At 41.8% G+C, this 58,924-nt stretch overlaps 1 protein-coding gene across 1 annotated transcript; it reads left to right on the top strand.

The window, feature by feature from the left end:
* Window positions 1-14,283: 14,283 nt before the first annotated feature.
* Window positions 14,284-40,373, top strand: LOC133142212 (uncharacterized). The gene is made up of 12 exons (XM_061263288.1): window positions 14,284-14,455; window positions 14,629-14,724; window positions 15,291-15,377; window positions 16,125-16,199; window positions 19,226-19,330; window positions 19,730-19,807; window positions 20,428-20,529; window positions 32,760-32,837; window positions 33,075-33,167; window positions 33,786-33,887; window positions 34,229-34,318; window positions 39,638-40,373. The coding sequence occupies exons 1-12, from the start codon at window positions 14,284-14,286 to the stop codon at window positions 40,030-40,032; spliced, it is 1,473 nt and encodes a 490-aa protein (XP_061119272.1). The 3' UTR covers window positions 40,033-40,373.
* The last annotated feature ends 18,551 nt before the right edge of the window (window positions 40,374-58,924 follow it).

Below are 58,924 nucleotides of genomic sequence, written 5' to 3'. Positions count from 1 at the left end.
GCCTCAGATTCACTGAAATCTCTGTCCCAGGTTTCTCCTCCTTACACATGTGCGTCCTGGTTTTATCCACGGCTGCCGCAGTGCTTGCAGTGTTAAGCTGTGTTCCTGCTGTTTGGGGTATAATGCAGTGTTAAGCTGTGTTCCTGCTGTTTGGGGTATAATGCAGTGTTAAGCTGTGTTCCTGCTGTTTGGGGTACAATGCAGTGTTAAGCTGTGTTCCTGCTGTTTGGGGTATAATGCAGTGTTAAGCTGTGTTCCTGCTGTTTGGGGTATAATGCAGTGTTAAGCTGTGTTCCTGCTGTTTGGGGTATAATGCAGTGTTAAGCTGTGTTCCTGCTGTTTGGGGTATAATGCAGTGTTAAGCTGTGTTCCTGCTGTTTGGGGTACAATGCAGTGTTAAGCTGTGTTCCTGCTGTTTGGGGTACAATGCAGTGTTAAGCTATGTTCCTGCTGTTTGGGGTATAATGCAGTGTTAAGCTGTGTTCCTGCTGTTTGGGGTATAATGCAGTGTTAAGCTGTGTTCCTGCTGTTTGGGGTATAATGCAGTGTTAAGCTGTGTTCCTGCTGTTTGGGGTACAATGCAGTGTTAAGCTGTGTTCCTGCTGTTTGGGGTATAATGCAGTGTTAAGCTGTGTTCCTGCTGTTTGGGGTATAATGCAGTGTTAAGCTGTGTTCCTGCTGTTTGGGGTATAATGCAGTGTTAAGCTGTGTTCCTGCTGTTTGGGGTACAATGCAGTGTTAAGCTGTGTTCCTGCTGTTTGGGGTACAATGCAGTGTTAAGCTATGTTCCTGCTGTTTGGGGTATAATGCAGTGTTAAGCTGTGTTCCTGCTGTTTGGGGTATAATGCAGTGTTAAGCTGTGTTCCTGCTGTTTGGGGTACAATGCAGTGTTAAGCTGTGTTCCTGCTGTTTGGGGTACAATGCAGTGTTAAGCTGTGTTCCTGCTGTTTGGGGTATAATGCAGTGTTAAGCTGTGTTCCTGCTGTTTGGGGTATAATGCAGTGTTAAGCTGTGTTCCTGCTGTTTGGGGTATAATGCAGTGTTAAGCTGTGTTCCTGCTGTTTGGGGTATAATGCAGTGTTAAGCTGTGTTCCTGCTGTTTGGGGTACAATGCAGTGTTAAGCTGTGTTCCTGCTGTTTGGGGTACAATGCAGTGTTAAGCTGTGTTCCTGCTGTTTGGGGTACAATGCAGTTTTAAGCTGTGTTCCTGCTGTTTGGGGTATAATGCAGTGTTAAGCTGTGTTCCTGCTGTTTGGGGTATAATGCAGTGTTAAGCTGTGTTCCTGCTGTTTGGGGTATAATGCAGTGTTAAGCTGTGTTCCTGCTGTTTGGGGTATAATGCAGTGTTAAGCTGTGTTCCTGCTGTTTGGGGTATAATGCAGTGTTAAGCTGTGTTTCTGCTGTTTGGGGTATGATGCAGTGTTAAGCTGTGTTCCTGCTGTTTGGGGTATGATGCAGTGTTGAGCTGTGTTCCTGCAGTTTGGGGTACAATGCAGTGTTAAGCTGTGTTCCTGCTGTTTGGGGTACAATGCAGTGTTAAGCTGTGTTCCTGCTGTTTGGGGTATAATGCAGTGTTAAGCTGTGTTCCTGCTGTTTGGGGTATGATGCAGTGTTAAGCTGTGTTCCTGCTGTTTGGGGTATAATGCAGTGTTAAGCTGTGTTCCTGCTGTTTGGGGTATGATGCAGTGTTAAGCTGAGTTCCTGCTGTTTGGGGTATAATGCAGTGTTAAGCTGTGTTCCTGCTGTTTGGGGTATGATGCAGTGTTAAGCTGTGTTCCTGCTGTTTGGGGTATGATGCAGTGTTAAGCTGTGTTCCTGCTGTTTGGGGTATAATGCAGTGTTAAGCTGTGTTCCTGCTGTTTGGGGTACAATGCAGTGTTAAGCTGTGTTCCTGCTGTTTGGGGTATGATGCAGTGTTAAGCTGTGTTCCTGTTGTTTGGGGTATGATGCAGTGTTAAGCTGTGTTCCTGCTGTTTGGGGTATAATGCAGTGTTAAGCTGTGTTCCTGCTGTTTGGGGTATGATGAAGAAAGGTAGGAGGGCTCACAATTCCTCCCTCCCTCAGTTTCTTTACATTTTCTTTCACTCCAGCATTCATTTGTGTGTGTGTGTGTGTGTGTGTGTATGTGTGTGTGTTATCATTGCTGTTTCTTATACAGCAATGATAACTGACACAATTTCACATTGAATGATAAAATACAGCTCTTACCGTATTTTTTCTATATTTGTGAAAGAACAGCGTTTTATTTCTTATTAATTCACAAATTAACCGGGAAAGGGACTTGAAGAAAAAATACACAGCCAACATGGGCTATGAAAGATATTTTACATTTCAGGGAATTCCTCAGACACATACTAGGACTGTTATGTTCTGTGTGTTAATACTTCATTTTTCTTATTTATTAGATGAAAGCAACAGGGCTTTGTTGCTATATTACATCCACGTCTCAGTTCCATGCATCCTGATATCCATCACATTCGCCTTATGGGGTAAAATTGAAGGTAAGTCTGCCTGTTTTTACTTTGTTTTTGTTTTTTAAACTAAAATCTGGTGCGCAATGTATCTCCTCTCATTAATTGAGATGAATGTTTTTTTTCTTTTTCTACCTGGTCCCTGACAAATAAATTGTAAATAACAAACAACATTGCCCAATTCCCTCCCTAATTTAGGATGTACAATTGGCTATTTCCAGCCGGTTCTGTTTATACACCACAAGCCCCCTGCAAGGTTTGCGCAGACGTGTCTTTGACCGCGTGCGCCCAATCCACCACTAGAGGGCGACGGCTGGCTGGGCTCGCCCATCTCAGACTGATGCAGATGCCCCAATGTTGATGCTCTGTGGAGGGCAACATGAGGTCAGGAGGTAAGAGTGGTTGTCAGGCAGTCGGAGGGTTCCTGGGTTTAACCCCCCACCGTGGGTGTGTAGAAGTGGGTATTTCCCCAATTGGTGCCAGTTGGTGTGAGTGTGTGAGTGTGTGTGAATGGGTGAATGGGTGAATGCATCAATTGAAAAGTGCTTTGGATGCAATTTATTAGGAACCGTTTATTATTTTGTTTACTTTATTACACCTACTTATTCATGCGATTATCTCATCAGCCAATTGTGTGGCAGCAGTGCAATGCACACAATCATGTAGATACGGGTCAGGAGCTTCAGTTAATGTTCACATCAACCATCAGAATGGGGAAAAAATGTGATCTAAGTGACTTTTACTGTGGAATGATTATTGGTGCCAGACAGGGTGGTTTAAGTATCTCAGAAACGGCTGATCTCCTGGGATTTTCACACACACTAGTCCCTAGAGTTTGCTAAGAATGGTGAGCAGCAGTTCTGCAGACAGTAATGTCTTGTTAATGATAGAGGTCAGAGGAGAATGGCCAGACTGGGCAGAGCTGACAGCAAGGTGACAGTAACACAAATAAACACACATTCCAACAGTGGTATGCAGAAGAGCATCTCTGAACACACAATGCATCATAACTCTAGGTGGATAGGCTACAGCAGTAGAAGTCTGAATAATAAGTCTAATGAATATCTAATAGAGTGCTTGGTGAGTGTATATGCACTTATATGTATATGCACCAGGTAATGGGATGCTCCATGACCATGGAGCTCTGGCTGCCTTAACCCGATGAGCCACCCAGCAGCCCTTTATTTTTAATTTTTTTATGTTACATTTTCACACAGAGTGACACAGATGGTGCAGTGGGTAGCACTGCTGCCTCACAGCTAGGAGGTCCTGGGTTCGAATCCACATCGGCCGGGGCCTCTCTGTGTGGAGTACACCCTGGACAAGTCACCAGTCCATCGCAGGGCACACACACCATTCATTCACTCACACACTCACACACTCACACACTCATACCCACAGACAATTTAGACTCTCCAATCAGCCTAACCTGCATGTCTTTGGACTGTAGGAGGAAACCGGAGTACCCGGAGGAAACCCACGCAAACACGGGGAGAACATGCAAACTCCGCACAGAGAGGCCCCGGTCGACGGGGATTCAAACCCAGGACCTCCTTGCTGTGAGGCGGCAGTGCTGCCCACTGCACCATGCAATTTGCATTCATTTTATTATAATTTGAAGCCAGTTTTGTCTTGCAGGCGCTGTTGGAGAGGCCTATGTTTGCGGTACTATAAATCTCATGAGGATCCTTGTGATATTTAAGATGTCTCCATACATGAAGTCACTTTCTGGTACGTTTTTTATTTTATAATGCAGTATTTTGTGAATAGATGTACAAAATTATTTATTACTGGTCGAAGTCTATTTCTTTATTTCTGGCTCCTATATAACACAGGATTTTATGTCCATATATGGTACCAGAAGACAGAATGTATTCTTAGCTTAAAAATGAAAGCTTGTCAATTTTTGAAAAAACATTCAATGAGACATTCTATTTAGTCAGCCATTGTCTGGTAAATTTCTTGAAATTACAAAATTCTTATCTGGATAAGAGTAACAGGAGTAAAACTGTTCCAACATACCCCAGCTATGGGGAAAGTTTAAACAGCTCTGGGGTAAGTTCAAAAAGCGTCCAAAATGTCAGAAAACAGGCTAGAAAATGCTTTGTTTTGATACAAGTCAAAGGTTGGTGAATCAAGCATTTCTTACCGTTGACATTTTTAAACTGATAATCGTCCTGCAGCTAGAAATGGTCTATATTTTGTGTACTCTAACCGCATTTGGCAACATTAATATGTAATGAATGAAATTGATAAGAGCGAGTGCTAAGCAGGACCGAATAAGTGCGTGGTACACATGGAATATGTAAGGAATAATGCACATCGAGGTGGTCATTACAGTTTTAACGCATGATGCGGGGCGAAGAACCACCCAATGCCAAGCCCAGGTGTGTGCCTACTTAATCAGTAGGCGTGGTCCTCCGATTGGCATGCCTCTCTCTCACAAACCCAGCCCCACCTGCCACGCTCCCCTTCTCAGACCCCACCTGTTTAAACTATTTAAACAGCCTATTGCACTCAGCTTTCTTCTCTTCTCTTTTATCTCAAACGCTTTTGTTTTTTCATGTACCATATAGTATACAGTACTGTGCAAAAGTCTTAGGCACCTGTATAACATTCTGTACAGATAGGATTCTTTCAAATATAAAAATAAACTGAATCAAATCAATATTTTTTGTGACCACCCTTCGGCGTTAAATCTGCATCACTTCTCTGAGATGGCCAACGCTGTCCTGCAGTTCTATAAGACAATCAGCAGGGAGGTTGTCCCAAGCATGTTGGAGGACTTGCCACAGTTCTTCTGCAGACTTTGGTTGGCTCCTTGCTTCTGATCTCAGACAGATTTGATCAAGTTTTTATGTAAAAAGCAGTCAATTGCTTACAGTAATATGTTACTTTTTGTAATTAAATGCAAAAATATCTCTGTAACAATGAAATCTTTTGGAAAATTAATATTTAGAAATCTCAAATGTGTTCTTTTGTATGAACACACACACAAAAAAAAGTATAATGAAGTCTAGGGTGCCTAAGACTTCTGCATAGTACTGTATATATACTACACTTTTTAAGTCACAATGGCTAAAAGTGTCTGTTGAATTAATAAATTCTATTTATGCTGTGGTTCCTGGCAGAGAATCAAGGCTTCCGCATGTGTTTTTGAAACTTTCAAGAACATAATAGTCAAAAAGTAGCGTCATGTGTCATCCAGATTGACAGTCTTGATTGTTTGTCCCAATTCCCAGCGATGTGTTTTGTAAATAAATACCGGTCATGTCAGGACTGAAATTAATTTTGCATTTTTAATAGAGTAACATCGTGTTTTGCTGATTATAATTTGGCAGAAAAATAGTAAAGCTGAGTTGTCAAAGAAGTACTATCCTTAAAAAGCGAGTCAGGGTTGGGTGTGGACTGTGGACAGGCACGGCTAGGTGCGGCTAAGGCTCGGAGCAGGTTACGATGACAACTCTCCCCGATGACGTAACCCTCGAATTCAAAATAACTTCCTTCGTCTGGCAATTCTTTGGATGAGAGAGAGGCCGGTTCAAATCCCACCTCGGTCTTAAGCAAATCTCCAACTCGTTACACTAGCAACTAGCAAGAGAGCATGAAACTTTAGGAAGCTTTCTAGTTGTGTTAGGAGAGCTCTGTTTCGGGCTCTGGCTGTCTCCAACCAGGGAAATACAGCAACATCACGAGCACTGGATACTACTGTTAACACGTTTGAACATGTTCACAAACTTGGCACTGCCGTTGGAGAATTTTGGCATTTTAACTGGGTTAAATTCTGTACTGTACATACTGCACAAAATACTGTTGGTTCTCGATCACAGGATCTAAAAAGTGAAAAGCCAACTTACTCACATGATTTTAGCATTTTAAACATTTATGATTTATCTTTCCGTTTGGCTTTGCTGTAGACCAGATGTGTAACAGACCAGTTTTGGTTCAGAGATGTAATGTGGGGTAGCAGTAGAACCCTGACCTGCCTGTGTACCAAAAAAAACATTGACTAAAATCATCAAAATGACTGTATTTTCTGTTTCTCAGTATTTAGCTGGTAAGAGTGATTTTATGTTCAGGGTTCGAAAGGGAACTGGCTGCACTATGCACAAGGTAGGAACTGTACTGTTAATTGTACTGCAAAATAAAAAAATAAATAAAAGTTTTTTTTTAAAGCATTTCAATTTAGCTAATTTTGTGGGCTCGCATTTATGTTCAAATCAGTGGTTCTCCTGAGGTATGTGACATACCACACCCAAGATAGAATAAGAAACATCACTGTTGGAATCTGCTTTGGAATCATCGTATTGTATGGTTTATCTACAATTGTTTGTACAGGTAAGGCTATACTTTACAAAGCTTCAAAAGGAATTCATTGCTGTTCCTTGTCATGCGTAACGTATACATTGTGTGTACAATCAGTGTTTTCTTGCAGGTGTCAAGTGAGACGTGTGGTGATACACTGTTCCTGAGTGTTTCTCTGGCTGAAGTGGACCGTTTTTGTGGAAATACTCTTTCTGATATACACACATGATGGAGCTTTTTTCTCAACGCGTAAGTTACCTTTTAGAATAAACATAAACCAAGCATGAACAGTACCAAGCATGTGCCGATGCACTCAGGCTGTCACAACGGCATGGCTCATCCAACGAACTGAATAAAATCCCCAGCATCCATAGGGTCAGAGGGTCAGAATGCAGCCATGGAGGACCACAGTGTCTGCTGGATTTAAGAGTGTTTCAAAGCCAGGGATTTGTTTTTGTGCTATAGCTCCACCTCTCTCAACCTATGAGTGTGTGTGGAGAGCCTTGTAGTGTATCAGTAATGTAGGAATATGAGAAAGGGGTCTTTATCACTGTGGTACATGTCTTAGATTGTATTTAGGATTGGAGTTTCTGAAGTGTGCGGTTGCCCAACATGCTGCACATCGGAGCGCTCAGTGAAGGGTGTTGGGGGCTCCATAATGGTGTGCATATGTGGGGCATTTATCCATCATTGATTAAGTGCTCCCACACCCTTAGAAGGCACGGGTAATGGCAATCTAATGGTACATCTTCCATTTGATTTCTGGTTTTTGATTACTAGCTGTACATGAAACAAGACTGTTCTTCTGTTTGTTGCATTTTTCTGTCACAAATATATGAATTCAGTGTAAATACTTTACAATTGAGTTAGTGTGTTGATAACTAGCCATATGTTTGACCTCGTTTCAGAAAAGGATGAAAGTATTTGGTATTTCTTGCTGACATATTAATGTTCAGCGAATCCTTCTTGATCAAAGAAGCTTGGTCTTGGTCGGTCTTTCCCATTGTATTTATAATTTAGCATACTTTAAGAAATATAACTTAAGAAAAATAAGTGTATGACCAGAAAAATAATTTAAAACAATGGGAAGATGCTACATGCTAAATGACAAATGTTACGTCCCTCTGGTGTCTAGGGGTCCACAAGGTAGCATTACTGCAGTCCTCAAGATGACATCTTGCACAGTTTCTAGTTAAGACGTTAAGAGGTTGAATTTGCAAAGCATCCTGGGAAATGTGGTACAGAGCATACGTTATTGGTCCACACATATCAGAGATCAAAGAACAAGAATCTCAATCTGGGCCACAACAGGATAAAAATTTAAAAAATTCAATAATCCTCGGCAAACTTATTTATCAACCAAGAAATAGTTCACTGGATGAAAAATGAATGTTGCAAATGTCATCTTAGTCTGCAGACTTGAACTCTAACTTTTCAATTTGAACTGCAGAGAGCAATAAAGTTCCGCAGAATGAAGGTTTTGAAGGATCTTGACAGATTCTGTGGTGAAAGATCCTCCCTGTGTCCACACATCTCATGAAACACTGTGCACTCAGTAGTGTTATTACTGAATGTCAGGTATCAAAGGAACAATAGGTAAGATTTTTGTGCTAAAACATTGTTACAAGACCATTGTAAATCCCTTCCTGTCATTGCAAAAGGCTCACTTACGTGTTGACTCACCCTCTGTCTGTGCTTATAGTCCTTAAATTCAGGCTTCAAAATATGCAGTTGATGGGCCGGCACTCTGTACCAAAACATTGTATAGCTGTACAACAATTCAAGCTCATTGGTTGAAAATTGGTTCTAATTGCCACAGCCAATGGCGGTTCAACGTCAGCGGGGGGCGGATGTCCACTTCAGGGCCTGTCCATCCAGACACAGCCAGAGGGACCTGAAGGACTGCAACTCCCAGCATGCACTAAGGCCTGTCAGACTCATGCCTGAAGCATGACAGCTATATGCATGCCCCATGGGATTGCACACCAATTAAACAATTCTGGCGGGACATCACAGACAACCCCTTCCTTCTTTTAATAAATAATAATAATAATAATACATTTTATTTGAAGTGGCGCCTTTCTAGACACTCAAGGTCACCTTACATTGGGCAAAATACAAAATAAACATGGTAAAAACATGATACAAAATATCCAATTTAAAATGATCAACAAAAATAGAAACCATGATACAATATATCCAATTAAAAATAATTTACAATGAACATGCAATTCATATCAAACCAACAGACAGCAGACAGAGATAGACACAAGAACATGTAAAGGGAAGGAAACAGTCAGGGGTATGCAAGAGTAAACAGATGAGTTTTGAGAAGTTTTTTGAAAGATGACAGTGACTCTGCATTGCGGATGTGTATGGGTAGAGAGTTCCAGAGCCTGGGTGCTGTAGAGCTGAATGCTCGAGCACCCATAGCAGAGAGTCGGGTGGTGGGGATAGACAGGAGGCCAGCTGAGGAGGAGCGGAGAGTGTGAGTTGGGGTGTAGTTGTGAAGAAGGTCAGAGAGATAAGGGGGTGCAAGGGTGTTTGGGCTGCCACATCCCACTCTCCCCTCCACTCTTACTTGGAGACTGATCCAACATAAACGTAAACAACAGATCCAGCAGGATACTCTCCTGCCCTAGTCATCACCAAGAAAACTATGCTCATGAATTGGACATCAAGGAACACAATCAATATTACACTTTGGAAAAATCTACTTATCGAATACATATCAATGGAAAAACTATCTGCCTCAATTAAAAAAACAAACCGCTGACTTTGACATAATCTGGGATCCATTCATTGATTCCATAAATTCGTAACCTCTGCACCAATTTCACACATTACAGTTTTACTTTTTAATTTTTTTAATGTTTATATATATATGTTTGCCTGTCCACCATCCATAATAAACATGCACACCGTTGTTATCATTATCTTTATTATATTGAATTTCCTTATTATTATTATTATTTTCGTCCTCTCTGGTTGTTTGCTGGTTTGTTTTATTTTGTTTGTTTGGTTCTTTTATGTTTTGAATGTCTGATTATTTTGTGGCCCTGTATTGCACTTTATTGCACAATAAAAAATGTAAAAAAGAGCAAGGCCCCCAACCCCACATTGCTCCAGGGGGGATTGGCCCCCACTAAATCTAATTCACTCTCAATCGTTTTGGATAAAAGCACCAGATAAATAACACATTCAATTATTTAAATGATAGTCTAATCATGCCTCACTTCTAGTTCATGACATGCCGATGACAACTTTACTGACTTGGCCTTTGCTTATGCCGATGCTAAAGTTCCTGAGCTATGTTCCCTAGTTATTCCTGTTGTTCAGGTATACACCCAGCTTTACTTCCTGCTCATCGGTCTGCAGGTATACTAGTATTGTGTGTGTGTGTGTGTGTGTGTGTGTGTGTGTGTGTGTGTGTGTGTGTGTGTGTGTGTGTGTGTGTTACATGTACTAAAGGCGCGGGAGCCATACAAGAGAAAGTATACGTTAAAATAATATTTTTGTCTTGCGTTATTGGAATATCCCTAATTCGTTTGTAATAGCCTCGCTAAATTATAATACTCCACGCCTGTTGGCCAGGCTTATGTAGACCTAATGATGAAGATCAAGATGAGAGTTCTCTCGTGGTTTCTGTCGTTGATTTGCGCTATCAGGACTGAAGGTAATTGGCATGTCATAGCACAGCGATATCTGGTGTTTCATAAGAAAAATATGTCAGGTTTAAACGAATATTTTCTGCAATTAATCATCTCTGTATGTCGACAGAGTATTAACCTACGGATTCCGACATTATTATTTCCGAAATATTTCAGTTTCATTTTTCATTATTTTCCCGTTTGTTTATTCCTCAATTAACAGAACAAATGTAGCCTATTGCTATGTGACATATATTCTAAATTATTTTTCGTTTCATAATGTGCTAATGAAATAAAACGAATACCAAGGAATTTCTAGGTTTTTGCAGTGCACGCATTCTGACGGAATTTCAAAGTGATCTGTTCTGGTCTCAGGTTTTTCCGTGCGAGGTCCTGCGATGCCACTACTTGTCCAGTTGGGGGCGTCGGTGACGTTGCCCTGCTCTGTGGATACCCCAATACCTCTGCATGAGCTGGAGGTGCAGTGGATGAGGGAAGATTCTGGAAGCCTGGTGCATCTGTTCCTGGGAGGAAAGATCCGGACAGAATCACAGAGCCCAGCGTACAATGGCAGGGCCGAGTTTTTCACTGAAGAAATCTCCAAAGGAAACTTCTCTCTGCTGCTTAGGAATGTAACCACTGAAGACAGAGGGATGTACAAGTGTGTAGTTCACACTGAACAAGAGTCTAGTGAAGCAAATGTGACAATAGATACTGGTAAGTAGCCCCACCACCTTTTATAAATGCTGTCTAACATTTTGAGAAGTATAATAATAATAATTTTTTATTTAGCTGACATTTTTATCCAAAGCAACTTAGAGTTGACTAAGCAGAGGACAATTCCCCCTGTAGCAATGCGGGGTTAGGGCCTTGCTCAAGTGCCCAACAGCTGCATGCATCTTATTGTGGCTACACTGGGGCTTATTGTGGCTACATTAGGCTACAGGCTACTTATTTCAATGGTGCGTTCAATTTATTGGACAACAAACTGAATTTGCCATTTTGTTTAAAATAAAATGAACAGGAAGTATTATTTTCCATGCATAATGGAGCATGAAGGTGAAATTTGCCACACCCTGTTAAAAAAAAAAGCAAAAAAAAGTTACTTGTGTTTTTCAGAACGGCTGGTGGTGACTGGTGCAGACGTGCCTGTATTTGCATATGCTGGTGAAGATGTGATTCTGAACTGCTCAGTGGACACCCATGTTCCTCTCGGAGAGTTAGAAGTAGAGTGGATGAAGACAAATGAAGAAATCCAGGTGCTGCTGTTTATGGAGGGGCAGTACAGACCGGAGTCACAGCCTGAGAGATTCAGAGGGCGTGCTGAGTTCTTCAGTGAGGAGATTCCCAAAGGCAACTTCTCAATGAAACTGAGGGATGTAAAAACTGAAGACAGGGGGGAATTCATGTGCATAGTCCATACAGACAGAGAATCAGTCAATGCAACGGCATACGTACAAAAACTGGGTAAGGAATGTGATCACATACTAATTCATTCCAAATATTACATTTACCAGAAAAGGGGGAAAAACATAGTGTAATCTTTTAATTGTGAAATAAGCATATTTCTCATGCAGTATGTTTTGTCATTACTGTCTAACATTCAAATACTAATCATTAAAACATTTCAGTCAAGCAAAAGATTTATGTAAATAATGTCAGCCATCCATAAACCATACAACAATATTGCAGTGTACTGAGCATGAAAGATCTTCATGAAGCAATGTTTCGGTGATGCATACAGATCTTCAAGTTATAAAACTATAGACCTATACTTCAGTCTGAAATTTGTTCAAAGATCATTGTTGTGTTTTTTTTTTTTGTTAAGGACACTTCACCATGGGTTGGTAGGGGAGACTTAGGATCTTTTAAATAATCAGTAGAGTTCTCTGACAAATCTGCGATGATGTCCCTTAACTAGTAAAGTAAAAATGCCCTGCCCTCACTTATGCCAATAATTAAAGCCTTGGTATTCATATCCATCCACTCCAGTTCAATGCCCTAAACAACTTTCAAAATATGTTTCAACAAATAGAGGCTGATCTCCAGAAATGGTCCCATCTTTCCTCTACCCCCATAAGATAAATATTGGACAACCCCCCCCTAGAGATACTTTGATGTCAAATTTTATTTGGAAAGGCAAACATCCCAAAAAGTCATTTAGCCACTCCAATTTTTCATAACTATACACTTTTAACAGACTCCTGTCTTGACATTATAACCACTGGATTCAGAACATCAGTATATTTATTCTTCAAGGGTTCCGATTATATCTGTATGTTTACACTAGGACTTGGAACTGTACTGTCCTCTCAGGTCCTCTTCGCACTTGTGTTTGATCTGCACTTCGTTGTATGTCACTCTGGATAAGAGTGTCTACTCAATGCCATATAATGTAATGTAATATTTTACTCAGTCCTCACTGTGCTGACAGAATGCTACATTGCCGGTTTGGCAATAAAAAGTTGTTGTAAAAATACATTTTCCTTACAGAGGAAGAAGAAATAGGACAAAATCATGCCTTTTCCAACAGTGCCACCTGACGTTCTTCTGTTCAGCCTTTGATTCATTGAACTCTTTGTCACAGGTTTTTCCAATTGGCATATAAGCATCCTGGTTTTATCAATGGCTGCTGCAGTTTTTGCAGTTTTTATCTGCATTCCTCTTCTTCGATGTATACAAAATCAAGGTAGGTATGAACTCACTTCATATCATTTCCCACTGAATGTATGATAAAGTGCAGCTCTTTTTTTGCAGCTGTATTTTGCAGTATTTTTCATGAAATATATACATATATACAGTATATTTAAATATGCACAAATGGACTGGGAATTGATGGAAGAATACTCTGCACCTAGTCAAATCCACATATTGTTATTTACCAGTATTGTGGTAGTATTATCAAATAGCTTATTTCATTTTTATGAATTTACACTCAGTGAGCTCTTTATCAGGACTTATTTTTTTAGATTCATACTGCTGTAGCCTATCCACGTAGAGTTATGATGCGTTGTGTGTTCAGAGCTGCATTTCTGCATACCACTGTTGTAATGTGTGGTTATTTGCATTACTGTCACCTTGCTGTCAGCTTTGACCAGTCTGGCCATTCTCCTCTGACATCACTCATTAACAAGGCATTTATGTCAGTGGATTTAGTTTTTTGCACCATTCTTTGCAAACCTGTGAATTCACATTCTGTGAAAATCCCAGGCGATCAACAGTTGAGATACTGAAACCATCATGTCTGCCACCAACAATCATTCCACGGTCAAAGTCAGTTTTTTCCCTCATTCTGATGGTTGATTTGAACATTAACTGAAGCTCCTGACCTGTATCTACATGATTGCACTGCTGCCACACAATTGGCTGATTAGATAATCGCATGAATAAGTAGGTGTAATAAGGTACAAATGTTCCTAATAAAGTGCTAAGTGAGTGTATAGTGCCTGCAATGAATTATGGGAGCTTCAGGCAAGGGAACTGTGAGTGCACTTATTTGTGATGATATTTAAAAGATACAGCAATTTTTCAGAATCTTAAGAGCACAATTTTGTGAAATAGGGAATTTGACCTGCACACACAGTTTCTACTGCCTTCAGACTGTAAAATCCTTCTTTTTTTTGCATTTGGGCCAATTAGCTCTACTTTCACGTATGATCTAATTTTAATCAAACCAACCATGTAAGTTCTTGAGATATTCTACAACGAGAAGGTAACCCGGCCTCTGAGAATATAAACAACCGGGCATATTGGTTATAAAATACATTTTAAGCCGCGGTGGCGCAACAGGCTAAGATGCAGCAAACCTTGCTGTTGGGGTTCATTTCATTGTAGTTGCACACCGCAGGGTCAAAAGGATGAGTTTGGCCGGGTCACGGGGAGCGGCAGGATTGGGTCGCCGTTCCGAGGGAGGGGGAGGACTCAGCGGGGGGAGGCTCGCCACATACAACAACAGCCCCGATCGCCTCGGAGTCACAGTCACATGGAGACGATGCGGCCTGGAGAAGAAGGCGTGTCGCTCTCCGGATCGTTAGATCCGTTCTTGCTGCCGGGGGACGTGGTCGTATGTGTGCGGTGTATCCTAGATAACATGCGTAATTGATATAGATAGGATACAATTGATTAATAAAAATATTGTTCCATAGTTCAAATAATGTGTGCAAGAACATGTGTGTTAATTCTGACTTTTTCTTACTTCTTAGATGAAAGCAACAGGGCTCTGTTGCTTTATTACTTCCACGTCTCAGTTCCATGCATCCTGATATTCATCGCATTTGCCATATGGGGTAAAATTGAAGGTAAGTCTGCCTGCTTTGCTTTGTGCAGCTATTTCTAACAGTGTTCATGCTGTGATCCTTGACTATCGAGAGTGTAGACATGCAAGCCTCCCCAAAACACCCGCCTGATTATTTTAACACCACAGGCCCACTGCTAAGCTCTGCACAGACATGAGTCAGAGGAATACTCTTTTTACGAGCAGCTTTAGCAAGCAGACCGTGGGCACCCAGTCCACCAGTGGGGGTTGCTTGAGAGTGAGAGAATGTGGATCTTGGCCAACTCAACCCTACCTAACTCTGGGCAACGATGGTGACATCACATGCTTCAGTGGAGAGTGTATACTTGTATATGCTCCCCTGCATCAGCTGCAGAAATTGCAGCATCAGTGTGAATGCACAGATTAATCAGAAACCACTAATCACTTGAACGTTACCATACTTTCTGCAGGGTCCTGCAGAGTAGCCATTCCAAACTGTGGAGAAAATAAGTGAAAAGGATAAAACTGATAAATAAAAAATACAGAGCTTCTCTGTATTACAGAGAGTCTTGGCACTGCTTGTGTTCTGATGTCCATTTTATTTTGCAGGTTCCTTTCGAGAGGCTTATGTTTGCTCTGTTATGAATCTCATGAGGATCCTAAGGATATTTAAGATGTCTCCATATACACCTCCTGGTATGTTTTTATTTTATAATGCAGTAGTGTATTATCATAATTACAAAATTCTGCCTCCTATATCACAAGATTTTATGTCCATATCCAATATTTTTTTCTTAGCTTAAAAATGAAGGCTTATCAAAAGTCCTTCATAGTGAGGCATTCTGTTTAGTTAGCTAATTTTAAACCAGCATGAAGACCAGAGAGCTGTCTTTGGGGAAAAAAGCAAGCCATTTTGAAGCTTAGAAAAGTGAGGAAATCGATCAGAGCCATTGCACAAGCACAATCTCCACAGGGCAGGGGTGAAGGTATCTCAATCAACCGTTCGAAAAAGACTTAGTGAGCAGCAATATGGACACTATACCACAAGATGCAACGGAAGGCAAGATTACAATTTGGAAATAAGTACAGAGATGAACCGATCACCTAACCTTTTTCAGAGAAGTAAGCCTTTTGAAATGTATCGTCGTATTGTCAACCAGAATGTTCTCCTTGTAGTGCGTCACGAGGATAACCACTCTCCTTATCCCTCCCCTTTCATTGACTGGGAGCACAGTCTGTCAATCATAGCTAATTGACCGTTCTTGTTACCACACCAAGTCAGTTGGGGTAAACTTTTATTGTGGGAAATTTAGGCTTAGAAAAATATGTTTTAAAATAAAAAAGTATGCATTGTATTTCATTCTTTTTGCCTAAAGACAACTGGCAAGTGTCACATTCAAACCACCATGTTACTCTTTTAAAATGGCTGGTTTCTTTTTACAGGTCCATGTCACATTAGACTCTCGAAATTGGCTGTGCCATTGGAGATGTTTGTCATTACAGCAGGGTTCAATTCTGGTAAGTACATACTGCATAGAATTATTTTAGTGCCTTTACAACATGGGTTGCATTTTCTTTATTATATGACATGGTTTAAAATGTAAACAAGTTGTCGGGATGATTTTTAACATTTGAATAATTTATTATTCCTTCAGCTGTGTATGGCTTTGCTGAAGTTGACCAGATTATTATGGTAGCAGGGTTGTAGTTAGGGTCCCCCATTCGACTGGAATTTTTTAGGGCCCTCTCCAGCTGTGGGATAATATATACAGTACTGTGCAGAAGTCTTAGGCACCCTTTTTTTTATTATATATAAGTTTATTTTTTTGTGTGTGTTAGTATAAAAGAACACGTTTTTCATTTCCAAATATTCATTTTCCAAAAGATTTACTTTTACAGAGACATTTTTGTTTTTAAATGTAACATATTACTGGGGCCGGGGCCTCTCTGTGTGGAGTTTGCATGTTATCCCCGTGTTTGTGTGGGTTTCCTCCGGGTACTCCAGTTTCCTCCCACATTCAAAAGACATGCAGGTTAAGCTGATTGGAGAGTCTAAATTGCCCATAGGTATGAGTGTGTGAGTGAATGGTGTGTGTGCCCTGTGATGGACTGGCGACCTGTCCAGGGTGTATTCCTGCCTTTCACCCAATGTATGCTGGGATAGGCTCCAGCCCCCCTGCGACCCTGTTCAGGATAAGCGGGTTCAGATAATGAATGGATGGATGGAAAAATGACCAGCGGTGAGGGAGGCCATCAAGCTGAAGAAGGAGGCCTTTCGGGCTTGGCTGGCTCGGGGGTCCCCTGAAGCAGCAGACAGGTACCGGGTGGCCAGAAGGGCTGCGGCTTCAGCAGTCGCCGAAGCAAAAACCCGGGTATGGGAGGAGTTCGGGGGCGCTATGGAGAAGGACTTTCGGTTGGCCTCAAGGAAGTTCTGGCAAACCATTTGACGACTCAGAAAGGGAAAGCAGGGCTTGTCTCAGCAGGGGAGGAGAACTGCTGACCCGGACTGGGGATATTGTCGGGCGGTGGAAAGAGCACTTCGAGGAGCTCCTGAACCCGAACAACACGTCCTCTGTGGAAGAGGCAGAGCCAGAAGACTCGGGGGAATCTGCACCTATATCCCTGGCGGAAGTTGCTGAGGTAGTCAAAAAGCTCCTCAGTGGCAAGTCGCCGGGTGTAGATGAGATTCGCCCTGAGATGCTGAAGGCTCTGGACATTGTTGGGCTGTCTTGGCTGACACGCCTCTTCAGTGTTGCATGGAGGTCGGGGACAGTACCTGCAGAGTGGCAGACCGGGGTAGTGGTCCCCATTTTCAAGAAGGGGGACCGGAGAGTGTGCTCCAATTATCAGGGTATCACACTCCCTGGGAAAGCTTACTCTAGGGTGCTGGAAAGGAGGCTCCGACCGACGGTCGAACCTCGGATTCAGGAGGAGCAATGTGGCTTCCGTCCTGGTCGTGGAACAGTGGACCAGCTCTTTACCTTGGCAGGGTTGCTGGCGGGGTCATGGGAGTTTGCCCATCCAGTCCACATGTGCTTTGTGGACTTGGAGAAGGCTTTCGACCGTGTCCCTCGGGGAACCCTGTGGGGTGTACTGCGGGAGTATGGGGTACCGGGGCCATTGTTACGAGCCATCCGGTCCCTGTATAACCAAAGTGAGAGCTGTGTCCGCATTCTCGGCACAAAGTCAAGCACGTTTCCTGTGGGTGTTGGACTCCGCCAAGGTTGCCCCATGTCACCGGTCCTGTTTGTGGTATTCATGGACAGGATCTCAAGGCGCAGCCGAGGTGAGGAGAGTGTCCGGTTTGGTCGCATCTCTGCTTTTTGCGGATGTGGTTCTGCTGGCTTCATCGGACCGTGACCTTCAGCACGCACTGGAGCGGTTTGCAGCCGAGTGTGAAGCAGCTGGGATGAGAGTCAGCACCTCCAAGTCTGAGGCTATGGTTCTCTGCCGGAAAACGGTGGATTGCTCCCTCCGGGTTGGGAACAAGTCTTTGCCCCAAGTGAAGGAGTCCAAGTATCTCGGGGTCTTGTTCACGAGTGAGGGTAGAAGGGAGCGTGAGATCGACAGGCGGATCGGTGCAGCGTCAGCAGTAATGCGGGCGGGAGGGAGCTGAGCTGGAAGGCGAAGCTCTGAATTTACTGGTCGATCTACGTCCCAACCCTCACCTATGGTCACAAGCTTTGGGTAGTGACCGAAAGAACGAGATCGCGTATACAAGCGGCCGAAATGAGCTTCCTCCATAGGGTGGCCGGGCTCAGCCTTAGAGATAGGGTGAGGAGCTCGGACATCCGGAGGGAGCTCGGAGTAGAGCCGCTGCTTATTGAAATTAATTTTGGACTATAAGTTTTACTTCACAAAGGACTACATTCCTACAATAGCCATGGATGGAGTTCTTTGCCATCCTAATCAAATTGTACCACGGTGATCTCATCCACTATAATAACATCCAGTTTGCCATCTATCGTGATCCATGTGAACGCAAAAAAAACGCTGAAAAAGACCATCATAGTTCCTGGATAATAATGTATGGGAGAGGAGGTGAAGTGATTATAAATATTGTTCTGAGGATAAATATGAAGGTTTCTGGAGTTTGAAGAGACTGTATATTTATACAGCTTCCTGGCTGTGATGACCCTAATGTTCAAATGTGTAGAATGTACAGTATATTCCATGCCCTGGCCTTTTCACCAAAGAATGATTCACTTATTCATTTTAACTTCCATTAAAATGCTTGATTGGCTACAATTGACATGATAAATGAATAATTGTATAATATGTAATAATTGGCAATAATTGTTTTTTAATTTCTTTTTTTGGAAATGTCTGTAACAAGCATCTTATTGCCCTGAGCGAAGACTTGAGGGTAGAAACATTAATAAATACTGAGTATATTTTCATTTTAATCGTGACATTATGGTCAGTGTTAGAAAGCTAATCAAACTTTTACTGAATTTCTGGACATTTTTACATTGTCCTTTGTTGTAATGTTCTGTCAGTGTTCTGTGCACCATTTCATTATCTCTCAATTCTTTTCAAATCAGTTGCTCTTCAGCCATCATTTACAGACCCTACAAAAAACAGACCATGGCTTGGAGTATATTTTGGAGTGATGCTATTATCTGGATTAATAGCACTGTGCATTTCCGGTAAGAATATACATTTTTCATTTTACAATATTGTAAAATATGTTTCCCATTCATGCGCTTACTATCAGTGATTGGCTGCAAATGTCCAGTGGGATATATTGCAGCATTATGAAATAGTGCAAACCTTACCTTAAATAAGTGTGTTTATTATATACCATTGACTTGCTATGTATTATGAATAGGCAAGATTTCCGCACGTGGGATCCCTCATCCGTGCACAAGGATTTTGTTTTGTGTGGTTTTTTGTTTGTTTGTTTTTTTCAATCAGAATTAATTTCCTGCCTTAGCCCTTTTGTACCTTAGCCCTTTGATTTCTTGGATTTTCACCCTTTGCTTGTGTTCCCGACTATTCTTTTGCTTGCTGTTTTTGGTGTTGTCTTGGATTATCCCGTACCACAGGACCCGTGGTCTGCGTAGGGTCCTCAGTGCTGTGCGTAACAGGCCCTTGCAGGCATGGGAGGGCGTCTTCCAACAGAGGTGAGTGACCTGTGGAAATGGTGGATGGTGGATGTGTCCTGTGCCCTTTTGGTTTTCTGTGTTTTCATTAGGCCCACAGCACACACCTTAGGTTAGGAATCTCTCTCTAATGAAATCTAATGAGGAGCATTACGGTTTGACCAGCACCTGATATGTACAATTTGATATGTTCGTTTCCCAGCAGATGGAGGGATTCCTAACATATGGCATGGGTAAATAGGATAGGTAAGGTGAAGGTTTAGTGTAGGCATGGTAAGTTAAGCATTACTATGGTATGGCAATTGAACGGTAATGCAAATGATGCATTATTTGAAATTTGTTAGTATAGTCCCTAAATTGGAAAATGTCCATTTCACATTCAGTTTTTACTTTATCAATGCAGTCCTGTAGCACAGTGCTTAATGTTTGTATGAGTGGAATCCTGTGTTTCTCATTAATATCCATCTGTTTCTCATGTTTATGCTTCTGCACATAACTGTTCCACCTGTCCCTATACAGCATGACCAAATACACATCTGACCTAGTGACATTAATTTGTGCCGCAGAAGGGCAAGACTGAAATGTGTCCACATGCTTTTGTAACCAGAAGTGTCAAACACCGTTATTTTCTGTGCTTACAGGGACAAAACCTCTCCTTGTGGCTCTGTTGCTACAATTCAGCATCAATTTCCAATTAGTCTGCTTTATGATCTTCATGCGTGGACAATTTTTTGTTGTAGTGGGTAAGTTGCCCTTTTATTAAATAATTCATAACGAAAAATACCTACTACATGCAGGGCTAACAGACACAGCAAAGGAAAGCCAAAACGTAGTCGCGGTCACAGGTAAAAGTTTGATAACAAGTAGATAATAATAATAATAATAAACTTTATTTATAAAGCACATTTAAAACAACCATGGTTGACCAAAGTGCTGTACAAAACCAGGCAATAAAATTAAAGATAAAATGAAATAAAATGAAATAAAATGAAATAAAATGAAATACATGTACATTATCTGGATTCCCCATTTATGTCTGACATAAAGGCCTCACTAAAAAGGTGGGTTTTTAACAAGGATTTAAAAACATCTATGTTTTGGGCAGATTTAATATGTGGCGGTAGGCTGTTCCACAACTTGGGGCCAGCTACCTCAAAGCCCCGGTCACCCCTCCTAGCTCTCCTCGACATAGGGACATCCAAGAGTTGCTGATTGCATGATCTAAGTGATCTAGCTGGGGTATACATATTGACGAGTTCAGACAAGTACGTAGGTGCTAGACCATTCATTGCCTTAAAAACAAATAATACAATTTATTTATTCTGTAACGGACAGGAAGCCAATGTAGGGATGACAGTGCTGGTGTAATATGCTCCCGTTTCTTTTTGCCAGTCAGAAGGCGGGCAGCAGCGTTCTGCACTAGCTGCAGATGGCAGAGAAAGGACTGGTCTAAGCCTATATATAGAGAATTGCAGTAGTCCAGCCGAGATGTTATAAAAGCATGGACCACTCTTTCCAAATCTTTTTGAGAAAGATAGGCCTTGACCTTGGCTATTTGTCTTAACTGAAAAAAGGCAGCTTTGACAACAGCACTAATTTGCTTCTCAAGTTTAAAGGCACTGTCAAAGGTGAAACCAAGGCTTTTCGCAGCAGGAACATTTTTGGGGGCCAGGGGGCCCAAAGCACCAACAATGTCCTCCAATTGAGCTGGATGTCCAAACATAATGACCTCTGTCTTATTTTCATTTAAATGCAGGAAGTTAGCATCCATCCAGTTTTTTTTCCAGTCTTTAAGACATGCAAGTAAAGGCTGCAGTGATTTCTTGCATTGAGATTTTACAGGTAAGTAAATCTGTACATCATCAGCATAGCAATGGAAAGAAAGGTTATGCTTCCTGAAAATTGACCCCAGGGGCAGCATATATAAAGAAAATAATATAGGACCTAGAATAGAGCCCTGGGGGACTCCACAAGTGAGTGGGGCTGTATCTGAGGAGTAATCTCCCACATGGACAGAGAAACTCCTGTCCAATAGGTACGACCGAAACCACTCCAAGGCAGCCCCCTTAATACCCACACAGTGTTCAAGGCGAGATAAAAGAATCTCATGATTCACGGTGTCAAATGCCGCTGTCAAGTCTAAGAGCACCAGGATAGCAGGCTCACCAGAGTCTGTAGTTATTATCAGATCATTAAAAACTCGTAAAAGGGCAGTTTCAGTACTGTGCCGAGGTTTAAAACCAGACTGAAACTTTTCACAGATGTCATTTTTATCTAAAAATGATTGTAACTGAATAAAAACTGCTTTCTCCAATACTTTAGACAAAAAAGGTAACTTGGAGATAGGCCTAAAGTTAGAGAGAACCGAGGGGTCAAGATTTTTCTTTTTGAGCAGTGGTTGCACTACAGCATGTTTGAATGCAGCTGGGACACATCCTGAACTGAGACAGGTATTGATTAGCAATAATACGCTAGCACCAACTGAATCAAAAACTTCTTTGAGAAGACGAGAGGGGATGCTGTCTGAGGAGCAATATGTAGGCCGCAGATGCTTAATTATATCTGAGAGCGAAGGGAGGGATATAGGCTCAAACTGGTCAAAAATGGCAGAGCACAGAGATGGAGGAGGGTCAATGGTAACACTAAATGTGTTAACACTCGTGTGGGCTAGCCTAAGAGTAGAGACCTTCTCAATGAAAAATTTAAGAAAATTTTCACAGAGTGTGGGTGAAGATATGATGGGGGATACATCACGGGGGTTAATAAGGGAATTAAAAACATTAAAAAGAACCCGAGGCTTGTGGGTGTTTTTGGAGACTAAGGTAGATATATACTCTGTTTTGGCAGTTTTAACAGCTCTCTGGTAGTCTGATAGGCAACTACGCAGGATTTCTAGAGAGACATGGAGTTTATCCTTTTTCCACTTTCTCTCAGCGCGCCTGCAAGCATTAAGCCACGGCTCTGAAAGTGCTTTGGTGCGTCTAAGCCTAAAAGGAGCAACAGAATCCAGTATTTCAGAACATGTAAAATTAAACATGGAGATAAGCTCCTCAGCACTGAGAGCACAGTTCGCATCCAGCGCACAAATCGAGGAAACGCTGAAAATATCAGAGAACTGTGATGCGGTCGACTGGTTGATTGAGCGCAAACGGCGTGCGGAGGCACGCGATTTGATTCCCGAGCAAGGGATAGAAGATGTAAACAGGACAGGTAAATGGCCTGAGATACATGCTGTTGTACAGATTTCATTTACAGAAACAGATAGACCAAACGATAAGACAAGATCCAATGTGTGTCCCTTTTCATGTGTCGGGCCAGATACAGATTGGATGAGATTAAAAGAATCAATTAAGTGCAGAAATTCCCTGGTTAAAGGTCTTGATTCTCAGCACACATGGACATTAAAATCACCTAAAATTAAAATATGGTCATATTTAACCATGATCCCCGACAAAAAGTCAGCAAAATCATTAATGAAGTCCGTGTTACATTTTGGCGGACGATAAGCAACAGCGCAGAGCACCGGGGAGGACAGGTTCATTTCAAAGAGCTGCAACTCAAAACTAGAGTAACTAGGTGTGGAATGACACAGTCGGCACATGAGATTAGATCTAAACACTGAGGCTATGCCTCCACCGTTACCAGTGGTGCGAGGGGAGCTGAGGAATGAACAGTCAGGGGGAAGGAGTTCAGAGAAAGGTGCATATTCGTCAGCATGGAGCCAGGTTTCCGTAATAAACATAAAATCCAATCCCCGGGAGATAAAAAAGTAATTTAATAAAAAGGTTTTATTTACTATTGACCTTGCATTTATTAGAGCCATGCGAAGGTTTACCTGTTGAGTAACAGTCAAATCGACACTGGGGGAGGGAGAATTTAAGATATGTGCAACTGGACAGAGCACTCGCATACCACGGCAAGCCTGACTATCACGACAGTAGGGGTCAGACAATCTAGGCCTATTGGTCACACGAACAGGAATAGGGATACCTGCAGTAAACACATTAGAACAGAAGGGGGGGATCACATCAATAGGCTGTGTTTTGACCCTGGAAGGGAAAGGATTGTCCCGATTTGATTGTCAGTCACGTGGGGCATAATCATTGGCACAGTGCACAGCATGTAGAATGTTTGCAGCAAGCACACGTGAGCCCAGCTTGTTTGGATGGATTCCGTCCGCCGTAAAAAAGGAGAACTGATTCCAAAATAGGTTAAAATTGTTGATAAAACCTATGTTATTTGTTCTGCAAGCGGACTGGAGCCAGGTATTAAGACCGAGGATTCGGCTGAAACGTTCTGCTCTCCCCCCCAGCATAGGCAAAGGACCAGATATAAAGACTGCCTTTCCACAGTCATTTAAAAACTTAAAAAGGTCCTTGAAATCTTTTTTCGTTAGCTCTGACTGTTGACGAGCGGTGTCATTTGTCCCAACGTGTACAATAATCCGGCTAATAGATGACAGGAGCGACAGCATCAGGCCCGGTAGCTTACCCAGGATGATGGGGACCGTTGCTCCAGGAAAGCAGTGTGTAGCTGCATTCGCAAACCGAAGTTTCCGGGTAATCGAATCACCCACTATAAGGGTTGTTGGAGAGAAAAGGGAACGAGGTTGAGAAGGGACAGGCGCCTTCATAGGCCTGCAATGGGAAGTAGAGATCATCTCCCCGGGAGAGGGGCACTGACGAGATGAAGGGGCGAGGGATCTACGCGATCGCGTCGGCGACCCCGGGGAGCGTGTCCGGGCAGGCAGAGGCTGCGGCAGGGCCGCAACATCACACCTGGGAGGACTCCGCATTGGACCAGGGTCAGGAGAACCACCAGAGTGGCTGATCACCGCCTCCCTGAGGATCCTTCGTCGGGAAGCAGAGGCCGCTGCCCGGTGTGAAGACCGCCGGTCTGGTTTCTGAGTGGAGGAGAGTGTCACTCGAGCGGAGCCAGGCTCGCTCAAACCGCGAGCAACATGTAGGTCCGAAGTATTGTTTTCTTGGGGGTCTTCCCAGGGCTGAGTGAGTCCGTCCAACACTTGGAAGGTGTTCGTCAGCCGCAACTCTTCTGGGACTGGGGGTAAGGAGGTGCGCCTTCCTTGTCGGCTGCCCGTCGGGACAGTAACCCAAGCAGCATTAGCTGTGGAAGCTGGAGTGCTGCAGTTCTTTGGCTTAGCCCCTAGCTGTGACCAATCCTTCGAAGCCGCCCCCGCCACGGGGAGCTCGGCCTCGGGGCGAAGCAGCGAAACAGCAGCATCAGTTCCACGGGGTTCCATAAATGAATCGAGGAACAGCTCGTCCTCTTTAATGGAGTGCAAGACGGAGATCCGTCCTTCCAGAACTGCAATCCTCTCATTTAAACTTTTACAACTTTCGCAGTGTAAAGAGGTCAGGATTGACATTTTATTATTCTGTAATACGGTAATACGTCTCTCGCCGCGGGGTAGGCCGCCCGAGCCTCGGACTGGAGTACCGAAGGCCTTTTTGGAGCAAGAAGGTTGGTGGAAAATAAACTTGTGTGTCCGTGCTCTTCTGCTGGTAGTTTCTGCCGGAACTTCTCCGATGTTAACTGGTAGGGGCTGTGTTCGAAATGGCATACAATTCCATACAAAACTTAAATAGAAAAGTTTTTTAAGTGTGCAAATTGCTGAGTTTGAGGAAAACCTCTTTGTTGCCTATCTTTGACCACCCTTTGTTGCCTATCTTTGACAACTATCTTCTTGCCCCTTGAATAGTGGTCATGGACGATACGATGTCACAAACTAATGACTGCTACACAACAGGAGCGCTGATTTGTCGCCAAACAGATAGTCCAAACAGGCAGATAAACAAAAACAAAACCCAAAGTCACAAACTGGGAATCCAAACAAAGTCCAAACACAGCAGGTCAAACACGAACAGAAGGAGAATCCAAAAGGCAGTGGTAGAGGTACACAAAACGGGTTGACGCACAGGCAGATCAGACAGAGAATCAGCTGGAGAGAATGGCACGAGCACATTACAATCTGGCAGAGAACGAACAGAACAGACAGGTTTAAATAGACAGGTAATGAAGGGAAACGAGATATAAGGTGTGCATGATAATCAAGAAGTGGGACACAGGTGACACGAATGAATGACATGAATGAACAGACTACAGAAAGCACAGAGGGAAACAAAAGGCAAAACACTGGGGACAGAAACACGGATATAGAAAACACAGATCATGACACATGGCACTGCATTTGTCCATATGTAACGGCCATCTCGGTCTCCAGAGCTTTTCTGGCATATTCTCTAAGAATACCAAAACTCTGTCACAACAGAGTGTGCACAAGTTGATTGACTTCCATGGAAGACACTGCTAGAGTCTTGATTTCATTGGCTTATAGTTGTATATTTCTCTCTCAGTAATAGAGGTGTTTTACTATATTTAACATGTAAAAGGTATGTACAGTGGGAGCAATAATTATTTGATCCCTTGCTGATTTTGTTGGTTTGCCCACTTACAAAGAATGGAACTGTGTGGAATTTTAATCATAGGTACATTTTAACATTGAGAGACAGAATATCACAAAATAATCCACAATAACAACATCATATGAATTTAATACATTTATTATCATATTTTTGCATGAAATAAGTATTTGATCCCCTACCAATCAGCAATAATTCTGGCTCCCACAGACCAGTTAGTTTTCCATTAAGAAGCACTCCTAATTTCAACTCATTCAGTTTGTTGGAGCAATTATTAGAAAATGGAAGGAACGCAAAGTCACCGCCAATCTCCCTCGGTCTGGGGCTCCATGCAAGATCTCGCCTTGTGGGATATCAATGATCATGAGAAAGGTCAGGGATCAGCCCAGTACTACACAGGAGGAGCTTGTTAATGACCTGAAGGCAGTTGGGACCAGAGTCACGAAGAGAACCATCAGTAAAACACAACACCGTGAAGGATTAAAATCCTGCTGTACGCGCAAGGTTCCTCTGCTGAAGAAGGCACATTTACAGGCCCGTCTGAAGTTTGCCAAAGAACACCTGGATGATCCAGAGGAGGCTTGGGAGAAGGTGATGTGGTCAGATGAGACCAAAATAGAGTTATTTGGCATCAACTCGACTCGCCGTGTTTGGAGGAAGAGAAATGCTGAGTACAACCCCAAGAACACCATCCCCACTGTGAAGCATGGAGGTGGAAACCTTATGCTTTGGGCGTGTTTCTCAGTTAAGGGGACAGGACGACTTCACCGTATCGAGGGGAGGATGAATGGGGCCATGTACCAGGAAATTTTGGGCGACAACCTCCTTCCCTCAGTGAGAGCACTGAAAATGGGTCGTGGATGGGTCTTCCAACATGACAATGACCCAAAACATACGGCCAAGGCAACAAAGGAGTGGCTCAAAAAGAAGCATATTAAGATCCTGGAGTGGCCTAGCCAGTCTCCAGACCTAAATCCCATCGAAAATCTGTGGAGGGAGCTGAAGCTTCGAGTTGCCGAGCGACAGCCTCGGAACCTTAAAGATTTGGAGAGGATCTGCAAAGAGGAGTGGACCAAAATCCCTCCCAAGATAAGGTGCAAACCTGGTGAAAAACTACAACAAACGTCTGACCTCTGTGCTTGCCAACAAAGGTTTCTCCACCAAGTATGAAGTCCTATTGTTCTATGGATCAAATACTTATTTCATGTGAAAATATGATATTAAATTTATACGATGTTGTTATTGTGGATTATTTTGTGATGTTCTGTCTCTCAATGTTAAAATGTACCTATGATTAAAATTCTACACAGTTCCATTCTTTGTAAGTGGGCAAACCTACAAAATCAGCAAGGGATCAAATCATTATTGCTCCCACTGTACACTCACCAAGCACTTTTATTAGGAACATTTTAACTTTATTACACCTACACCTACTAGTCCAGAAACGCCGACAGTTTGACCCACTTAAGAAGAGGCTACGAGACCTGGACTGTACATACACAATGATCTTTCCCTGCACGCTGAAAGTGGTCCGCGACAGTAAGACCAAACTGTTTCGCTCCCCTGAAGAGGTTGAGGTTTTTCTAGCCGAGTTCTCCGTTGATTCTCCATAATATCCAAGTAGTGCTATAGCCTACCGATACTGATAATCTTTTTTTTTTCTTTTTTTTTTTTTTCTTCTCTCTCTCTCTGTCTTTGCTCTTCCAACCCTTGTCTTCTCTCGTCTCATTTGTACTTTTTGGATTGACTGTAATTTCGACTGCTCCTCCTTGTAATGCCAAGAACTACAAACAACTTGTAATAGTCTATGTTGCATGTTGTTGATCACAGGCCGGTTAACTTTCGCTGCCATAGCTACTATACCGAGCCTGCACATGGAGCCTGTTTGTTTGCCGTAAAGCAGTTGCAGCTGCCGCAAAACGTAGGCTTAATGTAAAAGGACTGAAGTAAAAACAAATGGGGAAGTGAAGAAAAATAATGAGTAACTGTTAATTTATCTTAGTTATGAAGACTCAAATATTAAAACTTGTCAGAATAATATAAAAATATGAAGGCATCCGAAGTTTATCCTGGAATGTTCTGGATGATGGATGCACAGGCCATGTTCTATTATTATTATTATTATTATTATTATTATTATTATTATCATCATTATTATTATTATCTTATTTAATCCATAATTTATCTATTTCCTTTGGCCTATATTATCTCTCAAAGGTCTTGGGCCCTTAATTTATTTTCTTGTTCATGAGCTATGCAGACTGAGCTGTTTGTTTTTATGTTGCCACTTGATTTGCTCTATCCTTTTTTGTTGTGTGTGTGTGTGTGTGTGTGTGTGTGTGTGTATGTGGTGCGTGCTATGGCTCTCCTGCCTTCCTCTCTCAGACCCTTCCCTTTCCCCATCCGCTATCACTACACCCTTGATCGATAATTGATACAGCTAAAGGTCTAAAAATTATGCACTTGAATATAAGAAGCCTTCTCCCAAAAATTGACTTAATTCGAGTCTGGGTTGCTCAGCACAAACCTGATGTACTTACTTTTTCAGAAACATGGTTGCACAGCAAGATATGTGACAATGAGATCAAACTTGATAATTATATGCTATTCAGAACAGACAGGGGTCTTTTTGTTAAGTTAAAACTCCATGAAAATAAACATCTCACCATTGGTAGCATCTATAGACCTCCACCTGTCCATCCCGACTCAACTAAATGTATATTATCTACCCTCACTTCACTCGAACATCCAGGTGAAACGATTATCATGGGCGACTTCAACAGCAACTGGCTTGACCGCTCTTCATCAAATGATAAAACCCTTTTTAAAAGTGTAAACCTGACCCAGTTGATCAATGAGCCTACCAGAGTCCACACCAGATCTAAGTCTTTATTAGACTGGATCCTTGTTACGCATCCTGACAGAATTAAAAAACTCTGGTGTTTTATCTGACTGCTTTAGTGATCACTCAGCTATCTTCTGTGTATGGAAGATTAAATCTCTCAGTCTTCCTCCAAAATGCATTAGAGTTAGGCAATGCAAGAACATCCACTTTGATAATTTCACACATGATTTGATTTCAATAAACTGGGACAGGTTTTCACTTATACCTTATGCTGAAGATGCCTGGAATTATTTACATTCTGAACTCGCTAGAGTCATTGATAAACCTGCCCCCTGGAGGGAAATCAGGGTCAAGGGTAAACACTTACCCTGGATCAGCTCTGACCTGATTAGTCTCTTTAAACAACGGGATAAAGCTTGGAGGATCTCCAGAGAAACCAAGGATCCTGCTGACTGGGACAAATATAGATCTCTAAGGAACATATGTACAACAAAAACACGCAATGCTAAATCAGACTTTTACAAAAAACAGCTATCTGATGATATGCATAATCCTAAACAGTTCTGGAAAACTATGAACAATATTCTCAATAAATCAAACAAAAATACCAGCACCCAGATTCGATTCAACAACAACATTATAACAACAATAACATGTGATTCTTCTAGTAGCTCTACCTGTACAAGTTCATTTTCTTTTCGAAAGATTCTACCTGTCGAAGTCCAATGTGCAATCAATGCACTAAAAGATGACTGTGGAACTGGACCAGATGGCATTGAGACTAAATTTATCAAGTTAGCTGCTCATATCTTGATGTATCCACTCTGTGACTTATTTAACCTCTCATTATCAACCTGTGCCCTCCCGTCCACCTGGAAATGTGCCATAGTTACTCCACTTCATAAGGGAGGTGACCCCCATGACATTAAAAACTACCGTCCTATTTCTATCATAAATTCTATAGCCAAAATCTTTGAGAAACTAATCTTCAATCAATTATCACGCTATGTTACTGATCTGAACATCTTGTCCCCATGCCAGTCTGGTTTCAGGCCTAACTTCTCAACAACAACAGCTCTCTTAAAATTTACAAACGACGTGTTTACTGCTTCTGAGAATGGCAAACTCACTGGTGTAATTTTTCTTGACTTAACCAAGGCATTCAACATTGTTGATCACTATTTACTTCTTGATAAACTGTATTCCATTGGTGTCTCTCAGACTGCACTACTATGGTTTAACTCATATCTTCACAATAGACGCCAGTGCGTCAGTTTCAATGGAAGTCAATCCGATTACTTAATTGTCGAGAAGGGAGTACCACAAGGCTCATCATTAGGTCCACTCCTTTTCTCCATTTTTATTAATGACCTTCCTAAAATTTGCTCTGACTGTCAAGTACAACTATATGCCGACGACACTGCAATTTACACATCTAGCACTAACAGATCTGCAATTGAGAGATCCTTGCAACGTGAGTTTGCCTCTGTTCAGAAGTGGTTCTCACTCAACAAACTACTGCTCAACAAAAGGAAGTCATGTAGTATGTTGCTTGGCACCAGACACGGTCTGAGTGATGCCTCAGACCTGACTATTTCTTTTAATGATGGATCACCTCTTGAACATGTGACTTCTTATAAATACCTTGGACTTTGGATCGACCCAGTGCTTTCTTTTAAACAACATATTGAGACTATCACTAATAAACTAAGTCGCAATTTGGGCGTACTGTATCGCTCCATAAATTGCTTTACTTTTCAGATGAGAAACAGAATCGTTACACAGTTGTTACTGCCAATATTGGATTATGCTGACATTGTTTATCAGAACACCTTCGAAACACATCTTCAACCCCTCAATGTTATTTACAATAGTCTCTGTCGATTTATTCTAAGGTGTCCCTATCAAACTCATCATTGCTCTATGTATGAAACTCTGAACTGGTTACCCCTCAATGCTCGAAGACATTACCATTGGCTTCAATGCATTTTCAAATGCATCCACTTTAACTATCCCGCTTACCTAAAGCATTATCTAGTACCACACATATCCTCATACTCTCTTAGACATATACAGCAACCTTTCTTCTCTGTTCCCAAAACCAAGAAAGAAATTGGCAGACGCGCCTTCACATTCAAAGCTCCCTCCGACTGGAACAATCTACCCGTCAACATCAGAACAATTATCTCACTAAGTATATTTAAGAACTCATTATTACCCTTTCTTAAAACGTCATGTTGCTGCTTTTAATGCTACTGTCTTCCTGCTCCTTTACCATTGCATCACTGTATTTGCTTGTTGGTTATTTTGTTACTATTATTATTATCATCATCCATCCATCCATCCATTATCTGAACCCGCTTATCCTGATCAGGGTCGCAGGGGGCTGGAGCCTATCCCAGCATACATTGGGCGAAAGGCAGGAATACACCCTGGACAGGTCGCCAGTCTATCGCAGGGCACACACACCATTCACTCACACACTCATACACTCATACCTACAGGCAATTTAGACTCTCCAATCAGCCTAACGTGCATGTCTTTGGACTGTGGGAGGAAACCAGAGTACCCGGAGGAAACCCACGCAGACACGGGGAGAACATGCAAACTCCGCACAGAGAGGCCCCGGCCGACGGGGATTCGAACCCAGGACCTCCTTGCTGTGAGGCGGCAGTGCTACCCACTGCACCATCCGTGCCGCCATTATCATCATTATTACCATTATTATTATTATTATTACTACTACTATCATTGTCATCGACACATTCTGTTGTACCTACCTCCTACTTATTTTTTATGGGAACGATGTGCGGGCTGGATCGGTAAATGAGAGCCTCTGTGTATGTATGGTGTACATGACTGTGTTTGTACTGTACTATTGTATTGTATTGTATTGTATGTTCTGTGTTGGACCCCCTCGAAAACGAGATGGCTCATCTCTAGGGGTTATCCATTAATACAAATTTGAACAATACTTATGCGATTATCTAATCAGCCAATTGTGTGGCAGCAGTGCAATCATGTAGATACAGGTCAGGAGCTTCAGTTAATGGTCACATCAACCATCAGAATGCGGAAATCTAAGTTTTGATCTAAGTGATTTCGCCCATGGAATGATTGTTGGTGGCAGACAGGGTGGTTTGAGTATCTCAGAAACTGCTGATCTCCTCTGATTTTCACATACACTAGTCTCTAGAGTTTGCAAAGAATGGTGCAAAAAACTTTTAAAAATCCAGTGAGCAGCAGTTCTGCAGACTGCAGACAGAAACATCTTGTTAATGAGAGATGTGAGAGGAGAATGGCCAGACTGGTCAAAGCTGACAGGAAGGTAACACAAATAACCACACATTACAATATACAGTGGTAGAAGAGCATCTCTGAACACACAATGCATCATTACATGACATTACATTACTGGCATTTGGCAGACGCTCTTATCCAGAGCGACGTACAACAAAGTGCATACCCATAACCAGGGATAAGTTCGCTGAAAGACCCTAGAGGGAAGTACAATTTCAACTGCTACCATCATAACATTAAATGGATAGTCTACAGCAGTAGAAGTAGAAAAAAACAAGTCAAATAAATACCAAATAATGTGTTCACTGAGTGTATTTCCTAAAGCAAAGGGATTCACCAGCATCAGTTAATAACAACAATCTTTTTTGTGTTCCTTTCTGTTTTTCAGCGTTGTTTCAAGTTAAAGTTCTACTGTGTCTTGCCTTTGGATTCATTTCATTCATATATTGTCTGGTCAAATGTGGATGTAAGTATAACGTGCTACATTGTACTGATGAAGGCCTTTTTTTATTTGTAATGAGGACGTTGAATCCATACAATTTGCAGTGCCGTTTGTGTATGCTGGCTTATGATATTCCCACCCCTGCACTATGGAGGCTGCTGGTGATGTCACTGACTGCTGTTTTAGGGTTTTTCTTCACAGCTCTTAGGATTCATCTTGTCATGAATTGCTGATTGCAGGATTTATTTGGCTTTCTTTCAGGTGTGTGTCAGAAAGTCTTCCTTCTGCTTTGGTTCATTCTTGATATTCCATTGAGCTTTGTAACTCTGGACATCATTTTGGAAGAAGATAAAGGTATGGAATTTAGTTTGTGTTGATGTATTTAATAATTTTTTCTCCTGTTGATTAAGCTTAGTCTGCGCTGATGTATTGCACGTTTTCATAAAGAGACTTCTCACCCCCATTATTACATTATTATTCAACATAAGCAGACTGTCTGTAGGCCTGGTCTTCAAACCCCCATGCCCCAGTGCAGTGACGAGGACACTGTAGGAGACGCCGTCTTTCAGATAAGACGTTAAACCGAGGTCCTGACTCACTGGGGTCATTAGAGATCCCATGACACTCTTTGCAAATAGTAGGCAGTTCCCCTTTGTCCCAGTTAAATTCCAAACCCTGGGTTTTATTCAACCTGCCACCTAATCACCCCTAAAATTTGCCAAAATTTGCCATTTGTTGAGCCTAGTTCCCCTTTATCACTGTAAAGTGCTTTGAGTGTGAGTGTTGAGCTATATAAATATACCTACCAGCCTACCTAGCTACCTACCCAACCACCTACCTACCTATCGTCCTTCCTTCCTGATAAATCCTCTGCTTTCTCCCTGTCTAAATAATGAAAAATAGGGCAGAAAAAGTGTAAAAATAAAATGCTTTGTTCACAACCTTAATGAACTGATATGTGTGTTACTGCAGAACTACAACCTGTATGGATGTGTTTCTATGTATTCCTCTACGTCATGACTGCCACAGCGGCCTTTCAGCACAACACTGATGATTATGATGATGTTGAATGGGGTACAGTATCATTTGTTAAATGCCTTTTTATCATTGATTGTGGAGCTTGATAGACTTTGGACTGGTTTTGATTCCTATTTTATCCACATAAACAACCAATTTGAATTATCTGTCATTGTTTTTATAATTATTTTTCTGTATCAGGAGTAACTGTACGACTAGTAAAAACCAGGATAGAGTGACATAATTAAAAATGACAGCTACATTTAACACATCAGTGTACATAATGAATCATTTTTATTCAAGTAAATAAACGTACTTAAGAAACCGATTTCATCTGAAAATCGAGCATGGTATTTTTACTTAACTTGCATACTCAAACTGCCCTCCTTGCTTTTCAGATGTAGCTCATATCCTTGTGTACGTGTTTGGTTCTACTTTAAGTGTCATTAATTCAGTTGCTCTAGCAACAGAAGTGTTTCTGAAAGCAGGTGAGTACAGTAAAAATATTTTGTACCTCAGTGAAAACATCTGTGGTGATTGTCCCCTTGTGTGAGAAGTGTGTGGATACAGTGGCTTCAGAAAGTATTCAAAGTTTGCATTCCCTTTTTGCATACTTTATTGTGTTGTAGATATAGTCATTTAAATTGATAAAATTGCCAAAAATGGATAAGAATTGATAAATGTTTATCAATCTACACTCACTAACCTATAATGGCACTCCAAATTGTGGTCAGGTGCGTCCTGTTTGCTTTAATTGTGTGCAGTACCGGTGTGGACCACTGGAGGGTGGTTTGGTCATTTGACAGACTTGTCAACCTATTTACTCACAGGTGTAATCATTTCAGTGCAGTCAGGCCGCACCCTCGATAAACCCTCCTCTCACAGCACTCTGTGTAATTTGCGTTACGCTGAGGCTGGTAAACGTTATTGCTGGGTCTCTGAGTTTGTTGGAGTCTAACTCCCCCTTTGTTAGAATACACTATTTTCATTGAGAATAGTGTTTGTGGGAGTCTACTGTGTTAGTTTATTTGCTCCTGCAACTTTTTGGGATCAGTTTAAGTTCACCTTCTTTATCCTTCTGTTTGTGAGAATTTTTCTTCCCTGGTGGGGTAGTTTTCAGTTAAAGGTTATTGCTCCTTTTACCTTTTCGTTTTCCTGTCCCTTTAGTCTGATTTGCAGATTTGGTGGTTGTTCGTTTGCAAACAGCTTTTAGGAGCCCTGGTGTCTGCGTTTGGCCTAACACCCCAAGCCCCACCTTACAAATGATCCTTATCCTTGTGTCTAGAACTTGACTGTAGTCCACCTGTGGCAAATTGAATTGATTTGACATAGCTTAGGAAGGCACACACCTATGTACACTGCACACACATTCAGACTGCAGGTCAGGACAAAACCAAGCCATGAAGGCCTGGGAACTCTCAGCCTCTGCAATACAATTGTGGCGAGGCATAGATCATGGCAGGGGTATAAAACCATTTCTAATGATTTGAGTCTTCCCAGGAGCACAATGGTAGACATTTGGAACCACCAGGACAACTGAGTAATCGGGTAAGAAGGGCCTTGGTCAGGGAGGTGACCAAGAACCCAACGGTCACATTAACAGAGCTTTGGGAGAACTTGTCGTTGATATGCAAATTCAAACTACCGGCAAACTGAATGTAGCATTCTACTATCCGATATCTACATAAAAATAAATAAAGCAATACATCCTTGGACACATGTTGCATGCAACGTTACTAAGTTGAAAAATTGAGTGTAACCACTGTTCATAATTTTATTAAATCCATCGATTTTCCAACTTTTTTTTTTGTCTAGAACTGTAATCACTATCCAAGGGTTTTTTTAAGAGTTGTGTTCTATCTAATGTTCACCAGAGCTACCTGACCTAAATCTTCCAGAACCGTGTAGTTTTAACTATTTCTAAAATCAAGTAGAATTGTTGCCATAAAAGAAACCTCCTTAGACCAGTAGCATCATTATCCAAATCAAAAATATTGAGTCAAATTTACCTGCCTTAAATGGACCACATTAATCGTGTCACCACAATGATTGCCCTGCGCAATATAAAATCAAATGCATTGGCAAAATGTACCATTACGTAAAAATATAAGCCAAATTGTACAGAGTTATTCCATGCCAGGAGATTGGACCACGTGTTTTGGTGTAGGGTTTTTACGTTCTACGAATGAGTGGGGAGGACTATTTGAAACTTTTACGTTGGCGCTGATTATGTATGGGAAGCAGTGTATACTGCAATTAGTAATCTGTCATAAAATTACTATTATCTGAAATATCTAATCTAATCACAAATTTAGTATTTTAATTAATAATTAAAATAACCGATATTACTGATTGAATATACAGATAACCTGAAGGTTGGAGTTCTTCGGAAGACTGATTTGACTCGGCTCTCATGTCATGCAACACCAAAACAGACACCGGGTTTAAAAAAGAGAATTTATTAAACAAAGCTACACAAGGACTAATCTAATCAAATGAATGCTAACAAGGGATGCTATCGGGAATGCTAACCAAGGAATGTAGGTGTGGGTGCGTGCGCGTGTACGCGCGTACCTACGCTTTGTCTTGGATAAAGGAGAGGTGTGTGTGTGTGTGTGTGTGTGTGTGTGTGTGTGTGTGTGTGCGCGCGTGTCGGTGAGGGTGTGCGCGTAATTGTACCAGAATTTGTTTTGTCTCCGGACAAAGAGAGGGGAGGATACACGGTGTGTTTGTATAGTGTGCATTATTGGTTATTATTGGAGTTTGGAGAGTTAGCTGTGGTTAGGAGTGTCGTGTCTAGGAATCTTCAAGTCCTTTAATCTTCTCCAGAACTGAACCCCGACTGTCATTTTTACACCCATTTTATACACAGTTACTCCACCTACAAATCCTCCTCAAACCTCATTCTAGCAAATCACCCACACTGTTCTTATCGTAACTCCTCCCAAAGCTCCCCACAACGTCATTGTGGCAAATCGCCAACGGTCCTTATGCTCTGCCAACTCTGTACAAAGTTCAGGGCGTTCTGCCAACTACGAACAAAGTTCAGGACTCCCCCTGTCCTCACCCTGCACCAGCTCTTGGCAGAGTGGAAAACTACCAGACCTCATAAAGTTCTGGATGCCCCCTCCCTAACACATACGTCACTCTGTATCTTTCGCTTTTATAAGACGAACTAAGCAGCAGTAATCATTGAAAATATACAGACATACTAAACATTTGATCAATTATTCTCTTCTAAGTGAGTAAATGTACGTTGCATTCTTTGCATTCTTTGCTCTCATTTCAACAGTTTTCACTGTGGTTTCTTGCGTTTTCATAAGCTCAGCTATAATTAATGTTCTAGGTTCATTTGATTTGATAACAAGCAGCGTACATGGGATATATTGATTATAAGTCACTTGCATATAGATACACTTCTGGCATAAAACATCGAGAGTCCCGGAGAAATCAGCTGTAAAGGCATATCTCACTCTGTGTCCTTGACTACACAGTTTGAGACGCCTCCCCCCCCGCCAGCTGGCTCACTGTGTAATTCTAGCACAATTTAGCAGTTAATCAGTTTGAAACTATACAGGGTACATATCATACTTTAATATGTATATATTGATACACATTTAGCATACATCGTCGTGAGTTTTGGAGGAACCAGCCTGCTCACTAAGGTGGAGTCTGATTTTGTCTTGTGATTGTTTATCATGCTTTTAGGAGGGAGATCTTTTGTTCTGTGAATTTTCCCCTACAGGAGTAAAACACGTGTGTGATTACTGTGCAGGTTACGTAGGCAATAACGGCAAACCGATTAACATAAATAAGCTACACATATCTCGGCCACTGTCTGAGTGGGCAGGAGGGTAAGAGAGAGAACCTCTGCCGTTGTCCGAGTTGGCAGGAAGGTTAGAGGGCAGCAATGGGGTGAAAGGAGGGCAAAAGAGAGAGAGACTGGACAATGGATTCTCCTAGCCCTTATAGTGTGAAAGTTTATTGCTTCCGCCCTTACGGTATTGGCTTAACGATACCTAGATGTCACGCCGGTGTTGTGTTGCAAGTGTCCTGTGGTGTCACGTGGGAAATGTAGTTACGTGGTCCCTACATAATTATGAGATATAAAATTCCATTAATTTCGCCGATAGAAGCATTTAACATTTGGGTGTTGCCATGAAAAGTGTCACATATTGCCAAAATGCCAATAATATAATATTTGTAACTTGTTTATAATAAAATAAAATGTAAAAATGTATACAATTACCCCCAAAATATCTTTACTTTTGGAGATACCACCCTCCAAAATTAATCCCCAATGAAAAAAAGTGCATGTTTTCTGATGCTCGATATGAATTCTACACCCATATCTACCCCTAGATCCATTTTCCTTACAAAGTTAGGGACCTCTAAGCATCATGTCGTGCCATGCCACGTTTTTTTGACGAGGCACCCGTCAGACTTTAAATGGCTCTACTGGCAAAACCAGAGTATGAGCTCAAATGTTCAGGAATTCTATATCTCATGATTATCTACCAACACACGGAAAAAGAAGAAGATCTGAGAGGTGCTGTGGTGCCTCCTGGAGTTGGCATGGAATGGCTCTGTAGAAACCTGTATTGCTTAAAATAAAAGTAAAATCATCAGTCACCTATAGTATCCTACCAAAAAGACCAATCGCCTATCCATATGAAAGGGCGGTCTGTGGCGTAGTGGTTAAGGTACATGACTGGGGCCCGCAAGGTCGGTGGTTCTAATCCACAATTGCCACAATAACAGCCCTTGAGCAAGGCCCTTAACCCTGCATTGCTCCAGGGGAGGATTGTCTCCTGCTTAGTCTAATCAACTGTACGTCGCTCTGGATAAGAGCGTCTGCCAAACTCCATTAATGTAATGTAATGTAATGTAATGTAATCCCATTTTGCATGCCTTTGGTTACATGGTTAACCGTTGACCGAATGGGATGGTAAATGTTTAACTGATTTTTTTTTTTTTTACATTGCTAGTGAATACTGAAGCTCAGTAGAACCACCACAAAACAGGTGGCATAAGGTCCAATTCACATAAATGATCATTTGTGTATACAGCCATGAATATGGTAAATAGTACACATGGTAAATTGGCCAAGTCAGTATGTATGGCATATCAAACTATATACGTGTAAGGTACACAGTACAACAGGAGGGACGATCTCGGGATAAACAAGCTGTGGTTTTGTATTTTGACCATAAATTGTCTGTCAGTAACATTATGTTTTTTTAAGGCAGATGACCTTAATCTTTAGACTTAAGCCTGATTTATAATTCTGTGTCGAATCTACGCAGAGGCTACGCCGCGTAGTTACATTTCTGGGGAGGTGTGCATCAGGCTACGCTGTGGGCTATGGTGTAGGGAATGCAGCTATGCGTAGAAGTATGAATCAGGCTTTAGACAAAGAATAATATAATTTTCTTAATTGTAATCTAGTTGTGCGTTGTGGCAACATGTTGCACTGCCAATCAACAAATTCAGCTAATCAATTGATAACTGATATCTTGGATAATAATGAACAAATGAAATAAAATGCATGCATTTTACATGTTGGATATGTGAGGGGTTTTAACTGATTTTCGGTATTGAGAGTGGCGAATGTTAAATGAAGGTGTTAGCCGTTAAAACCGCTGGATTTGGAAAACGTCTTTTATTTAAACTGACACGAAAGTGTTAAACACTAATTGTAAATGTGACCGTCTCTGAGAAATGTGTTGTACTTGTGCTGACTCTGGAAATCACAAGGCCGAACTGTGGGATTCTCTGTAAGGTTTTTATTATGCATGTCTTTACAGAGAAAGGGGAGCGAACTGTGGAAGATTTTTGGTTGATCGTCTTGCCTTTTGAATCTTTATTTTTGGCCTTTTGGGTTAGTTTACAGATGTATGCATACTGTAAGTATCCTTTGGAAATATTGCTAACATTTGGTACACTTCATATTTGTCCGATATTTCTCAGATATTACTCACTATTACTAAAATTGCTTCAAATTGAAGAGAACATCTTGCATGTGGGGTATTCTAGCTGCCAACTGTGGTATGCTAGTTTGGAAGTTGATGTATTCTTCAAGGGTTCTGATTGTATCTGTATGGTTACACTAGGACTCAGAACTGTACTGTCCTGTATGTTAATGCAATATTGTAATTTTGTGCTATATTTTGACCATTTTTGTCACTTGGATTGTAGATAGGCGGGAAAGAGAAGAGTAAGTACAAACTACTTGAAATGAATTCACTTGCCTCAATTAGCAGCGCATTAATTTGGTATACATCATTTTAAGCATATTCTTTGATGTTGCTTTTGGTTATTACAATATTTCAGAATAGACCATGTGAAAAGCTTCATTTTTCAAATGTTTTAGTTATATATTCTTAGATGTTAAATATAAAATCAAGATATTGTGAAAACCCTTCTAAATTAGGGGAATTAATTGTGCCTAATTTGCTTTCACTGTTTGTTGCAATATTGTCATTTGATTTTTACTTAGAATAAGACATGAATTGATGCGCATTGCCCAGTGCTGCCGAAGACGAGTCCAATCATCTCGGCATGATCAGGTGTCAGAGACCGAGCGGGATCTGGGGTGGGGGGGGGGGGGGGGCGAGCTCAATCTGGGCCGTGACTGGATCGCTCAAGATCCCAAACAAACCTCAAAATCAGCCAGGAAGTTAACGGATTTAAAGGTACATAAGTAAATAGGTCATTTCGGACTTCTAACGGAGAGGAATCGCAGCAACAAACACGCTGAAACCACAACACTATTTATCCCAACACCGTTTATCTCTGTGAACGTTGAAACGCCATTGGCTGTGGTAATTAGAACCAATTTTCAACCAATGAGCTTGAATTATTGTACAGCTATACGATGTTTTGGTACAGAGTGCCGGCCCGTCAAATATTTTGAAAAACGAATTTGAGGACTGAAAACACAGGTAGAGGGTGAGTCAACATGTCAGTGTTGCAATGCTTTAACACAGATCTTACCTATTGTACCTTTTAAAATGTAGTTAATATGGTTGGAAATGACTTGAACAAAGTGCAGAATAAATCTTCTGAAGTATCTTCTGTGGTCAAAGATGCCCCAATATACACACCCATCTCACAAGCACAGCAGAAGACTCTTATCCTTGCAAAGCCATGGTGTATAAAGTACTGAAAACAAAGGAATGAATACTTATTCTTTTGGAAATAAATGTGAAATTTGAGAAACCTGCTTGGTATAGATTCTATTGAACCACTAAACGAATATTTGTCACATTTCAGGATTAAAATAAAAATTATCTCTATACTTGTATTTATTTTTATACAGTATGTGTATGTGCATATACAGTATATGCATGTATATATATATTTTTTATTTTTTCACTCACTCAGTGGGCACTTCATTAGGTATTTATTAGAATGATAATTTTTTGACTTATGTTTTCTGCTGCTGTAGCCTAACCACTTAAAGGTTTGATGCATTGTGTGTTCAGAGATGCTCTTCTGCATACCACTTTCGCCACATGATTGGCTGATTATACATTCAGTGAGCACTTTATTAGGAAAAATTTTACCTGATTACACCTACTTATTCATGCGACTATCTAATCGGCCAATTGTGTGGCAGCAGTGCAATGCATACAGTCATGTAGATACGGGTCAGGAGCTTCAGTTCATGTTCATATCAACCATCAAAATGAGGAAAAAATTACTTTGACCATGGAATGATGTTGGCAGACAGGGTGGTTTGAGTATCTCAGAAACTGCTGATCTCCTGGGATTTTCATGCACACTAGTGTCTAGAGTTTGCAAAGAATGGTGCAAAAAAAGCTGACAGGAAGGTGACAGTTACTCAAATAACCATACATTGGTATGTGGTATGCAGAAGAGCATCTCTGAACATACAACGCATCATAATGCTAAGTGAATAGGCTACAGCAGTAGTAGTCTAAAAAAACAAATACCAAATACTTAATAAAGTGCTCACTGAGTGACATTTGATATAAACATCATAATTATCATTCTAGTTCATTATGTTATTATGCACACACAGTAAAGTCATTCATGGGTTTCAAATGAAAAAAAACAATATTATAATCCTGCGACACTAACCCAAATTAAAATCCATGCGTCTGCAATTCTTTGAATATTGAGATGTTCCAACTCATCCTTTAAGTTCACATTTAGGTTTAAAACTTGTTCTTGTTCAGAAGTTTCATGTATAACTTCAATATCGTTTCTCTTTGTAGACACCAGAAGCAGAAGCGGTAGAGATGGACCCTCTCTCTCCACCTGAGCAGAGTACAGCACAAAGGCAGGAGGTATTTATCTGTGAGCCAGTCTGTCCACCAGGGGGCCTTGCTGCAGTCCTGAAGATTCTAGTGTAGAAACACATCAAAGAAGTTACATTTGCGAATCATTCTTTGAAATATGTTACCCTGGCCAGTTGTTATGATTCCATACAGCAGTGTAGGTAAGCTTAATTTTTTCTCATCTAGTATTTTTGGAATGGAATGGAGTGTAGCTGGATCAAGGGTGAAAAAACAAGATCTACCATGACCGGATCTTTTAAGCAAGACAATGATCCAAAGCAAATTTCGAAATCAACCAAGAAATGGTCGACTGAATGAAAAATCCAGACTTAAACCCAATTGACAGATTCTGTGGTCAAACATCCCCCAATAAACTCACCCATCTCATAACACACTGTAGAAGACTCAGTAGTGTTATCCTTGGTAGCCATGGTGTATAAAATACCAAAAAGGTGTGAATATTTATAGCACCAGATGGAGTTACATGAGAGTACATTCAGTGCTCATGATATTTAATGTATAGGCTCGTTCATCTTCAAGGGTAGGAATAATATTGTGGTGCACTGTATATTACACACGCAGCACGATTCCTGTGAAGGGGTGTTTCCTTTCAATTCCAAATTAAGTAATTGTTGAATATGTTATGTGTGCACAGAAACATTGAGTGTTATATGAACTGAGTTCACACCACGCTCACATACTGTCATTTTGTTTATCACATAACCTTGTCATCTGTGTTATTGTTTTATAAATGTTTTTTTTATCTCTGGTTTTACAGGGAATATGAAGATGGTCTCAGTGACGTGTAAAGGATCCTTTGTTGTCGACACAAGGACACAGTCTAAGGGCCAGATTATGTGTACCCACAATGCACTTTGCAGTGCTTTAGTTAATGCTGTGAAAATGTAACATTTTTGGCCATTTTTGTTGAATTCAATGGCACTTTATTTTCTTTATTCTTTATTTAGGAGACGCAGTGCATTGTGACACTGCAGTGTGAATGCGTTTGTTACCTGCTTGTTTTCCTGAGTGTGGCAAGTAGCGGTGCTGAGGGTGCTACCTGGTGAGCTCATGGCAAAATACTTTGTATGAGAACGACCTTATAATATTGTAATTAAATTCATTAAAACATTTTGCATAATGTTGCTGTTGTTATTGACATAAACATTGTATGTTTTCGGAATATTGGGGACATCATTTGCTTTACACTTTATAATTTAATAATAGTGTTATTAAATTCCGCTATGACCAGCTTGAAATGACCAGCTACCAGGTGTTTCAAAACCTAGCTTGAGCTGGGCAAACCATGTTGAGTATGGAGCTGGTCTGAACAATCGACTGTAGAAAAATATGGACCGAGTGCCTGTTACCTCACCCACTGACTATCCATGGGCCTGTTACCTCACCCACTGACTATCCATGGGCCTGTTACCTCACCCACTGACTATCCATGGGCCTGTTACCTCACCTACTGACTATCCATGGGCCTGTTACCTCACCTACTGACTATCCATGGGCCTGTTACCTCACCTACTGACTATCCATGGGCCTGTTACCTCACCCACTGACTATCCATGGGCCTGTTACCTCACCTACTGACTATCCATGGGCCTGTTACCTCACCCACTGACTATCCATGGGCCTGTTACCTCACCACTGACTATCCATGGGCCTGTTACCTCACCTACTGACTATCCATGGGCCTGTTACCTCACCCACTGACTATCCATGGGCCTGTTACCTCACCTACTGACTATCCATGGGCCTGTTACCTCACCTACTGACTATCCATGGGCCTGTTACCTGACTATCCATGGGCCTGTTACCTGACTATCCATGGGCCTGTTACCTGACTATCCATGGGCTTGGGAAGAGTGTTTGGAAGCACCGGAAGTCAAGTTTATCGGTCTAAACTGGTCAACCAGCTACCAGCAGTTTCAAAACCTAGCTTGAGCTGTTTTTCAGCAGGGAGAGCTAATGCACGCCATAGGCTACCCAGGATAAGTTGGCTAAACTTCACATTTCCTGTTGGTGCATTTCCTGTTAGAGAAGATCAGATAGTATCAAAATGGTTCAGAACTTATTTTGACGTAAAAGGAGCACGACTGAAGATGACCCAGGAAAGTAACTGGACTCCCGCTATCGCCTGGTACCAGCACCGGTGCCGAGATGGTATGAGGTAATGTTACCTACACTCATCAACACCCACAGTAGCCCTATAGGGTAATGAGGAGTCTAACGTGACAACACCCACAGTAGCCCTATAGGGTAATGAGGAGTCTAATGTTACCTACACTCAGCAACACCCACAGTAGCCCTATAGGGTAATGAGGAGTCTAATGTTACCTACACTCATCAACACTCACAGTAATCCTATAGGGTAATGAGGAGTCTAACGTGACAACACCCACAGTAGCCCCATAGGGTAATGAGGAGTCTAATGTTACCTACACTCAGTGAGCACTTTATTAGGCATTTGTTACACTTATTTTTTAGACTTATTGGTCTTCTGCTGCTGTAGCCTATCCACTTAGAAGTTTGATGCGTTGTGTGTTCAGAGATGCTCTTCTGCATACCACTGTTGTAATGTGTGGTTATTTGTGTTACTGTCACCTTCCTGTCAGCTTCCACCAGTCCGGCCCTTCATTAACTACACGTTTCTTCCCACAGAACTGCTGCTCACTGGGTGTTTTTTTGTTTTACACAACATTCCCTGCAAACTAGAGATTGTTGTGCATTAAAAACCCAGGAGATCATCAGTTTCTGAGATACCCTGTCTGGTGCCTGCAATCATTTCACGGTCAAAGTCACTTAAATCACATTTCTTCCCCATTCTGACATTTGGTCTGGCTACATTTCGTGGCAGAGAGTGATAGCGTTGTGTGTTTTTCTTGTGTGAAAGCAGTGACTTTGGATAAATGTAACACATTCTATTAATCTCACATTTTGCGATATATAATTTGTGTATAAATTACGTTCGCCTGAATATCAATTTGTATTATTCCCTCCACAAACCAGCGCACTTTGTATGCAGAGAACCCCCAGAGGTAATGTCAAGCTCAAACACATTCAAATCAGATAAATGACAATCCCCTGATGTGCAGCGTATGAAATATATTGATATACAGTACACATGTACATTGGGCTCTAGCATTATTGCCACCCCCGATAAAGCTTAACAAAAGGTTTTTGTAAACCAAAATACAATACTTATTGACTGAAGCTTTATTTTCCAACGTGCGTAAAACAGTATGTTTTATTAATGATTCAGTGGAATCAACGGAAATATCACAGGAAACAGACTACGTGGTGACAGGGTAACCAGAGACAAAAACACTACAACACGGTGCGGGGGGCGGGGACAGGTCCTGGAGGAGACGCAGTGCGGGGGGAGGAGACATTCCCATGAGAAGCAGTGAGGAGATTCCCAAAGGCAACTTCTCAATGAAACTGAGGGATGTAAAAACTGAAGACAGAGGGGAATTAATGTGTACAGTCCATACAGACAGAGAATCAGTCAATGCAACGGCATACGTACAAGAACTAGGTACGTACAACAAAGTAAGATGACAGACTGATGGCTACTCTTACACACAATTTCACTCCAAAGAAAAATTTACCAGACAAGGGGAAAATGGAAAATGTAGTGTATTAATAGTGAATTAAGCATTTGAAAACATATATTATATATATATATATCTCTATGTTTTGTCATTAATGTCTAACACTTCAAAATCGCAAGATATCATTAAACATTTTTAGTCAGGTGTAAAATCTGTAAATAATGTCATTGCTAGAAATCCATTGCTTTTAATTGCCAGTAGTGATTGTTACATCAGCATTAGAACACTCAGATAAGAACATTCTAATCACATACTGCATGTGAGATTTCTCCACCTTAAAGGGATATTTAACTTTGGTATAACACAATTAAAATGTCATTTTGTGGAGATTACTCCATTATGTTTGCAGAGCATGTACAGAAGAAACATCAGCTGCCCCTGCTGACCTTGTGTAATGATTTCTCCAGGTTATCTGGCTCAAAATTCATTTACAGGATATTGCCAAATGTAATAGTTTTAAAGAGCAAACTAACTTCGGAGGGTAATAGATTGAGAAAAGAGAGAAATAATGTAAAAGTTACTTATATTTTTGCACGGCACGGATGGTGCTGTGGGTAGCACTGCCGCCTCACAGCAAGGAGGTCCTGGGTTTGAATCCCCTTCGGCCGGGGCCTCTCTGTGTGGAGTTTGCATGTTCTCCCCGTGTTCATGAGGGTTTCCTCCCACAGTCCAAATACATGCAGGTTAGACTGATTAGAGAGTCTGTTCAGAATAAGATGATGGATGGATGGATGTATATTTGTTTGCCTTATAAAAGTAAAAGCATATAAACATATCTTGTGCACAATAATCCATTTGCATGGATGCATTTATTTACTACAGCCAGGTGTACAGTACTTCTGTGCAATAACTATGGAAATAGTTATTTCATTCATAGTGAACCTGAACTTGTATCAGCTCAAAAGTAACTCAGATCTTTTCACATAAGTAGTGCTTGAAAGCGAAATGCATGGGTGTGAATTGGGAGCTCGGGGGGGGGGTTAGCTCCGGGCTAACTTATATCAGAAATTCCATAACGATACTAGCGGTTAGCATATATGCTCAAAATACACATTTCGAACGAATTTGGGTTCATTAACAAAGTTTTTCATTACTAGTATTCTTAATACTCAATACTCAAGATAACTGTATGAGTTCGTACTTACAGGCAAACGTGCTTTCTGGCCAACCGAATCAAAAGAGAAAAATATGTGACCGTTTACTTCACCATGTATCATCAAACTACCGCAAGACTAATAGTACAAATTAAACAGTTACGTTAGGAGTCACCACTAGAGGTCTCCCTTTCCCCAGATAAACATCAGAACATACACATACATACAGACTTACCGTATTTTTCTATATTTGTTAAAGAACAGCGTTTTATTTCTTATAGATTCACAAATTAACCGGGAAAGGGACTTGAAGAAAAAATACACAGCCAACATGGGCTATGAAAGATATTTTACATTTATTTTCTTAAGTGTACAGTGTACACACAAGTACACACATGCAAACACACAAACTCCACAAATACATACATTGACACAACACACACGCAATCACACATCACACACACACACCACATGCACTCACGTACACACACACACATGCACATGACACACATTTCTTGCATGCCTATAAGTTGGATGTATACTTGATAAAAATTCAGCCAAAATCAAACCTGCCAAACTTGGGGCAGCATATAAATGTGTTTATACCACAGAACTGTATCAGAACAGTACAACAATACGAGAATATAAGACTGAAAAGTTAACTTTAGTGTCTGGATTTAAGGACCAAAACATTTCTGCTTCTAATGTGAACAGAGAGAGACACTTCAAGCTTGGAGCTCTATAGCTGACAACATCCCAGTAGTTTCACAATTTTAACATTAAATTAGCATTACATTACTTTACATTAGTGACATTTGGCAGATGCTCTTATCCAGAGCAATGTACAGTTGATTAGACTAAGCAGGAGACAATCCTCCCCTGGAATGCAGGGTTTGGGGCCTTGCTCAAGGGCCCAACAGCCCTTGCGTGTCCCAGTCATTTACCTTAACCACTACGCTACAGGCTGCCCCTTACCTACATTACATTTATTTGGCAGGCTGTTTTATCAAAAGTGACATACTGAAAGTCAATGGAAGAACGGCAGATCACAGGTCAGACAAAGTACAATTCTCATAAATGGTCAGTTACTGTATGTACACACGAAGCACTTTATTAGGAACACCAGTACACCTACCTCTTCATGTGATTATCTAATCAGCCAGTTGTGTGGCCCAGGCGTTAAACCAATGGCCAACGTGGGCTGCAGCCAGGGCCTCCCTGCTGAAGGGGCCTCCCCAAGATGCCCTCAACCGTTTTTTCACCAATCACAGGCTTGTGTCTAATGTTAATTACAGGCATATATGGCTCTGCCAAAAGTAATCCTTCTGACATTGTTCACGTTCATACACTACACACACCGTTTCATATAGAGGGTATCACTTTTTATTGAATGTTAAGATTAACCAGCTAAAGATTTGCCCGCAAAACAGAGTGCAGAACTTTGGAACATCATGAATAGGGGTTTGGAACATCGTTTGGAACCTCCGAACACAGAGAAGTTGTAGAGTTATTTGTAGTTTTCCATACAATTATTGCTCCAATTCAAATCAATCAAAGTGTTTTAGTGTCTGGGATAGCCAATGAGCAAACATAATCATAAACCACATTCTTCATGAGAAACAAATACCATAAATTCTGATGGAAGTGGCCGCTTCCCCGTGTTCTGTTCGGAAAAGGGAGTCCATGTTAAAATCCTTTGCTGTTCGATTGTTTTGAGTAAACAGTAATCAGTGACATGCATGAGTTCTTTTTTTTATCTTCACTATCTGATTCATGCTATGAAAGCAAGGAAACAAAAGGAGAAGTATTTTGTTAAGATTAAATTATTCCATTTTGGATTTTTTCAAACACACAAAATCCATATATACATTGACACATGACACACACACACACACATGCACATGACACACACACACACACACACACACACACACATTTCTTGCATGCCTATACGTGCATGCAGATGAGCAGGAAGTAACGCTGGGTGTATACTTGATAAAAATTCTGCCAAAATCAAACCTGCCAAACTTATATATAAATGTGTGTATAACACAGACCTGTATCAGAACAGTACAACAATACAAGAATATAAGACTGAAAAGTTAACTTTAGTGTCTGGATTTAAGGACCAAAACATTTCTGCTTCTAATGTGAACAGAGAGAGATAGCTCTATAGCTGACAACATCCCACTAGTTTGACTATTTAACATTAAAATTGCCAACATTACATTTATTTGGCAGGCTATCAAAAGTGACATACTGAAAGTAATTGGAAGAACTATAGATCACAGGTCAGACAAAATACAATTCTCATATTTATTAGGAACACCTGTATACCTACCTATTCATGTAATTATGTAATCAGCCAGTTGTGTGGCCCAGGCGTTAAACCAATGGGCTGCAGCCGATTCAAGGCCCTAGTGTTGGCATTTCAAGCTGCTAAGTGGACTGCCCCACCTTACATACAATCCTTAAGCACTCCCTACTCCCCAGCTAGACCAATCCGGTCTGCCAGCTGTGGGCACCTTATGGATCCCGCACTACAAGCACCTGGTGGTTGAGCTGCACGTTCACGCCTGTTTTCCGTTCTGGTTCCTCAGTGGTGGAATGACTTGCCTACCACTGTCAGGACAACACAATCCCTCCCTCTATTTCGATGCAGACTAAAAAGACACCTTTTCAAACTGTACCTTAGTCCTCCCTCCTGATCCCCCCCCCCCCCCCTTTCCGATATCCCTCTTGTCTAACCCAAAAAAATAACAAAAATAAATTTGCACTTACAATGACTGTATTTTGTTCAGAACAGCACTTCATGTGTATTTTACTAGTTATGGATGTGTTGCTTTAACTTGTGGAAGAACCTATGCACTTGTTAGTCGCTTTGGATTAAAAGCGCCTGCCAAATGACTAAAATGTAAAACAATGCGTGTTTGCCCTGCGATGGACTGGCAACCTGGCCAGGGTGTATTCCTGCCTTTCACCCTATGTATGCTGGGATAGGCTCCAGCCCCTCTACAGACCTGAAACGTGACACTAAGTGAACATAAGTGAACCTGATCTCTAAATGGTACAATGTTAAACATGACACATTTCTTCACATTTTAAAGCAAGACAACTTTTCATAGAATTTTACAGTTTTAAAATAATAAAAAAGGAAAAAGACCCTGTGCAAAAGTTTGGGAACCCTGTCAGTTAGTACTTTGTAACTCCTCCTGGGGCAACTATTATAGCTTGTAAACTCTTCCTGTAGCCAGTCTTTGAATTCTCGCTTTTGGGGTTTTTCCCCATTCTTCCTGGCTGAACACCTCTGGCTCAAAAATATTCTTCAGCCTCCTTGCATGTCTGCGGACTGTGGCCATTCCAGAATCTTCATCCGTTTCTTCCTGGACGTATTCTCAACGTTTATGGTTGATTTCGAGATATGCTTTGGATCATTGTCTTTATGGAATACCCAGCCTCTCTTCAACTTCAATGTCTGGGCTGAACTTTGAACATTAGCCTCTAGAATTTCTTGATATTTGGAGGAATCCATTCTTCCTTCCACTTGCACAATATTGCCTGTGCCCCCAGCTGCCACACAACCCCAAAGCATAATGGATCCACCTCCATGCTTAACAGTTGGCAAGGTGTTCTTCTCTACAAAGGCGTGACCATTTTTCCTCCTAACATACAGTACTGTGCAAAAGTCTTAGGTACCCCAGACTTTATTATATATATGTTTCTTTTTGATGGGCGGCACGGATGGTGCAGTGGGTAGCACTGCCGCCTCACAGCAAGAAGATCCTGGGTTTGAATCCCTGTCGGCAGGGGCCTCTCTGTGTGGAGTTTGCATGTTCTCCCCGTGTCTGTGTGGGTTTCCTCTGGGTACTCCAGTTTCCTCCCACAGTCCAAAGACATGCAGGTTAGGCTGATTGGAGAGTCTAAATTGCCCATAGGTGTGAGTGAATGGTGTGTGTGCCCTGTGATGGACTGGTGACCTGTCCAGGGTGTATTCCTGCCTTTTGCCCAATGTATGCTGGGATAGGCTCCAGCCCCCCTGCGACCCTGTTCAGGATAAGCGGGTTTGGATAATGAATTAATTAATGAATAAATGAATGGATGTTTCTTTTTGTGTGTGTGTTAGAGTAAAATAACATATTTGAGGTTTTCAAATATTCATTTTCCAAAAGATTTAATTTTACAGAGACATTTTTGTATGTAATTTTAAAAAGTAACATTTACTGTCCGCAATTGACTACTTTTTACATAAAAACTTGATCAAGGCTGTCTGAGATCAGAAGCAAGGAGCCAACCAGAGTGTAGAAGAACTGTGGCAAGTTCTCCAACATGCTTTGAACAACCTCCCTGCTGATTGTCTTATAGAACTATTCTGCCGAATGACTATGTAATGTAAAATGTATAGTACGTTTATTTCAGTGCAGCGACTAACATTGTGAGGTGTAGCTAAACAACGCCCCACAGTCTGGTATCTCTTAAGGCTCTGTTCTAGTATGTGGATAGGAGCCCACAGTCTGGTGTCTGTTAAGGCACTGTTCTAGTGCATGGATGTGCCCCATGGTCTGGTATCTGTTGAAGCCCTGTTCTAGTGCATGGATGTGCCCATTAGTCTGGTATCTGTTAAGGCTCTATTCTAGTGCATGGATGTGCCCCATGGTCTGGTATCTGTTGAAGCCCTGTTCTAGTGCATGGATGGGCCCCATGGTCTGGTATCTGTTAAGGCTCTGTTCTAGTGCATGGATGGGCCCCATGGTCTGGTATCTGTTGAAGCCCTGTTCTAGTGCATGGATGTGCCCCATGGTCTGGTATCTGTTGAGGCTCTGTTCTAGTGCATGGATAGGCTCCATGGTCTGGTACCTGTTAAGGCCCTGTTCTAGTGCATGGATGGGCCCCATGGTCTGGTATCTGTTAAGGCTCTGTTCTAGTGCATGGATGGGCCCCATGGTCTGGTATCTGTAGAGGCTCTGTTCTAGTGCATGGATAGGCTCCATGGTCTGGTATCTGTTGAAGCCCTGTTCTAGTGCATGGATGGACCCCTGTCACTGTCAGCCCCACAGGGGGAAGACATTATTAGTGGGAGCATAGCCCAGGCATCTGCTGGATTTAGTCAGCAGGGATCCACATCTCTGCATACAAAGTGTCTTCCTGTCACTCGTGAAGGAGCATGTGCTCAGCTATGGTCAGCACTCCTGGTCCTGGAGACTCACTCACGCAGTTAATTATGCAGTTTACTCACCTCACCTGCTTTCTTGGGTCTTAACTGGTTGCTGAAGGCAAAAACAAAAACCAGCACACCCTGCGGCTCTCCAGGACCAGGAGTGAGGACCCCAGCACACCCTGCGGCTCTCCAGGACCAGGAGTGAGGACCCCAGCACACCCTGCGGCTCTCCAGGACCAGGAGTGAGGACCCCAGCACACCCTGCGGCTCTCCAGGACCAGGAGTGAGGACCCCAGCACACCCTGCGGCTCTCCAGGATCAGGAGTGAGGACCCCAGCACACCCTGCGGCTCTCCAGGACCAGGAGTGAGGACCCCAGCACACCCTGTGGCTCTCCAGGACCAGGAGGGAGGACCCCAGCACACCCTGCGGCTCTCCAGGACCAGGAGTGAGGACCCCAGCACACCCTGCGGCTCTCCAGGATCAGGAGTGAGGACCCCAGCACACCCTGCGGCTCTCCAGGACCAGGAGTGAGGAACCCAGGACACCCTGTGGCTCTCCAGGACCAGGAGGGAGGACCCCAGCACACCCTGCGGCTCTCCAGGACCAGGAGTGAGGACCCCAGCACACCCTGCGGCTCTCCAAGATCAGGAGGGAGGACCACTGATCTGCACTCTCCTGCTTGCAGAGATGCCGGCATCAGTGTGACTGTTAGATCAGCTGTTCCAAACTCGGGAAAGAATGGGGAAAATCATTAATAATACACTGCTTTTATTTAGATGTGTTTTTGGTCTTGCAGGCTCTGTTGGAGAGGCCTATGTTTGCAGCACTATAGATCTCATGAGGATCCTCGTGATATTTAAGGTGGCTCCAAACATGAAGTCACTTTCTTGTTTGTTTTTATTTTATAATCCAGTGTTTTGCAAACATATGCATAAACATATACACATAAGTGTGCATTTCACCTATAGTATGTGTTTCAGAGAACCCAAGTGTGCATTCCACCTATAGCGTGTGTTTCAGAGAACCCAAGTGTGCATTTCACCTTTAGCGTGTGTTTCAGAGAACCCAAGTGTGCATTCCACCTATAGTGTGTGTTTCAGAGGACCCAAGTGTGCATTCCACCTATAGTGTGTGTTTCAGAGAACCCAAGTGTGCATTCCACCTATAGCGTGTGTTTCAGAGAACCCAAGTGTGCATTCCACCTATAGCGTGTGTTTCAGAGGACCCAAGTGTGCATTCCACCTATAGTGTGTGTTTCAGAGAACCCAAGTGTGCATTCCACCTATAGCGTGTGTTTCAGAGAACCCAAGTGTGCATTCCACCTATAGCGTGTGTTTCAGAGAACCCAAGTGTGCATTCCACCTATAGCGTGTGTTTCAGAGAACCCAAGTGTGCATTCCACCTATAGCACCTCACCTATATCTCGTGCACTGGGCTTGGAGGGCTTTTTTAATCTCAGGTGGATGTCCTCAGAATTTCGTAGATGTCCTGGGCCAACTGTCATCTTTATTTTGGTTGTGAAAGTTAGCAAACACAAACGGGCTGCCAAACTAGTAGTTATTTATATGGTACGCAATAAGAAATAATGATATAAGTTCACTGAATGTTGCATCATGAGCACTGGGTACTGCTGTTAAAATTCTTTCTACAGGTACATGCTATGAGAGACTCACAAATCTGGTTCTGCCTTTGGCAAATTTAGTCATTAAAACAGGGTTAAATTCTGTACGTACTGCATAAAAATACTCATGCTGGCTCAACAACACACTACTTTGCATTTTCATCTTATTTGCATGCTTTTAGCATTTTAAACATTTATTACTTGGTGAGTTGGGTAAAGCTGAAGGAGACCAGATATGTATAATTAATTCTCTCATAGCCTAATTGGTATTTGGACAGATAACTTTATCTGGCGGATACTACAACAAAATGTGGGAAATATTGTCATAATTAATATTTAATGGTAATATTTTCCCATAACCTTGTCATGAAACCATCGAGCGTTTTATGGTAGCATTTCTTGTGTGTTGTGGTTTCTGTAAAATACTTCATTTTCTACATTTCTGCATGTCAATATCTCCTGTTTTGAAGCAATTGACATAGAAACGAAAGGAAATGTGCTGCATGGAGTCATTTTCGGAGCGGTTCTATTGTCTGGTTTCTTGCCAGTCCTTTCATTAGGCCCATCAGGCTCATCGGGTACTTTACAAAACTAAAACTGAATTCATCACTGGTCTGCTCTTTTCTTTTACTATAGAGCAACATTTGCCTGTTTACTGTAGAGCGAGAACATTTGCCTGTTCAGTGTTTTGCTTGGTTTAGTATAGTACAGTATAGTATTGTAAGGTACATGTGTAAGGGTAATTTTCTTAATTGATTCTTAATTGACAATGTGTGTTAACATAAAGACCATCACATGATTACAAATAACCTTTTAGTGATAATCCTTATTACTATTAGACCACTTTCTGAATTAAGTGTTTACTGTGAGTCTTTCTCTGTCTCTCTCCAGCAGACAGACAGCCTTTGACTTTAATGTCTCTGCTTCTCAGCTAGCACATTCTGATCTTACAGCAAGGTCAACAAGGGGTATTCAGAAGACAAAATACTGATAAATGTTCGTGGCCAGCTTCATGTCTTTTTGTTTTGGTGAAGCCCCCCCCTTCAGGAAAAGTGTGTATAAGAGTCTTACTGTGTCTGATGCAAATCAACAATAAGCTTTCTCACTTTCTGTCATTTCTTTGCAAATAAATATGAAAGTTAAAGAGAAGAATAGCTATTGTTGTGTTTTTACTGGATCTGTTTCATCAGACGATGCTCACCTGTGAAATATTAAAAAGGGCATTTTTCCCTAACACATGCCATGTCTGCAGGTCTATGTTGTATATGGTGGTGTTATTGTGATCATGGATGGCGGGAGGGGGGTTTATATGGTTATAGCGTCCTTTGTAAGGTGCTTTTGGGTAAAGGTGGGCTGGCTGTTATGACACATAACTGTCCTCGTACATCATGTCCAAATGCACATCTGATCCTAGTGACTTTAATTTGAACAGCAGAAGTTTGAATGAGAAGAAGTGTGTGTCCACAATGGATTAGTAACCACATGTCTAAAACACTTCTGTACTTTCAGCATGTTGTACTGGGTTGGTCTGCCCTTTTCTGCATTTCAACATAATTCTGTAAACACTCTTTCTTTTTTTCAGATTTTTCCCCTTTTCTCCCAATTTAGTAGCCAATTATGCCCCCTTTAATTAAATTTATTATTGAGCAATACCGACCGTAATTAGGTAGCGCACAAAAAATATGGGTTACTACATTTATACAGTGCTTTTCTCAACACTCAGTGATGAGGGGAGAACTTGCCTGAACCAACACAAATGTGGAGCACCCACCTGGATGATGCATGGCAGCCATTTTGTGCCATAATGCTCACAGCACACCAGCTGAGATGGAGAGGGAGAGAACAATGTATTTAGCCAGTTGAATCAGGGGATGATTAGGTGGCAGGTTGAAAGAGCCAGGACACCAGGGAAACCCCCTACTTTGTGAAGACTGGGATTTTTAATGACCACAGGCTGTGGCCATTTGGCAGGTGCCAGGTGCATTGGGGTATGGCTGCTGGCCACGAGACAGCCAAGCCTTATTCTCAAGCTTATATCTGTGCTTCAATTTCTGACTGACTGTACCAGAGGAGCGCTGTTTTTTTGCATTTGGGATGGGGCAATACAGTTTGCCCCCTGTAGTTGACATGATTCTCTGCTTTATCTCAAGATCCATGTAGGCGGCAGGGATGGTGCAGTGGGTAGCACTGCCGCCTCTCAGCATGGAGGTCCTGGGTTCAAATCCCGGTAGGCTGGGGCCTCTCTGTGTGGAGTTTGCATGTTCACCCTGTGTTCACCCTGTGTTCACCCTGTGTTCACCCTGTGTTCATGTGGGTTTCCTCCCATAGTCCAAAGACATGCAGGTTAGGCTGATTGGAGAGTCTTTGTTTCCCGTGTGTGTGTGTGCCCTGCGATGGACTGGCGACCTGTCCAGGGTGTATTCCTGCCTTTTGCCCAGTGTATGCTGGGACAAGCTCCAGCCCCCTGCGACCCTGTTCAGGATAAGCAAGTTAAGATAATGAATGAATGGATGGAAGATCCATGTATTCTACTTGTGGTGGGAATTTTAATTTATTCCTGTAAGAAAACACTCAGAGACAGAGACAGTAAATAAAATCCAATCTTTACTATGTGCATAGGGTCCAAGTTACATGCAAAAACAAGGACAAAGATTTTTCTCCTTTGTCTGGATATATGTATGTGCAGAGCTCAACAAATGTACGCCCCCTTTGAATATTAATATTCCCAATGATCAATATTCAAAGACAATCCACCACTCTTCTCCTTACTAGATTGTTTATTCATATCTCCCCCCTTCAAGGTACTGTCTATGCAGATACATGTTCTCAAAACATTCCAGCATGATGTATACGCAGGGGCCTGTGCAATTAACTGCGCGTCTGAGAAATCTATCTTATCTTGTTTTAGCTTCCGTCATGAGGTCTTATGTTTTTGGTTCTGCAGACTCTCAGACACCAAGACAAGATAGTCCAGAACACACAGTTAATGGCCGTGGCCTTGGAGGCCCATGGTACAGACAGGGAGAGACATCTCACACAGTTACAGAAAATAATATTCATTAGCACAAAGCAAGTTATGGTACTTTAATTATGTATGATCTGGATCACTCCAGCATAAGCAACTAATAATAGGATAAGCAATTAATAATAAAATTATCACATGAATATTGTTACGACTGTAAATAATGTGCCAATATTTGTAAGGTGATCTCTCCTCCTGTAGCCTGTTGGGTGTGTGAGAGAGAGAGTTAACAGCTGGAGATGAGCGGCAGCTGGTTTCTTGTGATTGGAGTACCTGAAGAGACTGCTGGCTGCCGATTGGTCCAGGAGACTACTTCCACATATTTAAGTGGCAGCTGACAGCCACTTCCTACCCTTACCTCTGTTCCCATACAAGACCTGTGTGTTTCTGTGAAAAGAGTTTTTGCAGCTGAACTTTGTAAGCTTAGTATGCAGTATGCAGTATGCAGTATGCAGTATGCAGTATGCAGTATGCAGTGTTGTAATGTTGGCAGTTGCAGCCCAATGTAAGTTGAGAACCCTTTTTCCTTTGTTTACAGTTTTCTCCTGTTTTGGTGTTAGGAGTTAGGTCTGAGGCCTGTTTTTTGTTTGACTTTTATTTTATGTTTATAGGGAAGTTTTAGGGCTCAAGAAGTAGTTGTTACCTACTTGGGTGAACAGGTAGGGCAAGGTCGTGTTTGCCCAGTTGTGGCTAAGGTGCAAGCCATCTTAGATTTTCCAGCTCCTCAGACGCGACGTGAACTCCGCCGTTTTCTGGGGACGGCTGGATACTACCGTGCGTTCGGTAAAAACCTCTCTGATGTAGTATCTTCGTTGACAACTTTGGCCAGCCCCAAAATGCCTTTTGTGTGGTCAGAGAACTGTCAGTCTGCTTTTGAAGCGGCCAAAGCTCTCCTCTGCAGCGCCCCTGTGCTCGCTGCCCCAAGCTTTGCGCGCCCCTTCACGCTGGAGGTGGACGCCAGTGCTCTCGGCGTGGGTGCAGTGCTCCTGCAGGAGGATGAGCGTGGCGTTGATCGTCCCAGCTGCTATTTTTCTAAAAAGTTCAAAAAACATCAGCTACATTATAGCACCATTGGAAAAAGAGGCTTTAGCCTTATTATTGGCGTTACGACACTTTGAAGTGTACCATGGCTCCAGTTCTGTCCCCACTGTCGTTTTCTCTGATCACAACCCTCTAGTATTCTTGATTCAGATGCAGAACAGTGACCATCGTCTCATGCGTTGGTCCTTGTCACTCCAAGATTTTAACATGGGGATTTGTTATAAGAAGGGGTTGGAAAATGTCATGGCTGATGCTCTGTCTAGATGTTAGGTGAATCAAACATTTCTGCAAGGGGGAAATGTTTGATTTTCAGGTGGGGAGGTGTTACGACTGTAAATGTCAATATGTCAATGTGTCAATATTTGTAAGGTGATCTCTCCTCCCGTAGCCTGTTGGGTGTGTGAGAGAGAGTTAACAGCTGGAGATGAGTGGCAGCTGGATTCCTGTGATTGGAGTACCTGAAGAGACTGCTGGCTGCTGATTGGTCCAGGCGATTACTTCCACATATTTAAGTGGCAGCTGACAGCCACTTCCTGCCCTTACCTCTGTTCCCATACAAGACCTGTGTGTTTCTGTGAAAATAGTTTTTGCAGCTGAACTTTGTAAGCTCAGTATGCAGTATGCAGTATGCAGTATGCAGTATGCAGTGTTGTAATGTTGGCAGTTGCAGCCCAATGTAAGTTGAGAACCCTTTTTCCTTTGTTTACAGTTTTCTCCTGTTTTGGGGTTAGGAGTTAGGTCTGAGGCCTGTTTTTTGTTTGACTTTTATTTTATGTTTATAGGGAAGTTTTAGGGCTCAAGAAGTACATTTTTGTTTGTTGTGTTGGGGTTGCTCAACTGGGAAAAAACCTGAAAATAAATGGCTGCTTGTTTGAATTATAAATCGATTTAATGGTCTTACTTGGGAACAGTAGAGTTGGGGCCACACCACATGCTATGCCCAGGTTATCCTAGGCCTGGGACATAACAATATATAATTTCAACAACACTACTATTCTGAAAAATACACTGAATGTCACTCTTGATGAATATGCACAAAAATACTGTCAACTCAAAAAGAATATGAATAAAAATAAGCTGTCCAACATATAAACTAGTGTGTTTTGTTACTGATTCAATGACAAACCATTTGTCATACACAATTCCCCAAAAACCAGGTTTCAATATTTTTGACATACCTGGTTTAATATTTAGTGCAAACACCACAGGCAAATATGACAGCCAGTTTCC

This window comes from Conger conger, chromosome 12 (assembly GCF_963514075.1).
Source record: "Conger conger chromosome 12, fConCon1.1, whole genome shotgun sequence".
Lineage (NCBI taxonomy): Eukaryota > Metazoa > Chordata > Actinopteri > Anguilliformes > Congridae > Conger > Conger conger.
Note: the sequence above shows the minus strand (reverse complement) of the source record. Positions and strands in the feature narration are given on the sequence as shown.

Coding starts and splice junctions, on each gene's coding strand:
- LOC133142212 (XM_061263288.1), top strand. CDS start 14,284: ATGAGTTTGGCCGGGTCACGGGGAGCGGCAGGATTGGGTCGCCGTTCC. Junction 15,378..16,124: donor GTCTCCATATACACCTCCTG/GTATGTTTTTAT, acceptor TTCTTTTTACAG/GTCCATGTCACATTAGACTC. Junction 32,838..33,074: donor TTGTCTGGTCAAATGTGGAT/GTAAGTATAACG, acceptor GCTTTCTTTCAG/GTGTGTGTCAGAAAGTCTTC.